This window comes from Artibeus jamaicensis, unplaced genomic scaffold (assembly GCF_021234435.1).
Source record: "Artibeus jamaicensis isolate MK-2021 breed Jamaican fruit bat unplaced genomic scaffold, CSHL_Jam_final contig_332, whole genome shotgun sequence".
NCBI lineage: Eukaryota > Metazoa > Chordata > Mammalia > Chiroptera > Phyllostomidae > Artibeus > Artibeus jamaicensis.
Window position 1 is genome coordinate 14,760,965 of NW_026521788.1, and position 72,089 is coordinate 14,833,053.

General features: G+C 37.9%; 1 protein-coding gene across 2 annotated transcripts; it reads right to left on the reverse strand.

Moving 5' to 3' along the window:
- Positions 1 to 17,653: 17,653 nt before the first annotated feature.
- On the reverse strand, positions 17,654 to 53,858 carry TMEM26 (transmembrane protein 26). 2 transcript variants are annotated; one of them, XM_037139952.2, is made up of 7 exons: positions 53,687 to 53,858; positions 53,125 to 53,396; positions 39,889 to 39,967; positions 35,491 to 35,604; positions 33,641 to 33,861; positions 24,832 to 24,908; positions 17,654 to 22,137 (listed from the first exon to the last, which is right to left on the reverse strand). In XM_037139952.2, exons 2-7 carry the CDS (start codon positions 53,313 to 53,315, stop codon positions 21,713 to 21,715), a joined length of 1,107 nt encoding a protein of 368 aa, XP_036995847.2. In that variant the 5' UTR covers positions 53,316 to 53,396; positions 53,687 to 53,858; the 3' UTR covers positions 17,654 to 21,712. The 2 variants fall into 2 exon arrangements, with proteins under 2 accessions (XP_036995847.2, XP_036995846.2); XM_037139951.2 differs by lacking the exon at positions 53,687 to 53,858 and having other exon boundaries at positions 53,125 to 53,580.
- Positions 53,859 to 72,089: the final 18,231 nt, after the last annotated feature.

Here is a 72,089-nt window from a genome sequence, read left to right on the forward strand (position 1 = left end):
AATTATCATGCCATCTGTAATCTTAATTCTTAATCCCACTGATTGAAACTATTAATCTTCTAGCAGTCCCATGTGGGGTGCTTCTTTGGTGGTGAAAGGGGGTTGTAGGGAAGGAGGCAGGAATACAAACCAGATCTCCAGTCTAGAGGTCTCTCCAAACTTCCAAACTCACTTATCTCAATTCTTTATGTTTCTACATGGATGTCTAATAGTTGTTTGAAATTTACCATATTCAAAATGAAACTCTTTACTTTGCCCATTTAAATAACTCGTGATCTTGTCATTTTCCCCCATCTGATAAAGGACAACTCCATCTTTCTATTTGGCCAAAAATCTTTACTCTTTCTTTACTACTGTCTCCTCTCAAATTTGTCTCTAAGCTGTCAGGAACTCTATGGCTTCTGGCTTGAAATGAAACGAGAATCTGGTGCTTCCCTATCCCTCTATAGCCACTATTCTTATCCAAACCACTAGTATCTCTCACCTGGCTTGGGAATAGGTTTACTTGCTTCACCTTTCGTCTCTAATATCTAATCTTAACAGCATCCCAATTGTTTTTTTACAGTGGAAGTCAAGTCGTGTCATGTCTCTGCTCAAAAGCCTCCCACAGCTTCCCATCCCATCCAGAGTAGAATGAAAAATCTTTACCAGAGTGTAGCAGCCATAACAGAATCTCATTTTCTACTGTGTCACTCTGGTCTTCTTTCTGTTCCTCAGATATAACATGCCCACTTCTTCCTCTAGGCCTCTGCATTTCCTTTCTCCCTACTGGAATGCTGTTTTCCAGGTGTTGCCTACCTCATTCCCTAATTTCCTTCATGTCTTAGCTGTTATTGCACTACTGAGGCTTCCTGTAACCAACCTACCTAAAATAACACCCCCCTCACTTCCATCACCCCTGTCATCATTGCATTTTTACTTCCTTTTGATGAGCCATACAATATATTTACTTGCTTCTTACATTTTTAATTACATTTCCCTCCCCAGAACTTTTATTTTCCCTCAGTGCCCTGTGCTCACATCTAGGGCCATATCAGGCACAGAATAGATGCCCTTTACACATTTCCTGACTGAATGAATGAGTTTGTCAATGGTTAACAACAAAGAATGTCATTGTCTGTCAACTCAGTTTTTCCTGGCAAAGAGCCCGTGATGACAATGGGTCAGGAATTCGGAGTTCTCTGATACAAAACAAAAAACGAAGACATCAGAGTGTCTTAGGACTCTTGTGATTGCAGGTAACAAAGACCTAGAAAAACAAAATAAAGAATGCCGGCATCATCACAGAGTGTGTCTTACAAACCAGAGTGTAGATGTACAGTCACATCTCAGGCAGGATCTCAAATCCCTGGTAGGATGGGAATACTGCAAGGTGACTCCTTTCCTAGGATGGCTCAAGAATGCACTAAGACTCAGTCTCCCTTTCCTGTATTTGCTCTTCTCTTCCTCTCTGCCACATTATTTTTTCCCTGCAGATTAGTCTTTTCTGTTCCTTTGCCCACGTGGCAGAATGAAGCTTTCCACAGTTTGCCTTTTATCAACCCTGCTGGGAGAGAAAATCTGATGGGTAAGATCCAATTAGCTATGAGTAGAAAGTATGCAGATAAGACAGGCATGGTTCCCAGAGACGCAGGAATCATTTTGAACTGATCCAAACCCCTTAAAACTATCTATTAAAAAGTAAGAAAGGCATTTTCATAAAGTAATACATCTAAGTAGGGGCAGAGGCTGGACTTGAACTGGGGTCTTCCTTTCTAAATCTTGGGCTTTTTGAATTTCCCCCCACATACTCTTTAGTGAGTTATCCATGAAGCTTCTATATTCCTCTAATGACTATAAACAAAAAGTAATTACTTTTTCTTTTTTTAAATTTTGAACTTTTTAAAGAAAAAAAACATTTAGGGAAAGAAAAAATCAGCATGTAAGAATGAGGACTTGGATATTCTGAGAACCCAACTCCCATTACCATGCTTCCGGGAGGCCAGCGGAGGCGGCAGCCAGCTTGCTCAGCCTGCCTGTTCAGAGCTGCAGTCCTGGGGCACCTGGGAAAGGGAAGTATGTGCTTCTTTCATGGTCCCAGAGAGCATGCCCAGTGCAGCATCCAGGACATTGGTCTGGCATAAGTCCGCCACTGGTGAGCATAAGCCTGCTCTGTAAAATATTTATTTTATCAAATTTACCTCAACTTCATTTCTCTATGAAAAAGAAATAGAGGCAGTGCAGTGCTCCTACTGGTTTATTAAAAAATCTAATTTACTTTACTTTTTGCCCACAGTTAATTAAGCCCCATTGTGTCCTTGCCCTAAGTTCATGGAAATGCGACTTCACTGGGGAAGAATCCATGTAAAGATCGTACATTATATTTTAATGTCAGAAAGGTGGATGAGTTGACATCGTATAATGGAGACTGTATCACCCTTTTACTAAGAGATGTAATAGCAGAAACAGTCTTGACTGTGGCAACTGCCATAATAACTGCTCTGCTCATATTTTATTGATGATGGATAAAAATTCTCATAATACTGAAGCACAGTAACTTGCTGGAATGTAGCTGCAGGCTGCCCCTGGGGCAGACTTTATTAAGGCACCCCTACTTTCACTATTTGTAATGATAACAATAGTGTTAATAATAATAATAATAATAAATATCAGTATTTTCTGAGTTATAATAAGAACTAGAAGTCTCAGCGATTTGCATCTCGACCTACCTTTCTGAATCTTCTTTTAAAGATGTAATGCAAGAAAAACCATTATAATCCTTACCATTGTTCTGGTTGTTAATAGACCTATGCTAGCAATTTGGAACAGAAAGCGAAATCTGCCCACTGTGGGTTTGGCTGGTTTTACAACTATTATTGTAGGCTTTTTTAAAATTATTAATTTATAAAGTGCCCTGAGCCTTACAGAACATAAGCAACTGAGCAGACTGGGGAAATAAAGTTAACGGAAATCTCTATTTAGCAGCACAAACCACAGTGACCCTACACGGACTCAATGCAGTAGTTTCAGAACAGATACAATCAGGGATTTTCAAAACCCTGAAAGAGAAAGTATATCAAAAAGTAAGTAAATTTGTCTAAGCTTATAAAGGGAGTGCCAAAAGGAGATTGGTGGAAATTGCAAAGAATCGCAAATAATTCCCGTAAGTTAAGGGGAATGTGTGAAATTCTCATTTAATTTGATATTTTAATGACTTTAGAATATTTGTGAGAGAACAAAATCACAAATAACATAAAAAAGACCATTCACAATTGATAATCACGCTTTCCCTGAATTGGACATGTAATTCACCCCATCTTGTCATCCCTAGATTCATTGTTTGAAAGCTGTTGAAGACACTGTTCAATACACTGTGTTACAGCATAACTCAGTCAGGCACAATGCGAGAAATTCCTCTCTGATCTTGGTATCAACAACAGTGGTCCTTCCGAGTAATTCAGCTTTCTTTCTTTTTCTTTTTTCCAGTGGGCCCCGGGAACTGTATAATTGACCAGGTTTCCCTTCTCATACTGATTATGAAACAGAAAAATTATCACTTATAGCCTTTCCATGATCATGTATAAGTTCTTCTTCTGTCCTTTCATCATCATTTCTGGGTCCACATCATGTTCCTACACCACATTTAATTACATCTAGTTAGTTTTATACATCTACTTAGTGGGCTCACCTAACTCCTTACTGGAAAGAATGTGGGGGTTAAGGAAGACAAAAAAAGGAAGAAAGTTGAAAATGTTTAACTGAGACCTGAATATAATCTTCCATGACTAATTATAAAATCCAATTTCCTGTATTTATTAAAAATTACTATATTCCTCTTGAGAGACCTGTATCTTTAATGCTAAGTAGCTTTGATAGGACATATCAGTTCTAATTTGTGTCATATTTGTGGGTATAACCATATTAATCCACATTAAAATCACCTCACAATTTAATACTACAGGATTTTTGCTAGGTTTCTTAATATAAGTTTCAATTTATTCATCTATAAAATGATAATAATTATATATACCTTGAAGGCTTGTTGCAAAAATTAAAGAGAATCTATATGAAGAGCAAGTCTTAACCTTCTTGTGTCTCAGTTTTCTCACCTATGAAATGGGTATAAAATAGTACGTATATCACAAACAGGTTGTAAAGATTAAACAAGTAGGCATATGTATCATATTTAGGAAAATTTCTAGCACAGAATAAATATGGTTATTATTGTTTCTTATATTTTTATTTTACAAAGGTGTTAGAAATAGTCTAAATTAATTTTTTCAACTTAAGCATTTGAAATATGTTTACTCTAACCAAGTACCACAGTAACCTTCTTAAATGATCTAAAAATGGCCATTAAAAAATTATATGGCGCACCATAAAGCAATAGTTCTCAAACGGGGTGATTTTTTTCCCCACCACCAGCAGCCCAGGGACCTTTGGCAATGTCTAAAGTCATTTTTGGCTGTCAAACCTGGGAGGAGTGTTAATGGTACCTGGGTAGAGGCCAATGGGTAATGGCCAGAGAGGCTGTTCCATAGGGCAGTCCCCACAACAAAAATGAGAGAGCCTCAGATGTCTATGGTGCCACAGGTAAAAAACCTCGTGTTGAGTTTTATGCCAAAAGGAGAATAGCAGAGGGGACCGTCATAGAGCTGGTGGAAATCAAAACCTTTCTTACTCAATTATTGATGTTTCTGGCTTTTTCATTCAGACCATAGTTTCCATTTTTGTCAGAAGCTTATCAAATATGGAAAGAAAATAAGGAAGCATAGACTGCCTTAACCACCTGCCTCTAAAAAATTTTCATAAAATATTCCACTTAAAAAAAAAAGCCACCCAGGCCCAAATTAAGAGTCTCAGAAAGATCCAGCAGAGGTCACATTTACACCTATTCTAGATAAACATCTGTGTTGGTGAGTCTCATGGGCTGTGCAGAACAATACCTCTGACAACGGTGAAACGTAACACACAATCTAAATAATGGCAAAAGTTATAAAATTTTCCTTAATTTTGAAAAATTGTACAGAAAAGGACAGAATATAAGACTCAGGCATCTAACACCCAGATCAAAAAACTGTAATACTTCCTCCCATTTGCTTTGGATAATTTTATATTAAATACATGAATAAAATAGAGATTAAATGAGAATCTTCTCATTTAAAAAGAAAATGGATGGTCATGGGGACATAAAATACAACATAAGGAATATAGTCAGTGATATTGTAATAACTATGAATGAGATCAGGTGGGTCCTAGACTTAGAGATGATCACTTTCTAAGGTGTGAAAGTGACTAGTCACTATGTTGTACATCTAAAACTAATATAATAGTGAATGTTAACTATAATTGAAAATAAAATTTAAATTTAAAATGAGAAGTGGTTGTAAAATATAAATTTAAAAGTAAGTGAGCTAGATATGTATCAAAGTGGATTGAAATCAAACGTAATATTGAGTGAAAAAAGCAAATTGTAGAACAACTTGTTAGGGTAACACCATTTCTATAAAAATCTTAAAAGCAAAATAAATTATTACCAGTTAGGATTGTGTTTGGCTGCATTTAAAGAAATGTAACAATAGTGGCTTAACCTAATAAGGGCTTTTTTTATTTTGCCTTAAGTTCAACAGAAGTTCATCCAAGTGAAGGTGTCTCCAAGATGCCATCTCTTGGGTCCCACAAAGGGAAGGGGTGGACATTCATCAGTGGACCAGGTCTGATGGTCCAGAAGGGGAACAGGGTATATAACATAGTTAAATATGTTGATTTGTCTATATTTGCTGGGAGACCCCAAAAATTACTTTCAGGTGAGCTCAAACTTGCAAACCAGGGACCCTTACTCAAGGCTCATGGCTCATTCTATTTTCTCTTTAGTCCTCAGGATTGCAAGACAATAGCTTCAGCATCACACATTGTAGCCGTGCCTATCCACGCTTCAGATCCAAAGACAGGGACCATAAAAGATGAATCTGAATAGAACCCCCTTACCAAGAAAACAATGGTTTTCCTAGCAGCCCCACCTTTTAACCTTCTGTTTATATCTCTTTGACTAAAACCAGATCACACCCTTTCTACCTACCCCAGCACTCTTTAGCTGCAGCAGCACCTGAGACGGGGAATAAATGGACTTCCGGGGCCACTGCTGCCTAGATTAAGACCAGCGTTCAGACAGAATGAAAAAAGGGAATAACAACAATTAGGTGGGCAATTGGAATATTTTTGCCTCAACTGTAATATAATGTTTAAAGATAAGTAGTAAGATATAAAAACTGGAAGAATATATCACAAATGTGTGAAAGTGCATGCCTTTGGGAAGGAAAAAAGAAATACAATTGAGTAGGAGTACAAGGAAGATTCTCATTTAATCTCTGTTTTATTCATGTATTTAATATAAAATTATCCAAAGCAAATGGGAGAAAATATTACAGTTTTTTTTATCTGAGTGTTAGATGCCTGAGTCTTATATTCTGTCCTTTTCTGTATAATTTTTCAAAATGAAGGAAAATTTTATAACTTTCATTAACCTTCAAAATACTGGGAGTAATGATGAATATTTTCTGCTTTGAGAGAAAGAGAGACATGAAAGTATTTGCCCAAACAGAGGAGACCCTGAACTGAAAATTCTATGGAGCTATATTCCTGCCAGCCACTGAGCTGGACAATTCTTGGAAGCTCCAACTCTCAAACTCACATTGCATACACTGTCTCCCAGGTGTATACTCTTGAAACAATTAAGCTAGGATTTAAGCAGAACCATGGGGGAAAAATTTTTAAGTATTCATGATTCATCTTGTTCTTACTGAAAGTCAGCATGAAAGCTTGCACGTACAATGTTTCCAAATAGCTGACTGTCCTAACATTTTCTTTCATAAGAGATAGGTCATGCAGGATACTCATATAAGAGGTGCTTTTATGAAAGGCACTTTATCCACCCCACCACCACCTAAAAAAAAGTGTAATGAATTATTTTCCAAAGCTGATGGTTTCAGAGCATTCATTTTCATGAAAGTCAAAGTCACCCCACTCAGTAATGAATTCCTTTTGGATGTGATTCAGACTTTCCAAGGTTACCAATTCAGGTTTTACAGAAAAAAAAAAAAATTCTATCAGTCTGACAAGAGCTATCCATGGGAAGTTGAGGGACAAAAAGTTAAGGAAGCAGGAGACAGGATGCAGTGACTGGGCGTTTAATGAGCACTTGAAGAACTTATTTTTATGCGAAATAAAGAAGCCAGTTTACAATAGATTTTAATTTATGCAAATGAAGAAGTCAGAGAAAGAGGAGAAAGGAAGACTTATTGTTTCAGTTTCCCTTTTACTTGCTGCTGACTCTTGTCCCAGGTCCCCTCAAGGGCTCCTGTGAAAGAGGAAGAGCTGGGGGGGGGGCGATGTCTGTGTCAGGGAAACTCGGCTGTCTTCTGTAAGAGGCCCCATGTACTCCCTGTCCCGTGACTTTCTTTTATTACCTTAACTGACTTAGAAAAGGTGGTATGGGTTTCAATGTGGGAAAGACGAAAAATGAGTTTTACTTTTCCCAGCTCCATTAAATATAGAAAAGAAGAGAATCAAAAGAAAAACACTCTGACATAAGGAATCTCAGTACCACAGAAGCAGCAGCAACAGTTTTCTTTGAACAAATGTGCACAAGCACGTCTCTCACTGGGAAGAGGCATTCGGCTGACTCTAATATTCCTAAAGATGGAAGCTGCTGGGAGCAAAGCAGTTCAGGCCCAACAAAATAGAGTGGTGATTTAATTCCACCTTGATTATGCCGGTGACATGGTTGTCATTTTATGAAAGTGGCTTTGGACCCACTTTCAGGGACAGCAGAACCATTTTGCCAGTCAAAGGGGAGTTTGGAAAATTTCAGACCAACGGACAAGGCAGATCTATTCAGATTTTTAAGTTGGTTTGTGCTCACTGCTGCTCATTGATGGAACAGCATCATTTTGTAATTCATTCCTGCTTGGGAATCTTAACCTTTGGACTTGAACCTCCGCTCAGGCTGAAAGACATGGCCTTTGCCAATCTTTTGGCCCCTCTGAGTATTAATTTTCTCACTGGACTAAGAAGAAAAAAACCTCACCTTCAGAGTGGTTTTGAGGATGGAAATGAACAACTGACGTGAAATCATAGAAACTCTAAAATGTTGGGCAGATCAAATTAGTTTAAGGGTATTATAGATATGTCAGTAGCAGAAAACTAAATGTTTACTTTTTTGTGTTTTATTTTATGTTCTGTTTGTATTTTGTTCTTGTAACAGGCCATTTGGCTTGGAATTTGCCACTCGCTGGAGTACAACTAGGACAACTTGTCCCTTCTCTTCTCCCAGCCTTTATTCCTCGGCTTGCAGAGAGGTAAGATCTGACATCCCTTCAAGCTTAGAGGCACCAAAGGTATGTGACTCAAAGTACAAATAAAGAGCAGAATCCATCTTGACTAAAACCCTGTGTGGCAACTTTGGAAAGGAAATCAATAGCATGATACTAAGTGAAAGAGCATTTTTGAGGCACACGAAGCTAAAAAGTAGAAATAATCATTGTTTGCTTTGGCTTCTCCAAGAAGTTGAAGAAATGAGGTCTATATTCTCTGGAAGATTTTTACTGAAAAGAGGACTTTTATTAAGTTTTAGAAAAGCCACAAGGCAAGGATGAATTCTGTGATAGCTGCTCAAATATTTCCCGAACATTATCCCTTTCGAGGGACTGGAGCTTTGATGAATGTGGCTGTCATCCCCAGAGATGCCACATTCTGTATAATAAATGGATCAGTGCCTGGGCGTTTAGTCTTCTGCAGAAGAACACAGAACACAGAGATTTGAGGGTAAGCTTATTTTGCTTGGTGCTGATTCTACATCTGTGCAGGTAGGTGTGCAATTTAATTTTAAAACACAAATTACCAGGATGCTATAGATCACCAGCGCTTAGTCTGTGAAGAGGCGTGTATGTGCAGCAGAACCAGAGATGTCTGTGAGTTCAGTCAGGTCTGACTCAACAGTCTCTAAAGTGGAAGCAACGGCAGATCCAGAAATACCAGCCATCGCCACTCATGCTGCTGACTCTCAAGCCAGAATAAGCTGGGCTAGATGAATTTTTTGTCACGACTGATTCAGCAGCATGCAGCTTAATGGGCTGCCCCCCCAAAGAGAGACGTGGTGGACATCTGCTCTCGAAACATGACTGGCATGTTCCCCAAACTAGCATTTTCTCTAAAGGCTTTTATGCCATGTATGGCTTCAGTAAAATTTTAAACTTTTTGGAAAGTACTTGCAGAGATTTAATGAAAGAGATTGTAATCTTCAAGTAGAGACAAAATATGTCTTTCTTCTAAGTTGGTTTTGCTATAATTGAGACTTCTGGATTGTGATGACCCCCAGTATTCTTCCCTTCAGCCCAGTGAATCTGTAAAAATAAAGCTCAGTACTCCCTCACACATGACATCGAGCCTCATCTACCTTGGACATCTGCTAGGAATACACATTATGTTATTTGGAAGGTCCATGCAATGCTTTCAAGCCGCCTGTGGTGCTTTCACATGAATAGTATCCCACCATGTTAAGTATAGATGAACGGCTGGGTTCAGGCAGAAGCCTCTTCAGAATAGGTGCATCCTTTGAACAGAAGACAGCAGAGTATACAGCCAAAATCATTACAAGTGCAAGATGAGCTCTTGTGGTGTTTGGGGGGTCTTACAGTGGCCAGCCCACAGTGATCAAGAGCCATCAACCTACAAAATGTGTTTCAAAAAACAAACAACTCTCATTCCTTTCAAATCAGCCCTCTTAGATCTTTTTTCTTGTTTGCATCCCTCTCAAGTTTCAAAGTTCACGTTGGGAGCAAGGCTGGGGACATCAGGTTCTACACAAAACCCACAGAGCAAGCCCTTCACTGGCATGAAGAGAGGTCATAGGAACCAAAGTATATGGAGGTTATAGTACCTTTTTTTTTTTAAAAACCATGGATATAAATTTCCTCAAAAGCAGGGCAATGTCTTATTTGTTTGTGTATACCTCACACAGCTAGCGCTGGCTTGTATATAGAGGACGTGAAAGGATATTTGTTGATGCCACTCATCATTCATAGGGACAAAAGTGTTCCACCTGTTCCATGAGAGTCTCTGTGGGTCATGGAGAGATGAATAAAACAAGGTCCCAATTCCAAAGGTTATCATATTACTGTTTTGTCCAAATTTCAAGTTCACAAAAGGCCTCAAAGGTAGACACCTTTCCTCTTTCCACATGAAGTTATACATGCCTTCACAGAGGCAACACTGACAAGTGTGGGAGCTGAAGTTAATCCATCAAACAAATTTAGAGTAAGCCACAATTTTTATAACTCTTGTGCTGTTTTCATTCTTAAATATTTAATTAGTACATTATCCCATTTGTGTGCACTATACCTATCTACCATCAACCTGTTTATCATCTATCTATTTTTCTATGTGAAATAAAAGATTCACCAAAGAATGACCTCCAAAGCATTCATAATGAACATTGCAGTAAGATGGATATTCATGTGATTGTTACTCTCTTCCTTTTACTGTCCTGTATGTTTGAAATCTTACGCTGAACACATGTGACATAAGATCAAAGCAAAGCAACAAAATTATATTCATTATGCAAAACAAGAAATAAGATTCAGCAAATGTGTGAATGAGGAGAGTCAATCAAAATGCTTGGGCCAAAGTGACTGAAAGGATGGTGGCTCTATGAACAGAACAGAAATGGGGGTGTTCAAGAAAAGGCACTGGATTGGGAGAGGACGTATTTCAGAACCAGTTGTGGACACGTTGGACTGGAAGTGCCAGAAGAGCTTGGAAATGTGGGAAGGGCATTTGGGGGAAAGCTGCGATGGGGCCATCAATGGGAGGGAAATTGCAAAGGGGGAGATTAGTCCAAATGGACAAAATAAAACAGTTATGGAGTGGAGGAATGAAACAGACCCAGACATACAGAAGAAACCTATCACCAGGGGAGTGGAGGAGGCCACAAAGAAAAGGTTTTTACAGCACCAAAGGCGAAGTGGCAAGGCAATGATGGCTGGGAAAGCCTCGGGTGTTTGGTGGTTAGGTATTTTCCTGCATCCACACTGAGGAGTAGGTAGGCATTATGTTCTCAAGACCAGTTAACATTAGGAAAAGCTTAAGAAATGATAATAAGTGAATAAAACAATTTATGTGGTATGAATTTAGTTTTGTAAAACGATTATTAATATAAATATGCACAGAGAATATAATGTACTGAGCAGTAATTTTGAAGCAGCTAGCTACTGGGGACACAGAGATGAACAACCTAGATGCCCTTGACCTCTACATTATAGGTTGGATAGACAGTGAATAAATAAACATATAAAGTAAAGATAATGTTGACTAGTGATAAATGGTAGGAATACAATAAAAATCAATGTGATGGAGATTATTGGGAGAGGGGACAGTGGCAACCTCTCTAAACACCTTGTATTTAAACTGGAATCCCAACGAGAAGAATCCAGCTGTCAGAAAATGAGAGATGGAGCTAGGGGCTGGCCCAGGAAGAAGCACCTGCAGGAACAAAGTCCGGAGACAGAGAGAGGCTTGGTGGATGCTGGGAACATACAAAATTTCAGCCTGTCTGGAGCCGTGTGGTCATTATAAGATATGCTCATGCCCTCAGACAGATCTCAGGCTCGGTGGAGACAGGCATGTAAACAAACTGTTACATATATTATGATAAATACCAGGACAGAGAAAAGTACAAAATGCTATGAACACACAGTAAAGAGGAGTCAGTTCTGCAAGCAGGCAGGTGTGGTCTTTGAGCTGAGCCTTCTGAAGCTTTTGTGGGAGTTTTCACTGATGTTGGTGACTGCGGAGGGGGAAATATTGCTAGGAGGGAGAATCTTTGCAGGGAGCGGGAGAAGGCATCACTAAGGCAATGTAAGTAGAAGCCTTTAGGTTAGTAAATATGGGAGAAACTGCTTAGTTCAGCCAGACTGGAAAAAAAGAGGGGACCACTGACCTGTTGCTTATCCTGCAGGCCCTGGTCCAAGACCATGATAAGTGACAAATTCCACAGCTCTTCATCCTCGTTGTCTTACCCAGTGTCCTCATCAGCATTGCTTCCTCGAAGGAAGCCCTAGAAATCAGGGGCCGAGGACTAGAGAGTGTCTCTGCTTCCAGATGATACCCATGCTCGCTCTCCTGTGGTTCCCATACAGTGCAGAACAATCTCCTCCTCCCCTAGCCGTCAACTCTGGATGGGGAAATGGGCCGCCCGTGAGAGGTGAGAGATGAATAAATAGGAATCAGTAACAGAGTGGTGGCAATGGAGGACATCACTGAAAAAAGACATAGCAAGGTACACAAACATATAGCAATATGAAGAATATATAATGACCAGTTTAGGGGAGCATGAGTAGTATGTTATGGTGGCAGCTGTGTCTATGTGTGTGTGTGCTGTGATGGGAAACAAAGTTGAAAAGTAGGCTTAGAACCAGCTTGGGAAAGATGCTCAATGATTTACCTGGGACACTTTATGCTTGATCTTGTTGGCACAGAGACATTGTCAATGTGTCTTAAATAAAAGAGACATATGATCAATTATGCATTTCAGAGCAGCTCTGGATGCAGTTCGAAATAATTTAAGGGGGGACCCCCAAAACCTGGAATCATCTGGCGGGCAGGCCCCTTGTAGTACAGGCTTCCCACCCTACGTGAGTGTTCTAGGAACCCACCTGTATCATTGTGCCAGCTGGTGTTGTTGTGAGAGGCTGTGCTCAGCTTTAGTGAATTTTCTTTGAAGACTCAGCGCATTGTCCATTTCCTGATGAGTGATTTATGAGCATACCTGCCCATACTACACTGAGTGTTCAGCAGTTTTTGGCCAAAAACTTCATGACCCCCACGGCAGGGGTTTCAGTTCACTCAATCTCATCCAAGTGACTTTATTTTGTTTATCTGGATGAAAAATGTTCTCAAAGGGAAATATTTTGCCCATACAGAGAAATTGAAACAAACAGATAAAAATACAAAAAAAATGGCAGAAGACATCAAAATCAACAAGTTCCAAAACTGTTTTGCACAGTGGAGAAAACGTCTTGATAGTTATATTGTATCAAATGGAGAGTGCTTTGCAGGTGACTGGAGCTTAAACATATAAGAATATGTATATACTTTTTTATAAATAAATTCTGTATTTTGAGGGGGGGAGTCTCCTCTTGTATTACAGAGTATTAACCAGGAGGTTCGATGACCAGTTGGGAAGGGACCGCAGTCACTGAGACAGGAAAGGATGAGAGCCTAAATTAGAATAGTAGCATTCAAAACAGAGAGAGAAGCTTCAAGACTGAAAGGAATTACAAGCAGCAGAACTGAAAGTTCTTGCAGCTTAGTTTAAGTAGGAGGGAGAAGAAAGAAGAGCCAAGGGTCAGTTTTCTCACGGGTGCCTGAGTGTCTGGAGATGCTGCTAAGCATTACATGCAGCACAGAGCGTGGTAAGATATGTATTCTCTATGTACTGAGTGTGTGAGGCCTACAGAATATCCAGGAAAGGGGATGCAAATTCAGCATGGAGTCCAGGAAAGGTTGAAAGTAGATACCAATCAAAACTGCCAGTTATAGGAGTTTGTTGAAACCAAGAGAACTGATGAAACAATTATAGCTTTCAACCCAGCTATTAGCTGTCACTCAGGTGATATGGGAACCTGTGAGTAACAGGGAAGAAAATTCATTGCCAGGAAGCAGAAACAACCCCCAGATCCCAGAATCACCGCCATCTGAGTTCTCCAGCTATGTGCTTGGCAGAAGCTGAACAACAGCATCCACAGAGAAAACATATTTTGTCTTGTAGATCCAATTTTTCTTGCCCAAAAATTTTAGTTTGGATATAAAAACTATATGATATCTGACATATGGTTGGTTTAGGAATTTTTGTTTTCCTCATTAATTTAATCAGATTTGCATATGATCCATTTGATCACTTATCACAATCAACTGTAAAGTCAATACATATTTAACAAAAATCTGAAAAGCTTATATACACAGGAGTTAGACACGCTATGAATATGAACTTGGAAATAGATGCAAAGTTTCTTTCTGAAGTTTTCTCTTTCGGGCCCCTTCCCTTTTCCATCTCTCCAGGGGAAATCAGCGTCACAATAATTCAATGTGAAATTCTTCTATGGTTTTTGTTTTGGTGGCTCCATAAGTGTCAGAGAGGTGAAGGCATCAGAGTGGTTATTGCAAAGTATCTCCATGGTACTCATCAATATCCAATGTGTTTTAGTCAGTTGGATTTTTTGTGGTCGTAAAGATCTAGTCATTGTGTAAATGTCCCATAGTTGTCTCATCCACTCATCTACTGATGGGCACCGGGGCTGCTTCCATATCTTGACAATTGTAAATAATGCTGCAGTGAACATAGGGGTGCTTATGTTCTTTCAAATTAGTGTTTTGGGTTCCTTCAGATATATTCCCAGAGGTAAGATCACTGGGTCAAAAGGCAGATCCACGTTTAATTTTTTGAGGTGTCTCCACACTGCTTTCCACAGTGGCTGCACCAGTCTGCGTCCCACCAACATTGCAGAAGGGTTGGAATTCTACTTGGCCATTAAAAAGAAAAATTTACCATTTGCAACAGTGTGGATGGACCTGGACAACATTATGCTAAGTGAAATAAGCGAAGCAGAGAAAGACAAATACTATACGATTTCAGTTATATGTGGAATCTAATGAACAAATTGAACAGGCAAAACAGAGACAGACTCATAGATGGACAGCAGATGACAGCTAGTGGGGAGAAGGAGGTTGGGGGTAAAGGGACTAAGCAAAAACAAAAAAAGACTCATGGACATAGACAGCAGTGTGATGATTGCTGGGGGGATGGGGGTGTAAGGGGACTAAATGGAAATGGAAAAATACAATAAAGATTAAATAAAAAAAAGATCTAGTCATTATTTTATTTTCCTAGGTGTGATATTTCATAGGATAAACAGTATTTGACATGGTTTAAACCTTTGATTTATCTAAAGCATTTGAAAATCATCCTTAGTTACAATGGCTGTTTTTCTTCGGTAAAAGCGATTAAAGTGTTTTTGTTAATGATATCAGAGTAGTTACTCTGATATCATTAACAAAAACACTTTAATCGCTTGTACACTGTAGTAGTCTCTGTAAGTTGTGAACTTTCTTTTTATTAATAATTGTTTTTAAAATTATAAAAAAACACACACACACTTAAAACTTTTAAACTATGGCCCTGATCAGTGTGGCTCAGTTGGTTGGGCACTGTCCTGCAAAGCAAAGCATCATCCAATGCTTTGATTCCCAGTCATGGCACATACCTGGGTTGTGGGTTTGGTCCCTGGTCACAGAGGCTGCAAGAGGTAACCAATCAATGTATCTCTCTCTCACATTGATGTTTCTCTCCCTTTCTTTCTCCCTCTCTTCCCCTCTCTCTAAAAATAAATAAGTAAAATCTTTAAAAAGCTTTTAACCTATAAAAAGCATAAATGTAACATAAAAAAGGAAAAGGTAGGAACGTCCATGGTCATTGGAAACTTGGGCCACATTTCGTACACTTAATAGCCACCTGTAAAGGAATGGATAACATTTCTAAAAAGAATGACATAGTAACATCATGGTTTGTACTCTTACTTTTACCTAAAACAAAACAAAACAAAACAAAATTTTGTGATTGTTCCTTATCAGCACTCACGGCTCTACTTCATTCTTTTGAAAAGCTATATGGTAATATGTAGTATGAATGTTCCAAAATTTATAATGACCCTATCGATGCTACTACAGCAACTACTATTGGTGGATACTATACTGCTCAGAACAGACTTATACACACATTTTTGCATACATTTATCTGTAGAATACATTCTTAGAAGTTGAGTTGCTGGCTCAGATGATAAATGAATTTTTAATTCTGACTCATATTGCCAAACTGTCTTCCAAAGAAGTTGTAACAATTTGCATCCTCACTAGCAATGAAAAAGAATGTCTGCTTCCCCTGATCCCCTCTAATACAGCATTCTAAAATATTTCTGTATCTTTGCCAACCTGATGATTCAAAAATGGTATCTTGTGGCTTAGTTTGCATTTGAGAAATGGCATTTCATTGTGGTTTGATTTGCATTTCCATAACTATTTCTTTTTCTGTGAATCATATACTTACATATTTTGCTCATTATCCCAATGGGTGTTTTTTACTTTTATTTTTTCCATTTTTTCTAATTTTCTCATTAGGAAAACTAATGTGTTGTTACACTTGTTGCAAAAATATCTACCAAGTTTGTTTAATCTGTGAATTCACTTATGGCATTTTTATGATGTTATAAGTTTAATTTTACAACTTGAAATTTATGAATTGTCTATGTCTATGATCTCTTTTGTATTTTGCTTAGAAAATATTCTCAACATTACAAATATAAAAGCAAGGTTTTCAATGTTTTTTAATCATTATATTTAATTCTTTGATCCATCTGAAAAGTTTTGGAGATAAGGAATGAGGAAGGGTCCAGTCTGATATTTTAAAAATCTTAAACCACTTATAATACTCTATCACTTCCTCATGATTTATCATATATCAAATCCTTATGTAATTCAGTCTATTTCTTGACCTTATTCTGTTCTATTCTTCTGCCTGACAAAATTCTCTTCGTTTGTCATTCTATGATATATTTAACTACACAGTAAGCTCTCTCTCTCTCAATTTTTTCTCCTATTAGTATTTTCCAGGTAATCTTTCATGCTTGTTTTATCATAAAATATTTAAAATCAGCTTGGGTAGTAAATAAAAATTAAAATCTTATTGATAACATTATAAAGATTGTTTTAAATTTCTGTATCAATTTAGGATAAATTGATACATTTTAAAATATTGTCTTCTTACCACTCCCCAACAGAATGTATCTTTCCATTTGTTAAATTAGCCACTGATGATCCTCCAAATTATTTCAAATTTTTCTTCACATGGAACTTGTACATTTACTAGGTTTATTCTTATTCATTTTTCTGTTCTAGTTCATGTTGCATGTAAGTCTATCATTCAGATATGTACTCTACATGACGTTTGTTTATACATAGAAAAGCCATTGATTTTTTTCAGGATTTTAGATTAATTTTAATAGTTTCTTTGGTGTTTATATGCTTTTCTTGTTTGTTCGAGACTCAATTTTCTACAAAAAAATAAAGTTGGTTCTTCCTTTCTAATTTTTATACCAAGGAAGAAAAAAATAGCAATGTATTCATGATGCCTTTAGCGACTCAGAAATTCTAAACCTGTAGATAGGAAAAGCTGTCAATCTCCATGTTCAAAGCTTCTCAAGTTCATGTATTGCTTTGAAAGTCTCCCATTCTGCAAATGCTAAAGACACATTCTTCTATATTTTCTTCTAATATTTTATAGTTTTCAGTTTTACATTTAGATCTTTAATCCATCTGGAATTTATTTCTATATATTGCGTGAGATAAAAATCTAACTTTATTTTTTCCAGATGGTTCGCAAAATTTCCCAACATCATTTATAAAATTGGTCAGTCTTTCCTCACTAGTTTGAAATGCCACTTTAGTCATACTCTAAATAGATCAGTTTTTTTTAAACCAGACCTTAAAAAGTAAATGAAATGAATTACAGTAGAGAACAAAGACAAGAAATTCAAGCAAAAAATAGACATCGAGGTAAAGCTGTAGGCAAATTACTTTATGCATATAAAACAAAATACAAAGGTCATTCATGGCAAAATATTATAAATATGAATAATTCAGAGGAAATATTCTTATAAAATACATGCTGGACACTCATAATATATAAGGCCATAGCACTTGTTATTCAAATGTTGTTTAGAGTTACTCCTGTCATAAGGAACGTTATTTGAAGTCTCAGAGCTATAAACACCCTCCAGCTGTAGTTTAATCCCAAATCAGATCTTTCCGAGAGTGGATCAGAATGTCCATTAAATGAAAAACACAAAGTCTGACATTAGAAAAAGGGTAACAATCTTTCCTTGTAATTCAATTGTTTGCTTTTTTCAGTTACTTCTCCAAGGCTCCATAATACTTCAGGATCTCACTTTCCTGGCACCAGATTAGAGTGAATGTGGACAGAGACTTGGCCTCTTGCAATTCTTTCTTTTAACAGGAGAGTTGATTAAGAGTCATGGAGATTAAATGCCAAACATGGTAAGAGTCAGTGTTGAGCTTTGAAACCTGGGTAAAACCCCTAAAGCATGCACACCTACAATGCACGCCTTCCGACGCTTTGAAAAATTGCTATTAAGTTAGCAATTAATATTACAATAGTAAATCCCGATATTTCTTAGCCTGTCTTTCTGATATTATGAGTCCTGAACTGCTGCTGCCTGTTAGTGAAACAGCAGCAGAGCCAACTGCTACATGTGGGCAGCAATGTTCATTTGGGAAGATTAAAAAGAATGTTATTGCCAACTCAAATTTTTACTTGTATATGTTATCTGTTTCAGTTTAAATATGAATTAACAACATCATCAAAGACAGAGACAGTTTACTAATCTTGCAATGTCAAGTTACGTTCTCTGAGATTAATCTTTAGAAAGGGTAAAGAAAACACACAAAATGTTTATGAGATGAGTTTTTACACAGAATCACTAAAATAGGTACATTGTGTTTTCTCACAAGTGAACTATGTTTTGAGAGAGGATATTTGACTGAGTTTTATTCAAGCAATTAAAATAAAACAGCGATAACAAATGAGCCACTTTCTTCGGCGGCAGGGAACTGGCCTGTGTCTGTACAGGGTATACAGGGTCCGTACAGGTACAGAGGTGTGGCCTGCATTATATCATACAGATGATCAGAGTCACCTCTCTGATTACAAATTAAAGGGACACAAGTCCCAGGATGTCAACATATTCCAGCCACTTTACTTACAGCAGACACTTGGATGCTTTCAAACATCCTGTTTAGCATTCTACTAAAAAATGCTAAGTATTCTACTAAAAAAAATTAAATAACTAAATAAATTTTTAGCTTTTCATGAGGGGTGCTAGGGATACAACTTGCACTTAAGTTTTATTTTTAAATAAGCTAAATGGATATAGATTTTATTTCTACAATAAGAACAGTAATTTCAAAAGAGTTGGAGCACTGGCAGTTAGGTTAACCAATGACGCCCTAAGTAGATTTTCCTGGAAAACGTTGCCACAGTGTGTTTCTGTTCTTCCCACCATCAGCTGCTGTGATGGTCCTGGGTGCTTTCTGCCTTCTTGGAGCTCAAAGTGCAGCGAGGCTTCGAACTTCATATTTCCCAGGCCTTCGGCAGAATGTTAATTACAAAATACTTCACTTAAATACTAGAAACTCATTCACAAAGCCGTGCCAAGTCTTAGATGCGAAAGCATTTAAAAATATCCTTGCAACAGCCCGTATTACTTTATACTGATCTATTTTTAGAGGCCCACTGTTTGTTTTGCTGGAAAAAAATTCAAACATGAAAAGTATGCCATGAGCAAATCTGCAATAATAAGTAGCACATACATGTTGTGGAGGAAAACATTCACCATAAAATAGTCAACAGAAAAACAGACTCTGCTGAGGCATTTTTATAAATAGCAGTTATTATTTTGCTTTCAGTTGTGAAGCATTTTAAATAACATGCCCTTAAAAGTTGTCAAGTTTCTTCCTTTATATAGATATGATTTCCTGATCTTTCATAAAATTATTATGGAAAATTATAAATGCATCCCATTAGTTTCATGGGTAACTTTACAATCAGATTGTTAAAATGAGAAACACATGGAAGAAAAGAAATAGAAGCATGGTATGAGGCACTGAGGAACGCATTACTCGGAAACTACTGATTTCTCTGCATAAAAACAGAGATTGCTTATGAAAGTTTTTATCAGATATTTTGAACAGATATCATGTCACATGGACTTATAGATAAAATTGTCCCAATTAATTGTCCCAATGAAGTCACACCTAATCTAAGGTTATACCCTGCGTTATTTCAAAGTCTCTCTGAGTTCCTGAGGATAATAAGAGGAGCCCCAGAAAAATAGTTTTTAAACTGTTTGCCTCATGCAATTACTCTGATATAGCCAGGTAAGTTTTCACACTGTACGTTTAAAAGCAAAAATAAGAAAGAAAACGTTCTGAATTACCTCCATCTGGAAAGTACAGCAGTGTATAGAAAAAGTGTGACTATCTCAATATAGGAAAAATGAACTCTTAATGCAGAGAACAAAGGCAAATGTCCTGATTTCCAAATGCTGTACCACACGTATTCTGACCCCTATCACTAATCGAAGGCCATGGGGCTGATGCAAGCCTCCATCACCAGCCCCTTTCCTGAGACCTAAGGCCATGCCTTGTTGTGGCAGCTCAGAGGGGCTGCAGTGACTGCTGGCAGTCACCAAAAACTATGGTAACACTTCAAGGGCCTGAAACCCCATTATTCACTGATTCAGCACTTCCTTGCACCAACGCACAAAATTCGACTTGGGTATACAGAAAACAGTGAAGTTCAGTTAAGAAAAATACTGACAAATTCTGCAAATCACGTTCAGAGTGGAAATTGTGACTTTGCTCGCATTACCAGGATATCCTGCCTCGCAACCAGTAGATCTCTAACTGAAATGGCTTGCTGTGAATTTTGTGGTGCTCAAGCCAAAAGCAATAAAATTCCTGTAAGAGCATATGCGCCTTGACAGAGCACCACATCAGCCCAGAAAAATGATGTTCTGGGAAGGCGTGTGCAGCAGTGAAGAGGGCTCTCCGTGCTCTAGTAGCTGGGCTGAGATGTTCACTGTCTCTAGCACACACTGAGGTAATTTTAAAGACACATTACCCTTTATTTGTTCTGCATTCACAGAATGTACTTTTTTTTTTTAACGTCAGAGGGACATTGCAGAAGAGATCATATGAGATAGTCTGACAATGGAGCCGAAGTTCAAAGCTTCTGTTTTCAGGTAACCGCTGGGACAGTTTGCACTGAATCTCCTGAGGGCATGTCATTGGAACCCGGTCCACAGCTTTGCAAACCCTTCAGGACAAACAAATCACTTAGTCGATGAAACACTCTAACATCTGATACCATCACACAGAAGTCAAAGCCATGGCCGCTAATCAAAGTTCTTTCCATTCAGTTAAAAAAAAAAATTCCCAGCTTTGTTTTGATAACCTAAAACTAAAAGCCCTTCCAAAGTGAAAGGCAATAAACATTTATTTGAGATCGATAAAAATAGCTATTCAGAAAGCACCGATTCAGGGGGAAGCCCAAATAATGCTCCAACGAGGAGACAAAGACCAGGGGTATTTCTGAGAAAGGGAAGGAGAACGGTGACATCAATAGAAGGAAGGCACTTCTATGGGTGCGCATAACATGACACAAGGATGCTAATGCTAAACAAGGTTTTCAGTTGGTGGTCAGGTAGCTGTAAATCCGGTAGTCAGAATATCTACTTTTCTTGTTATCCTTGCGGGCAGTTTTTGGGGGATACAATGTTGCTCTAGGTCCCATCCAAAGGTAGTTTTGTTTTGTGGTCTTAACCTTCCAAAGTGTGAGGCGTCAGACCTGCAAGGATGGCAGCTCTAGCTCCATTTTAAAGTGACTCCATGGACATTATTTTGACTGGTTTAAGATCATTTTTATGTTGTTCTTTGGAAAATTATGATTAGGCAAGGTTTTTTTTTTTAAAAAGGAAGAAGGAGATTCTGTTTGTAAGAAAAACTGGCAAGTCAAATAATTCACTTGCATGCTACTGTCGATAAATAACTACGGCGTGGGGTAATCACCGTCGGAGGCGACTGGCGAGCCCCGCAAAGGCATCGCCACGCCCTCCTTGGAGCCTCTCTCCCAGTCCCCAGGTGAGACCCCTCTGTCGGCTGCTCCAGCGGGACCACTGTGCTCTCCTTGCAGAACTTGTGGCTGGCTTTGCAAGGAGGCCCGGACGACCAGGACCAAGATAACCAAGCGGTAGAGGTGTAACACCACCACGAGGAAATTCTTCACAGCGAAGAACACCAGCATCTGGTTGATCACGTTGAAATAGGTCATCAGCACGAGCCGCACGGTAAGGAAGGGGCCGTCTTGGATGAAGACAGTGATCCCAATGTTCCACAGATCGGCGCTGTGCTGGCAAAATAACATGCTGGGGAACGCCCTGGCTCTGAAAGACGAGGGGCACACGTCATGCTGCACTGGAAACACAAGACAGACCGGTTAATGTCTCTCTCCGAAACGTCAGAAAGTAAGCCAGAATGGAATGGGAACAAGCCTTCCACACTGGGTGCTATGCTAGTTGGTGACCGGGAGTGACTGACATGTCTCCTGTCCGCACCGCTGAACCACCCCGCCGTTCAACACCCTCCGGCATTTTACAGTCCCGGCTGACATGTTGTGTTTTCAGTCCAATGCACCAAAGAAAGCCGGCCCTCGGTTTACATCCACGTGAAAAATGCAGATCACCTTCTAGTGCTCACTCTGGGAAAAGCACAATTAGCACGGATAGAGAAAATAAAGAACAGAGGAGACCTGCCTGTCTGCCCCGGGGGTCTGCAGGTGCAGGGAGGCAGCCTGGCCGGTGCTCGAGGTCTCAAGCCAGGGGGCCTGCCTGCCTCTCCTTGGCGTCCTTGGTCTCTAGCAGGAAGATGCTGGGCAGGTTATTTCATCTGCCTGGGCCTCAGTTTCCTTCTCTGAAAAATGGGAAACTGATATCTGTGAGGAGAGGGGCCTATTCTCTGATTCATTTATTTCTGCTGGAATAATAATACCCTTGGCTCCTTTCACCTTTCTCACACTATCTTTCCCTTGGGATAATGAAGGACCTTCTTGGTGGCCAAGTGTGGAGAAGGAGCAGCGGATACGTGCCCGCGGTCCTTCTGGAACCTCTCTTTGAGATCTACCTGTTCACTGGTTGACCTACTTGGCCCTGTGTGTACATCATGTTGTGAAAATTCTAGCACTTATATTCAGATTCAAACTGCATTCACGTTGAACATATTTTTCTGATGGCGGTAAAAAAACGCCATTGTTATTTTATTTTGTCTAATTCCTCATGGTTTTGTTTCACAGTTTATAAGAAAAACTGGATGTAATTACTGATTTTCCAGTTGAACAAAAGGAGGTCCAATCAACACATGAAACTTTTTGGTTTAAATTCTAAAATGTGAATTTAATTTGGGGTCAAGGGCAGAAAATAATTCTTTAATAATAATGACGCCTTTCATTTGGAGTTTTCAAACAAAGAATGCCTTGTCTACTAAAGCCAGCAAATATTATGAAGCTGCTTTGATATGAACGTAATGCCCTGTTTGCTGGAAAATACAATAGTAATTTAGTCAGAAGTAACATTTGGTCTTTGTTTTTCAAACAGCTGCATAACATTATCACCCCTGAAAGTTTACACAATTTCTTTCTTATATAAAAATTTTCTTAGCAAGGCTGTAAACCACAAGGTATGGGAGGGTGATGACCAACAGAATGAATGACAAAAGAAAAACCAACATAAGATCAATAGCCTTTCCCAAAGAAGTTTGGGTCAGGAAAAGACTTCCGGGGGACCCCCTAAGAGTATCATTCCACATCTAGACTCTTGGTGCCTCATATTCTGTCAGAAGACACCAGCTGACCGACGGCTATAGGACACCTTCCAGAGCACATTACGAAAAATCTCTCTCCCTCCCTCTTTCTCTCTCTCTCTGTTATTGGCATACATTTGTTTGTCATTATTTACTAGTAATTAGGTAAAGCTACAGCCACTCATATCATCTATTCTGGTGGTAATTTTGTTTCAGAAAAGTAGATGTTTAAGTCTAAAATGGCCTCTGAAACCTCTGGGCATGCCAAAGTGAGCCAAAAAAAGATTTAAAAAAATTAGCTATTCCTGCCCTAAAGTTAATTCTAATCCTGGGGGTAGGGCGCCATACCAAATAAGACAGACTTAAGGAAAATGTAACTAGTAAACCCTGGAATTTTTCCAAGTAAAGTGGGGTCCAGAAGAATTTCCAAATCAAGATTGCAGTGTTCCTGGAAGTTACAGGAAAACTCCGGATCAGTGCTGTCCCGTGGGGCCTGAGATGGTAGAAATGTTCTGTGTCTGTGCTGCCTGTGACTGTAGCCACGTGTGCAACTGAGTGCTGGAAATGTGACTGGTGTGACTGAGGAACTGGACTTCTAATTTTATTCCATTTTAATTAAGTTTAATTTTCAGCAGCCAAATTTGACTGGTAGATACCATTAAACAATGTAGCCCTTGACCATCACTAGTACAAAAAATATCTAGAAAACGATTTACTTCTTGCCAAGTCTTGGGGTTTATGTCTTTATTAAAAGAAGACCCATGAGATTTCTAGAGCCACTACTGAGAAAATTTTAATTTTCCATATGGCCCTGAAACTTCTTTTACTCCCTGTGATATTCCAATACATAGGCCTGACAAAGCCATGAAAATGACCCCTTAAAAATATCAAGAGATAACATTTATATGCCAGCAACTGTGCTAAGCACTTTACAAACGATATCTGATTTAGTCCTCAGAAGAACCGTCAACCCCAGCCCCCATGATGACCATCCCCGTTCTGGAGATGAGGGACTGACACACAGATGTGTTCACTCATTTGCAGGAGGTTTTACAAGCTCACATGATGGAACCACTCTGGGAAGTGAAGGTAGAGCCGTGCTCTATGCGCTCAGCTCGCTCAGACTCATCACGGACCAGAGTGAATCTTGGGTGGCTTTTCTAAATTTGAATCTACTTTGTGTCTAAACAGAACTGGCACTAACACTGAGATAGCAAAAGGTAAAAATGGTAATTCTCTCAAATCCCCCCTTAGCTTCCTTCTAGTCAAGAGTTGCAATTTTCTATTTCTTTGAGAAAATATCAAAATACTTACCTGCCAGGTCGAGGGGAAACTGCAGCAGGCCCCAGGTCCATATAAAAAGGATGGCATAGACGAGGGCAGGGTTATTCCTGGAACGGAGACGAAACTTTAAATGAGCAATAAAAAATGTTGTCCCAGGCCCTGGCTGGCATAGCTCAGTGGATTGAGTGCGGGCCTTCGAACCACACAATTTCGGTTCGATTCCCAGTCAGGGCACGTGCCTGGGTTGCAGGCCAGTTTCTGGCAGGGCACTCACAAGAGGCAACCACACATTGATGTTTCTCTCCTTCTCTTCCTCTCTAAAGATAAATAAATAAAATCTTTTAAAAAATGTTGTTACATGCAGAAAAGAGAAATCTTTCTTCTTTCTTCTTGTATTTGTGTAAACCCCAATAAACCTCTTGAGCCTTATTATATTATATACCTTATTTTATAAGAAAGATACATTTTTGTTATATCTTGCTGATATAAGAAATGCATGAATAATCTTTGCATAATTATTATCAAAGGTTTTTTTTTTTAAGGGACAAACAACCTCCAAAACAACAAAAAAATCAGAGAGGTTGGTTTCAACCACCACATCTGCGACATCTGTGTGAATTACGGCAAAGCTTCTTAGTCCCTTATTGCTGTCTTTAGCTTTACAAAATTAGGCCAACATTAAAGGAGAGAACGCTAGGAAAAAATGTCGGACATTGACTTGGAAATTCAGAGGGCTGATTTCAAGAAATTTCAAGGATAAAAGTGAAAATTGTTCTAAGATTCCAGGATTGTAACTTAAAAGCACATCTCAAAGAGCTAGATGGTGTCCAAAAATTAAAAGCACAGCACACAGAGGAAAGCTATCCTCAGTTGGAAAACAAGTGGGAAAATAAATCCAATAATCAGATTTACACCAGACTTTCGGAGATAAGTCAAGGAACACGACTCTCTTATTTCCCTCTTCATCCTCAGTGCCTAGAGCAGTGCCTGGCCGATAGGAAACTCTCTCCAAATATCTGTGGAAGGAATCGTTGAATGTGCAAAGGAAGGGCCCATACTTAGCTAACATACAAGGGTCCTAGACCTGGAAGAATGATCTTGAAGACTAAAGTCATTAAGAATAGAGGTTACAAAAATACAAAACATATTTCAAAAGTTACATTTTCTTAGCAAAAGTACGAATGAAGTTATCAATTTCAGGTTAATGGTGTAATAACAGATTTTGTTGCCAAGTTCTGTGTCAAGAGGGATTTTCAGATTGGAAAGGAATAGAAAAGCATCAGGGAAGAGTAATTGAAAGCAAACTAAATGAGGTGTTTGGAATGAATACCTTGAAAATGCTTCAATCGAGGTCTCCAAAAATTAGATCTCAAAACTCTTAGAGAGTTTGTAAATGAGATTTCTAAGCCGTCATTATCTGTCTTGGCAGTTAATAGTGGAGACACAGTTGGTGACAAAAAAATAAATAAAGTCCTACCTTTCAAAATGAAACAGAAGTATATCTTAAACTAAATAAGGCACATTGAGTATTACTCCCTAGTTAGATTATATGTGATTATTTAAAAGATTTCTGAGAACCCTTAGGGAAGACAGTAATGACTAGGAATCAGCATAGGTTCCCTGAGAACAACTGCACTCAACTATGATTATTCTCTCTCTTTGTGTGTCTCTCATAGAATTAGGATTACAAGGCAAGTAATGATATATAAATTAATAATAGACATTGGGATTTTAACTAGGGTTATGAAAAATCCTCTCATGGTGTTCTCATTAACAAGATTAAGATATGTTCTGGGTGTGAGTAGAGTTAGTTGGATCTTAACTGCATCACTGACTCCCCAAAGGTAGCTCTCTATGGGCTGCGGCAAGCTCTGCCTTTGATTCTGTTCTACTTCTGTTTCATAAGTGGCTTGGTTGCCAACATTGATGGAAGCTTGTCATAGGCACATAGGAGAAGTTGGGTGGGAAAACGACATCCTGGAAAATACAATCAGGATCCCGAAAGATCTTGACAGGGTGTAACTGGATAATCTAGAACAAGATAGAAGTAGTATTTCGCAGCAACAGCCATGAAAAGGCTCAAAGATTTTTTCCTTACTATCATCTAATAATGAGTTTGCAGTGTAACATGATTTCTAATTTCTGACAATCAAATGCAATCATGGGTCACTTCACAAGAAGTATAAGGTCTAGACCTTTAGGTGGACATGCCAAGGGAACACAGGCTGTACCTTTTCCTTCTCCGCAGTGCAGCGTCTGTCCATAGCAGGCCTTCCACGAGTGCCGCAGTTTTAAATAACTTTGCTTACAGTGTCTGAACTATGTTCAGCCTGTTTTCTAAGTGTTTAATTCTATGATCACACTTCATCCTCATACCAACTCTACAAAGTACATATACTTATTGTCCTTACTTGACCAGTGGGGAAACTGAGGCATAGAGAATTGAAGAAACTTGTTCAAAGTCATGTGGTTGAAAATGTTAGGAGCAGAAATAAAAAAAAAATAGTTGATTTCAGCATTCATCCCTTTAACCATTGTGCTACACTATTTCCCGGGAGGAAATGGAAAGTTTTATCTCTGCTCTATTCTACAATATTCAAAATATATCTGAAGTATTTATTACCTGTTGTGTTTTGTTTTAGGAGGAACGTTTAAACAGTTTTGGGTCCAAAGGCAGGAGACCAGGATGGTGGGCAAACTCAGAGCCATGTTATGTGTGGAGTAGCTCAGGAAACTGAACACTAGAGAAGATTCCTTTAAATTTTTGTTTTATCCTTATTTAAAGAGCTATCATGTGGGAAAGGAATTAAATTTATTTCTTGTGACTTCAGGGACAAATTCAGGTTCAAAGGATTTTAGTTGCACCTATAAGAATGAACATTTCATCCCAATGGAGGAAAGTACTCTCTAATAATATTAACTTAAAATAGAATGACTCGTCCCTGGGGTTAGTATATTCTCTGTTAGTGAAAAATTTCAAAGAAAGGCTGGGCAAAAACTAGTTGAGAAAATTTTGAAGAGAATGCTGCACTAGATATAAAATAGATTTTTCAATAGGTAGTCACTTTTGAAGTTCATCTAATCCGAAACTTCAATAATTATACCAAAACCTCATGTACGATTTGCCCTCAAGGCAGCAGAAAGTGGTGGTAAAACATAAGCTTTGGCACTAGTTGCTCAAGTTTGAATACAGGCTCTACTCCTTGCCAGAGAGATGTGTGCCTCTAATCTCAGATTGGTCATTAACTAGCTACACGAATATGAACAACTAATTTAACATCTATATGCTTTAGTGTACCCATCTACAATATAAGGATAACAATATTACCAGCTACTGTATTTTATATGGTGATTTTCTTAGGTATGTTGTTTAAATACATTAAACATATCAAGCTCTTAGAACAGCATATCGTACAGACTAAGCACAGTAGATCACTACTGGTTGGTTATTTTATTTCTATTTGAACTTGAGACTGTCTCAACTTCTCTTTCCCATCACTCTTCAGTTTTTAAAATGATATTAATGGTAGCATTTACCTCATGAAGTATTCTTATAATGACTAAATTTATTATGACTAAAACCTTTAGAACAGTGTTTGGAACACAGCAAGTGATAAATAAATTAGTCATAGTAGTTGTTCTATTTTTATTATTATGCAAACATACTTCTTAAACTCTTTATGTTTTAATTTCATCATTACAAAATAGAGATAAATAATATATTAACTTTAACCCAAAGTAAGCCAAATTCTAACCCTGCAACAATGCATGTCTTTTGCATATGCAAGGATTATATGAGCACACACAAAATTCAGGACAATGTGTGTGTTGAGAACTTATTAGTAATGTTATCAAAAATAACTCTGGAAATGATGGCCAGAAAATTTTTGAAGCAGACAAATTTGTATTATTAAATCAGACAGTAACATTACTCAGGAAGGTTAAAGGTTGGAATGTAGATAAATCACAGAATTTAAATGGCAAACATTCAAAAAACTCGTGAAGGGATTTTGGAATGAATTTGTCCAACATTGTCTGCATTGTGTAACTGTCTCCCGCAATTGTCTTGCCCCATTTTCTCATGTGTAATCTGTCTCCATAAATGTCAACTGAGAAGCATGTAAGCAGACAATGAACTCTATTGATAAAGAGACAAAGGATCTGGAGAAGTATAATTATAGGTGCAAGTATCACTTCTATACTTGGGAAACTGAGAGGATGAAAGATTGGAATTTGGTAGATCAGTACACCAAATCTACTGAGTGAAAAATAAATAAAGCCATACATTGTTAATTTGCTTAACTGTTTTGGGGGAAGTATAAATATTCCTGTGGATAAGAAATAACCAGCAACTAGATTTCACCTAGTTTTTTTAAAAGCATCACACAAACCTCTTTAGAGGGGATGGGGAGGGATTAAAGGAAAGAAAAAGAAAGAAAAAATGAAATATTAATTTAGCTCGGAAAAATGTTTCACAAAGGAAAAAGAGTTACATAGAAAGAAAACAGTGTCAACATAAGACAATCTTCCTTTGTGTGTTCAAATACAGTAAAGTAATAGTAATGCTATGAGAACAGATTTCGTCTTTTTAATAAATGATCTGAGCTCAAAAAAGACTGCACAGAGTGAGCCCCAAAGGCACAAATAGCCACTTAGCTCTTCCCGGCAACGATACCACAATTTGGACTCTTTAAGATGTGGGAGGACGGCTGTGGCAGAAAGAAAATATCAGTGAGTCCTCTCCCTGACAAACATACATAAAAATGGACAAATTGTCAAAAAAACAACAATCAAACAGACAAAAACATTTCAAGTCTGTGGAAATCAACCAAAGGCAAATAACAAACTAATATTTATTCATGAAAATTTGGTAGAACTTTGGTAAGAGCGGTGGAAATCTGAGGCACTCTGGCCCATGGGATGTTCCCATATCGCTCCAGCTTGGCTACATCAAGGAAGAATTGCACCAGGCAGAGGTAATTAGGCGGGGACGATTTTATTCAGGACTATTGCAGTAGTGGAGAGAGACTGAATTCACCCCCACTGAAACAGAAGGCAGGAGGGATTTAAGCACCGGTTAGTGAGCCAGTGGAAACGTATTAGAGAACATTAGAAAGGGAAAGGTGGTGTCATATCCGTACATTAAAAATTACAAAGCATTGCTGAGATTAAGGGACATTTGAATAAAATAGGAGATGTTCATGTTCACAGATTGGAAGGCAATATTAAGATGTCATTTCTTCACAAATTGGTGCTTAGATTGAATACAATTCTTATCAAAATTCACACAAGATTTTTTTGTAGAATCTGACAAGCTGATTATAAAACTTTTATGGAACTACAAAGGACCAAAAATAGCCAAAATGATTTTTAAAAAGAACAATGTTAGAGGACTTACATCTAGTTTCAAAAATTAACCTAAAACTCCAGTAATCACAATAATATGGTCCTATCATATACATAGACATACAGAGCAATGGAACCCAGTAGAATGTCCAAAAACAAAAAAACCCATTACATATGTGGTCAATTGATTTTTGAAAAGATGACAAGGCAATTGAATCGGGAATGGATAGTCTCTTCAACAAATGGTGCCAAGACAATCGGTCCCAGCTGAGACAGAAAATAGTACTGGAACAATGCCCAAAATAAAACAAGACAAAACATGAAATTAGACTCTTACCTCACACTACACATAAAAAAAATTAAGTAAAAATATTACTGCAGAGAGTATTTCTAATTTTAGGTGGGGAAAATATTTCTTAGCTATAACACCCAAAGTATTACATAAAAGAAAACATTGGTACATGGGAATATATTAAAAAATTTTATAAATTATCCTTCAAATAACATTAAAGAATAAAAAATGAAGGATTTGTATCCAGGATATAAAAAGAACCCTTACAACTTAATAATAAAAAATCAACCCAATGAAAAGTGGGCAAAAATTTAAGCAGACACTTCACCAAGAAAGAGATAGATATAAATAGAAAATGGAACTCTCATTGTTGGTGGGAATATAAAAAGGTATATCCACTTTGGAAAAGTTTGGCAGTTTCTTAAAATTTGCTCATGTGCTTGGGAGAAAACCCAGTCATTATACTTCTACTTATCTCCTTAATAGAAGTGAAAGCAGTTCCCTCCAAAGGCTTGTAAATGGATGTTTATAGTAATATCGTTCTTGATAGCATAAACATAGCAATACACATGTATATCAACTATGAAGTTGGTAAGTAAAATGTGGTATATGTATGAAACACTATTCAGGAATTTCAAAGGAACTAACTACTGACCGATGCAACAATGTGAATGAACCCCAAAACATTAGGCTGTGAGGAAGCCAGACGCAAAAGACTATGCATTTCATGATTCCATTTACGTGAAATTTCTAGAAAAAGACAGAAGGCATATTGAGTGTTTGTAATGGGAAAGAGAATTGACTGCAAATAATCATAAGAACTCTGGATTCTGGTCATGGTTATACAAATCTATAAATTTACTAAATATCATTTGACCACAGAATTATAATAGATGAATTGTATAGTGTGTAGGTAAAGTCAAGTTGTTAAGAAAATTTTTCAATATGTAAATGTATAAGAATAAAGCAGATTAACTCCATGTGGGCATCATGAAGGAATTTGATTTAGGTTAAAAAAAAATGAGCTTGAGGTTTCAGCCAGAATGAAGGAAGGAGGTAGATACTATAGAATGTACACATCATTAGAGGCTTTTTCCTAATGAGCCCAAATTATGAAATAGAATAACATAGAAAATAAAATTTTGTAATAATATAAGTAATGCTAAGTAGGCTGTAATGAAGTAACCCCCTTTGTATTACATGTAAATATCCTTCCCATGTATATTAAATTTATTCTGCATGATTGTCTTTTTGAGACCTAAGGAGAAAGCTATGCCACAGTGGGAAAGGGTTAAACCTCTCCTTTGAAGAAAGGGACGTTTGCAGTGTCAATTCTTGCAATATAGATGGACCCTAAAGTGAAACAAAAATTGGGGGGGTAAGTTTTAGGACAGAGAAAAAAACCCTAGGTTCTTTCTGAGCCTTCTTTTGGAGTCTTCGAGTAGTGATGGAAACTTGCAGGAGTGAAGTAGAGACTATAGAGGTCACAGACACAGTGCAGTTATGTTAAAAACTAAAATGCCTTCAATCTGAGACCATGAAACCTGGAAAGGAATTTAGAAACAAAAACCATGGCATAGTTTGTTTAATCTCATTCTCAGGATACAAGTTTAAAATGAGAAAAAGAAGATTTGTGAAATCTTCTTTTCATAAATGTGTGGCAGAAGAAATTGCGGAACTGAAATTGCCCGGGTTGGGGTAGGACTGTGAGACCTTTACTCATCACGTGTGCACCATTTGCCCTCCAGTCTCTGACCAACATGTTGCACGGCACACGCTAGGTAATCACCCAGTACTGGGTGGGTGAATGAATGTCTCATGACATTCATATCTCTCTTGAACACCCCATTTCTTACCTAATACCCCTCCCATCCCCTATGATATTTGGCATGTATGTGCTTATTTTTATATAGGTATAGTACATTTTTTTTTATATTCTCATGTCTGTCACTGTGTCTTTAGTTATTTATTGTTTTTATGTGCTTGGTAAGGATTTATGTTTTTCTTGTAACTGCTTTGCATTGTAAGTGTCCCAAAGTATATGAAAATTTGTCATATTATATAAATCAATGACAAAATGGAAAGTACTAAAACTACACAACTAATATTAACATTTTGAGGATAATGGATGGACTTAGATTGGATTCTTTTTAAAATTCCATGTCCACTTAATGAGGTATAAGAGAAATAAGTGTAAGTGAGACAGGGAATGTTAATGTAATGGTAACCATTGGTTATAGATATACTTTGTGCTATAATTGGGATATTAAGTTTACTGAGTAAGTCAGTGTATTTTGCTCAGCTTTATGGGGTTTTTTTGTCTGAGAAACACAGCACAAAGTAAACTGTAGCATTAAAAGCCAGCCTCATTGCAATTTATTTTTATAGCATAGTGCAAAACAACCCAAGCTGAAAGTACATTCAGGCACTGAGATTTAAATCCCTAATGGTAAGAAATAAGTTCCACGAACAGATGTGATCATGGATTCTGAGTGTATTTGCTTGTGGCAAAAATAAAAATACCAACTCAATAAGTTTTAATTTATAGGCATCTACTCCAGAAAGCCTTGGGCACTTTGAACAAAACTTACTAAAAATAAAATTTTGTAAAATAAAAGCTAATATTCCCCATTCTCCATTCACACTAGGGAATATAAATTGTCCAGCTGGGGAGGGGGGAGATTTTGCCAAGTTTCTTCTAGGTGCTTTCTTGGAATCGTAGCTGAGTTGTGCTCTAGAGGAGACTCTATGACTAACCACGTGCCTGGACACATGAGAATGTGCAAGGGGAGCCAATGATGGTCGTCCATCTCCAGAAGGTTTTTCAATAACAATAGCCATACCTAACCTGGGGTCCTGCAGAAATGCAGAAACTTTTTCTTCTCACTCATGGGAAATATTTTTTGTCCTGTTTCTCTAGCAGAAACCTTCTTTTTGTATTTAAATCTGCATTTTTATATTCATATCTATATCTACATCACCTATCATCTACATCTACATATATATCCATGTATCTATCTCCACTATGCTAGTACCCAACATGTATCCAAACAGCAACAAATTCTATGATTCTACCATTGGGCATGTATTATACTAAAAATCCTTATCCATGCAGTGTATAAATGATGGGACAAAGGGAGAGGTATGTGGCTCTGACCTTGGAAAGAAAGTCTTTTCATTGAAAGGCCTTTCATTGCTTACCTCACATTGTTTTCTTTCAAGGTCTCACTTGTAAATTCCAGTATGTCAGCAGCTGTCCCCACAAACATAAGGAGAAGTTCTGAGAGTTGGTTCCGAGTGATTGTGCCCCCGATAGGTAGAAGCCATCTCCCAATTATGAGCATTAACAAGAGTGTCTGATGGAGCGCCAAAGTCCAGTCTTTCTCCGGGACTTCAGACAAGTTCTGTATAAAAACTCGGGCCTATTTGATAGAGACGTCAGACAACATGGAGGATGAGTTACCAACTTGGAGAGAGAGACCTTCTTCACCATGGCTTTCAATCAAAAGTTAGCTTTTGTGGAAGGTTCTTTTCAGAGGATGATTCCTCACTTACTAAAGAAAGTCAAACTCTTTTCAACTGAATGATGTGAAAAAATAAAAAAACTAACGTGGTCCTTAAAATGAACGACCCTTTAACTAGAAGTAAGTTAAACCTTATACTTGCTAGTGGGAATTCTTCTGTATGATATTTTAAAAGCTAATGTTCAGGCATTTTAAAGATCATTATGTTATTCTATTATTCTCTGGAACAGACTATAGCACATAAAAATTCTTAAATCCCATGTTGTAAATTTTTTTAAATTCCTATAGATTTTTTCAGTGATTTTAAGTCTGAATTTATAAATCTGGGACTACCTTAGCATGGTACAAATCTTCTCTCTTATTTTTCATTGCTTTAAAACACCACTATATCAAATGAAAAATATATCATAATGTTTATTCATTACCTAAATGTAAATAAAGAAAAATAACTATGAAGCTATTTTTATTCTGAATATTTAACATATTATTCAAACATCCATAAACTAGCAACCACATTTTATTCTGCCCTTTTTCTTGGACTCTAAAAAAACTTACGTCCCATTCATATGTCCTGGATAAAACCTGTTGCCCATTTAACTGCTGAGTAAGTTTTGAAGTATATCATTGACCGTATAGGTTATGATCTAGAGCATAAGATTCTCAAGTGGATTTCATAGTGATTCCAAATGATTTATGCAAATAATTTAACTTTGTTTGTGCAAATCTATTCATGCCTTTCGATTGCTTGCTGATGTCAAGTGCAAAGGTAGGGGGGAGGATAAAAGCAAGTCAGGATGCCAACCTGATTGAAACCATGATAAAGATCCATAACCCTTCATTACACACTTTTTTATATCTCTTCTATGAGACTTCACATGCATCTTATTTAATTCTTATGGGGAGCATACTAACAAGGGGTACATTAATATTTTCAATTATCAGTGAAAAAATGGCAATACAGAGACATTAAGTGGTTTGTTCAAAGTGGTATTGGTAAGCTGTGATTGAAACTTAAACTAGAACTCAATGCTAGTTCTAATATACCTCATGAATCACTAGCCTATCTTATTGTTGACAATGTGGTCATTGGCGAGGGCCTTAGCCTTGAGTATTTCCCATGTATTATTTTCTAATAGGCTGTTGTCAGTTTGCCAAATATCAGGCATGTGAAGAAGAAAAAAAAGTGATTCGATTTTGCCTGGGAACCTTTCTTATTTTATTAATATAAATGCCTAAAAATATATATATGGCAGACTCCAATCTTCACAAACATATGTATTTCTCTTTATACATACATTGAAATATTACAGGTTCTTTAATGCTGCAAATTAAATATATCTATGTCTGTTACACATGTTAACTATGCTTAGTAAATATAAAGATGCAGTTATTTTGCAAATTCCTGAGTCAGACAAACAACTGGCAAATTTCCTTAGCCAAGAATGAGCTGAAAGGTGTAGAGCACATTTTCCTTTTGAAGTGACAGGATTCTCTAGACCTTTGACATACCGTGGGGAAAGCACTCACCGTCTCAAAGAGACCGTCCCCTCCACCGGTGTGTTCTCTTGACATCAGCGTCCGATTGAAGTCTTCTTTGCTGCTGGTATTCTGTGACATTCCTTCAGATTGGCTACCATAAGACTAAGAATTGTTTAAAAAGTCAATTTGTCAAAAAATACCACAATAGGTAGAATTTAAAGTGGCTTCAATTATCTAAGAAATTATGAGCAGATATGTGGAATTTAAACAGTATGCATAGACATCTCCAAAACTCAGACTATATGCTTACGATAGAAAACCAATTTTCAATTAATTTGTAAAGACAGTCTATTATACATGTCTTATTTTTCCACAAGCCTCTGAGGACATAGACTCTCTGAGGTCATTGTAGAGAACTATTGAATTTATATAATTGGGATTCCATTTTGAACATTGGGAAAATTGCAAAACAAGCCAACAGCCAATGACAACATGGAAACATGTATGATCCAGGTCAAAGTGCTCACTCTGAAAGTTTGTTTCTTGTCCAGAAGCCGCTTTTTCAAAAATACAATTTTTCTTAAGTAGATGATCCAATTATTTTCAATCTCGCCTGCTAAGCACTATAACAACCAAAAAAATAACACATTCGCCCACAAAAATATATATTTAGTGCCAGTTTAGAAGTGAATTTAGGTTTATATAAAATTTGATAATAGACCTAAAATAAATGACACTTTTCCCTTGTTACTCCTTCACTTCTCAGGTAACCATCTGCAAGTGAACTGTGCAGAATTCTTATCCAGCCAGGTGCTGGGAGTCTGAGGCAGAGACAGAGAAAATAAATAAGAGAGGAAAGGGGTGGCACTTGAAGATGTTGCTGTACCAATGATAATTTCACAAACAAGTAAAAAAATTATAAGATTGAAGATTTCTATATACATCTGCAGGGTTAACATGCTTTTGAATATGGCATACACACCACCACTGCCCATCCATGGTCAAACGTGTGGATTTTGAGAGAAACTATGTTCTTGAAAATGCTAACGCTGTAAGAAATGCATTTTTCTTAATTATTCTGGATGCTTTGCCAATCATTCTATGAGCTATTTTAAAAAGTAGAAAAGCAAGTCTGTCAAGAAGCTATTTTTTTCTATCCTCCATCAAAACTGTTAAGTATTAGGGGTGAAATGACAAGAATAATTAAGAAAACTGGCGGTGTGCCATATCTCCAAGAGGAAAAAACAGCTGTTCACACACTTTTTTTTGTACAGCCAAGGCTCTAAGGAAAGATAATAAAAATAAAAAAATAAAATATTGAACCAAGTAGCAAATTCTCCTTGCAGAGTAACTCTGAGACTCTCGCTAAGAACCCAGGGGTCAATGGGAAACAAACTTGGGCCATTTTGCTTGTAGGCATTGAAGCAGATTGTATATTAAAAGTGTGACATTTCATATCCTTTTGTATGTTTTTATATTCTTATCACTAAAAATCCAAAAACAGTTTCTTGTTTTGAAGAAAAATAACCTGCTCTGCAGTAACTTGATAGGAAACAGCTCTGTCATCCACATTGTGATGTTTGCTAAAATCCACGTCCCCCTTCACTCTTGTAATTCCATTTATAATGCATTCATTGATGAGACTTTCCTGGAAGCTGCCTTAGGATAGCAGAGAGCAACTGGTTTGACTCTTTAACCTAATCTGACTTGACTGTTTTTATGGTAATACTGTTCACATTTAGTCTCCTGTAGGTGAGTTTATGTACATAACCTAGGTGCCAACAAGCCACTTTTCTTATGGGCTATGTCTTTAAAATTCTTTTGAGCTTCAAAACTATTCCTTTGGGCCAAACGAGACTGACATCATCAAGGCCAACAAGTTTCCATTGCTCTAACTGTACAACTTCATGAATAAACCTAAGAGTTAAGGTCATAATTGTTGTCCTACCTTGCCAGATTCAGGAATGAAGGTACATAATTGATCATCTAGGAGAAGTGTCTGCATGGAATAGGTTATTCCAGACAGTTGTGGAATAACCACAAGTCAAAAATTAAACAACTATTAAAACAGCCTTTTAGGCTGTTTTAAAAATTAAACAGAAGACAACTTATTAAACAGTTGTTTTCCTAATAACAAGTCATAGGTCAGAACATTTAGGATTTAGAGTATATGGAAAAGTGAACAGAAATTAAATCACTCTTTCCCATCAGGAAAAATTTAGATGATTTTGACACCCACTCCTCTAGGTAGTGTGGTTAACAGAGTAGGGGCCAGGATGTAGGTTCTAAGTCCCAGGACATAGTTGATTAGCTGTGTGGCCTTGAGAAAATTGCTTAATCTTTTTTGAGTCTTGGAGTCCTCTTCTATAAAACAGAGACGTATATACCATGTCTAACTCATGTAGTTGCTGGGTTTACAAATGAGGAAATATCTGAAAATACTTTGAAATAAAGAGAAAAAGTGATTATTATTACAACCAAAATTTCCTATGTGAATGGACAGAGAACATTTCTGAATTCTCATTTCTTTAAATGTACCTTTTTGTCTCTTTTGCTCTCACCTTTGTTCTATTTCCCACTCTGCCCACCCTGCCCAATTCAATCTTTGGGCACTTATGTTAATTCTTTATGTCAAAACAAGTCAAATCCATTACCACTAAAGGTTCGATTTCATTTGTAGTAAGAAAATTAGAGAGGCACTGCCTGTGGCTCAAATACCTTTTTTTTTTTTAGTTAAAAAAAAGAGCTTTTGGTTGCAGGCTATTTGTTGTAACAGGATTTGACCTGTGTATCAATTAACTGTGCCACACGTTTATATTCTAAAAGCATTTGGGGAAATGAATTGTTATTGTGGATGATAGCCATGTCATAGAATTGGATGTGAAGGGAAAAAATGATTCTAATCACCAGAGCCTATTTCCATACCCCTTAAAGTAGAAAGCAAGAAGGAAATTGAAACAGTACCCTAACTCCCTGTGGTACAATTTTTAAAAGTCATGATATCTTGAATTAACCAATCTACTGATACAAAAATACTTTTGCTGCAGAGATGGAGATATCCTATCACTTTAATATTTTTTTTAAATGGGAGATTTAAGACAGGTAAATGTTTTCTTCAAGCCTGTATTATTGGTACATGCTTGTGGAATTGTTCAAAAATAGTTCACAGAGTTAAATTCCCCTCTGTGGTGTAAAAAATATGGGGCACGTATTTTCTGGATAGGTTTGAATATCTGAACCATATCTAGAAGGCTTCACTTTGCTATAAAATGACCAACTATAGCAAAGAAATCTGTAGAGGGGAAAATTCTCACAGATCTTGCCTAACCTATTTTATCAGTGAAGATAGTAGAATAATATCATATCATAACTCTGGTTTATCTGTAAAGCATAGTCTTGTAACCCGGCCCCTGAAGATGTGAAGTCCAAGCTGGTGCCTGATGGACTTTACTAACGGACCTCCCTGGCATTGTACAGGTACACGGAAAATGAGACAGGGCTGAATGCAGCCTACAGCCCGCTACCTAGGTTTGCCCAAGTAAAAAGCAACTCACTTAAAAATCAGAGCCTCTCTCTCCATATATATATACATATACATATATATATATATATATATATATATATATATATATATATATATGAGCCTCTCTCAGAGCCTCTCTCTCTATATATATATAGATGGGGGTCTCTTATTAAAAGCCATCATTTATTTTCTAGCCAACTGTGGTTCTAATACATATAGCCCATATTTTCTGATGGTAGTTTCATGACTCTTCTTCACCCTGTGTCGGGGCTCCAAAGTAAAATCCCTGTTTCATTAAAACAGTTCATGAGGCCCTCAGAAGTGAATTTTGTATAATTTGCAAAGCCTGTATTTTAAGACTACTTGAACAACAATTAAAGTAAATAAATTTAAAAAATAAATTTTGCTTAAACAAACTTTTTTAACTATTAAAAAAAAGATAGACTATCTCAAATATCCTCTCCAAGTTTGATTGCATTTATATAGCAGAGTACAAATGATGGAGCTTTCTTTTTGTTGTCATTGTTCTTAAAAATGTCACTTCATAGAATGTTAGATAATCAAGCCCTGGCCGTTCTTAGCCTAATATAGAGTATCACTAATGCGGCAAAGGTTAAAAGAATTTTTACAGCCCCATGTAAACTCTCACATGTTGAGGGGTGGGCAAGTTTTAGGAACAAAGTCTGTAACACAAATTGTTAATTAATTAATTGTATATAATCTAAAGTTTTAAATGAATGAAACATTTTAATTGGTTTTGACAGATCATGAATTCACTTCCTTTCACTGATAAACTCTTATTTATTCCGTTCTTGATAACTCCTGTTTGTTAGAAAAAGTGCATTTCTGACACAAATTGGATTAGAATATGAAAGGAGTTTACTACTGAATATTCTACTTTTCTAATTTCCAAAAGGATATACCTGGGTCCCATGGTGCACTTCAAGAATCCACAATGATGGAACGATGTTAATTAGATATACAAATATGGCTGGTGAAAACCTGTGAAAGAAGGAGGGGAAAGATAGTTCAGTTTTTACAAAAAAAAAAAAAAAACCTTTAAAAAGAAAGGAAAAATAAATGCACATACCCTGACCACAGTGAGTCAAACCTTTTTCTCTCAAGTGTTTATTTCAATGGGGAAAAGGCAGTATGTGATTTCTGCCATATGGATTATAGAGAAACAAAGTAACTGTAAAAGGCGCTAGCAGCTGTCATTCTCACTGAATTTCTAATCTAATTAATAGAGGTTAATTTTAATATGGTTTAATGGGACACTGCCAATTAATTTCAGGCATAAAACTGGATATTTTGTATTAATACATTTTGTAAAAAGCAAATACAGCAAGAGTAAATCTTCTTGGATTTTTCAACATCACGATATCGGGAAGAGTGATTATGTTTTTCAATATTCACCTGGAATTCTCAGAGCTCAAATAATAACATCCCACTAAAACAAAAAAAATCAGGTAGTAATGAATAGGCTTTAATCAACTAGCTTTATTCGTATTTGCTAAACTTACTAAAAATAAAAATACATACAAACAACAACAGAGGAAAGGTTTTGTATTTTCTGGAAAGACTATATTCATTATTTTCTGGCTGAAAATTCAGAGGGCTATCCAAAGACAAGTAGGCTTGTAGTCAGATGCTCAGGTTCAAATGCCAGTTTTGCCACTGACCTCGCAGTTTGCATCCTAGACCACAAAATGAGGACATTCATGGTATTAGCTTAGGCTGCCATACACGATGCCATAGACTGGTTGGCTTGACAAGAGATTGACTTTCTCCCAGTTTGGGAGTCCAAGATCAGGGTCCTAGTATGGTTGAGATTTGGTGAAGGCTTTCTTCCTACTTTGTAGGTAGCCACAAAATTGCATTTTATTTTAGTTTGGACTCTAATAGACCACCTCAAAGTTGAAATTATAAGTAAATGTAATTTTGTTAAAACACTTGTAATACCTACATGTGATGGTTTAAAATGACCTGAAAAAATAGAAATGTTAATTGCTCACCAAGTTGAATTATTTGAGATTTAATGTTACTGAAACCATACTATTATAATCCAGAAGGGGAAAGTGAACAAATCTAAATGGAAGAGAACATTTACAATAGACTTCTTAAAGGCTTTCAACCCTTTCACTAATATCTCTTTTCAACTTCTGGGAAGAGGAATAGAGAAGGGATAAAAGAAAGAGAGTTTTTTAAAAATCAATATTTAATATAGATGCTACTACACTTTTGATTTCTGGCAAAAATCAATTTTGAAACAAAATGTTATGAGTCACATTATTAAAATTTGACTTGGAAGATGGTGGGTTGCAGAGAGGTATCAACGGCCCCCAATTTAACATGTTCTTGAAGAGAAAAGACACAATTAATTTTTGACCTTACATATCAAAGGAAACATCAGGAAAGAATATTTCCTTTGAGAGACTGGGAAAGGAATTCTAGTTGGAAGGACAGTCAGAATATGTCAATGTTTGTCTGGCTACCTCACAGGCGGGCTGGACGGCACTTCCGCTGACTCTCTTGGGACCGATTTTGGGATTATCCACCCTAACAACACCGTCACAATAATAACCAAGAGAAACCATAGACTGAAAATATAATAGCTCTTGAAAGAGGTTAAAAATAAAACAAGCATTCCTTATAACATTTTTTGTGCATGAGATTACTTTCTATAATTGGAAAAAATGCAATCCTGTTTCAACTTATTTCCTCTAACTAGGAATCTAGTTATGTTGATAATTAAAAAAAAAAAAGAAAGAAAAGAAAAGGTCAAGATCTAAGGTTTTCTGTGTTGCCTACTACAGGAAATCTAAATTCTACAAACTGATATTCCAAGTTCCCACTATCTAGTCTTGTCTCCAGTTCTTGCTCATCCTTTATCATATCCTACCAAGCTAAGCTACTTGAAATCAGCTGTATAGTCCCCACTTGCTGTGTATTTAGAACAAAAGAAAACAAAATGTTTTGGAAAGTTGCCCTTACATCAGTCCCTCTTCATTCGAGTTATCTGACATAAATAAAAGGGAGTAGAAAGAAGGACTCACAATGAGGGCCCAAGAATTAATCACATTCAACTCCTGAGAGTCTGACTCCATAACCTTTCTCGGGGCTATTTACCACCCTCTGAATCTAACACCTTAGAGGAGTTCCTGGAACTCCTTTAAGCCTTTCAAAAGGCTTCCAGGTGGAGTTACTAATGAAATACATAGTACCACACAGTGATAAAGAGCAAATTAGTTACAGGAGTTTCCTTCTCTTTTTCCTCTCTCTCTCATTCTCTAGTAGCAGGCTATAGAAATGGTACAACTCAAATTCTCAAAAAAACTTACAGAGAAAATGAAAGTATTATTTAGAGAAGTATTAACATATTTTATCTTGGCTATGAAGAATAAATTTTAGCCATATATGTTTTGTTTGACCATGGGTTCCCACTGAGAACGAAGTGCCCGATGCACCTTCAGCTTGGTTAGTCTGAGAAGAGAGGTTCTGAAATGGCTTTATAGCAAATGTCCCTTCAAATTATAATTACTTCCTTTGGAATGCCCTTTCTTTACATCTCCACCCAATCAACATCAAACTGGTATTCCAAAGGCATACTGGGAATTAATCTTAACTTGTATTTCTCCTGTGACCCAACACATTCTCCACTGTTTTGTAGTTATGGGTATATGAGACTTAGTTTTCCTAAGTTCTGTGAAGGCAGATCCTGAATCTTATATCTTTGTGTCCCCCACCCTCTTCCCTTTCCTTCACCTTTTCCTCTCCTCAGTGGTACCAGGTATCTTACTAAATCTTTAATTAATTCTTATTAAGTAAATGGTTATTCGCTCTAATTCCTGAATTTATGAATCAGGGAGGACTGAACAAATAAAGTGGATGGAGGCCACTGGCATTTACAGGGACACTGTATTTGTATTTCAGGGGGTCCAGTATCAAGTGTGCTCCCTGGGTGGTGTCCCTTGAGGAATTATTATACTGCAGCAGAAATTTCACAAACTTCAGCAGCCCAAATTTGAACCTTGCTTCTTCCATTCATTCATCTTTGGAAAATCACTAACTTCCCTGAAACTCTACATACCCTTGTCTATAAAATAGGGATAATAATACCCATCTCATAGGGTAATGGTGAGGATTAAATGAGACAGTGTGGATTATGTACATGAGGCTTAGCTCTGCAAATATACTCATGGCTGAAAGAGGCCCCGGGGGATACATGCTTAGAAGACCATCTACAAATAGCTTATAATCAATCCTGTTTTTAAACTATGATTCTTAAAGCTAAACCTATTTAAGACTCCTTGAATCAAGGAAAGTTGTTTGTACTTCTGAGGACATCATTATGCCTTAACTTAATATTCACTGCAAAGCAATTACTGTCAGTCATATAGCCGTGGTTCACACAGGCCATCTGCCCCTCACAACCTACAAAGTGCTGCACAATCAAGGCTCTGCCTACCTCTTGGGTTCTGTTGCTTGCCAATCTTCCTCATTGTGCTCCTCTAACAGTGCCTTTCTTTCAGTTCTGGAAATAAAGCTAAGTGCCTTCCTAACTCAGGATCTCACTTATATATTCCTCTCCCTTGAAATACCTCTCTCTCACCTTTCAGCTGATTGTTTCCTTCTCATAGTTCATGTTAGCTATATGGGACTCTACAGAAAAACTTTCCTTGCTCCTACAATCTAAATTAGATCTCCTCATTATGCTTGTCCCTTGGTGCTCTTTACTTTAAACCTGTATTTTTCAAAATTTATGATCATATATGTACATGTGCATATGTATATGTACACGTGCCTATGCACTTCTGTCTCCCAGCAATTCTAAGTAATACAAGCACAGGAGCTGCGTCTGTCTGCTTGTCATCATACTCTCATGTCCACACACCATAGCACATGGTGAGCTCCCTGCAAATTTGCAGTGATTTGATGAGGTCGTGGTTGATTTATAGTTCCTATTTTCCATCCCTACTTTCTTACCACTTTGCTGCTGGTTTGACTGGCAAATCTCTTCTCGAAATATCACCATGAATTGATTTTATCAGAAGGTTTACTGAAAGAAACTAATTATTTTGTTCTTGTATGGATTTAATATTATTTTGCTGCTATGAAAGATTTAACATTTCAAGGTGACATTTTAGCCACTACCTGTTATTTGGAAGGTTTGCCATATTTTTGTCAGTGTGATTGATTTTTGGAACCAAAGAGAAATATGAGTTCTGAAAACTGAAAGCTAGACTCTATCCTGCCTTGTTCTATGTGACTAATGAAATTGGATGGCCTTTCAGCAGCTACCAAACCATTTTATTCAATCCTTATGTCTTAGTGACGTCAGAAGAGAGTAGGCACCGCCATGACTGGTGTGGCTCAGTAGGTTGGGTGTTGGCTGCAAAGAGAAAGGTTGCTCTGTGCCTGCCAGGGCCCCTGTCCAGGTTGCTGGCCAGGCCCCCGGCGGGGCATGCAAGAGACAGACGATGGCTGTTTCTCTCATACATCAGTGTTTCTCCCTCTCTCTTTCTCTCTTCTTCCCCCTCTCTCTAAAAATGAATAAATAAAAAATTTTAGAAAGTAGGCAGCCAAGTACTTTGTATGAAGACTAATACCACAGATGAGTCTATCCAGCTCAAAGATAAATTAAGTTCTGGATACTAGTTTATAAAAATAAGATATACTATTCGTAGCATAACAAAAACTGATAAATGTGTGAGTAAATGAACAAGACACATCCAAGTGGAAAATATTTATGAAATTGAGAATACCATACTACTAATAAGCTACCTGCCCTTAGAAACTCATTTATTACAATACCAATTACTGTTTTATCACAACACAGAAGGAGCCCAACATTAATACTCTAATGACAAATTACTTTGCCTTTGCTCGGATATTTTTTTCTAAATTAAAACCTTCCTAAAGATATTATTTATCTCCATAGAAATTTTTGTTTGTTTTTATTTCACGGCCCATAGCCACATACCAATTCTTTCTAAAGTACCCAGCAGAAGCACCATCTTAAAGGATTTTTTTTTTATTTGTTTATGGACTAATTTACTAATCAAAAATGTTTATAGGTCTTGCTACATGCTAGATACTGCTCTGAGCTCTTAAAGAGCTATGCTCATTGTATTTCTTTTCAGTTCATTTCACCCAAAGATAAAATATTATTTATCATAAAAGTTGTCATTGCAACAAATTATAATGTTTTTCACAAAATGATTATGTCATGACACTTAGCAATTTAGCCCTGCTATGAAATTACATTTACTTCAACTCACCATTAGTCTAGAATTGGGATTCCATTTTCATCGCTCTAAAATGACACTTACTGTTGCTTTATTATTGAAAAAGTAACATTTGTTCATTTTAGAAACATGTAACAATAAAAAGAAGCAAATAGGAGAAAAATTAACCATATTATCAACTAGCCTGTTTAGCTTTGTTCTCTACAAATGAGGATTCTAGTCTTATAATTATATGCATAAAACTGAAAATAGATAAGATTTAAGTGAAGCAAAAATAATGTTCCAAAAGTTATTTCAATGTGAATTGTAATTTTAATTTCACAGTATTTCCTACTCTGCAAAGGAGAGTGGACTTTTAAGAATACTAGGCCTAAGTTTCAAAATCTCACATCAAGCTGCCTTGAGTGTCCTCAATAAAATGTCTGGAGCACTTTATAATAATAGGCCTCCTTTCATGAAAGTCAAAAAAGTAGGTCAATTTACCCTTTTGTGGGCCCCTAAACCCTGTCTAACAGTGTAAGAACTGTCTGTACTCCTTACATGCACTGGGACTGCTTTCTCTGAGTGGGCCTTAACATACACAATTTCCACCTGGGCTGCTCAGCAAGGGCCTTCTGTGACTACAGGGGCAAAGAGTAGCCGGTACAACAGCCTCAACACGTCATCCACGCCTCTTCAGCCCCCCAACATGCACCTCGTGTTCTTGCAGAACACACAATCCTCAAACACCTGCTACATCACAAATCTGACTCCAGCCACTAACCCATTTGTCTTCTTAATTAGAAGGCTGCTCACAGTCACCACCCTCCAAGATCCCTCCATCTGTGTCTGCCCACTAAGGAGGGAGGGAAGCCACAGGTAAATGGCCATAAGTTCATGAGAACTACCCCCAAATGGAGAACTGAGTATGGAGTGTGTGTGTTTTGATACGTGCCAGCATCAGATGATATGAATGTTAACCCACACAGAAAAGACGAGGAGGAATTTCAAATGGGTTGGGAAGGAATACTCACTGCAATGAAAGCATTCTCGATACTTCCAAACCCTTAAAGAACGCCCACATTTATGTTTGGTTAAAGGAAAGACTACTTTGGAAGGTGAACATTAAGGCTCTTAACTATAATTTTCATTGTTTTTGCCCATTTAAAAAATAAAGCCATAATCCCAAATTATGCTATAAACCAGTTGTAGTAGTACTATATACTTCATTTAACTTCAAATTTTCTAAGAGAATACCTAAAACAAGAACAAGCTATATTAAAATTGAAATCCCCCACATTCAAACCTCAATAGTATACTCCAGTATGATTAAACTGGTTCCAGGAACAAAATATGCATCAATTTTAGGATCTAGGTATAATTTTTCTCATAAAATTACTGAGGCAAAGCAAATCCTGACATCTTCTTAAATGAATTGGTTCCAACTGAAACCTTAAGTGGTGCCATCACGATACTCCCTGAGCTGGAAAAGCCCTTGTCTCTTCTCTCCACTCTTGTAAATCCACCAGCTACTTCAAAGGCCAGTAAATAAATCACTTAAAGAAACTGTCCTTGTCCAACAAGCCTGCCATACTGACTGTATCTTTGTTCTGCAGCCTTTCTGCACTCCTGAACTTGAATTGTGGAAACTTCTTTGGTACTCAGAGTATTGTTCTCATATAACTGCATATATTTTAGATTCCTTCAAGACCATCATCGCAGCACCTGGTACAATACAATAAATGATTGTTTAATGAATAAGTGAACATAAGCACTGTTCAAGAATTTTAATGGTCTCTGGAGGGTAAAATGCATTATGGGTGTTATTTATGTAAAGGCTTTATTTCATGTCATTCTATAAGAGACAGTGATATTTAGTTCTGTTCTGTAGAAGGATTGGTTTTTCACTTTAGGACAAAAATATAGACAATTTAGAAAATTTTCCCCCTTCTATTTTCTTTTACATTCCATTTTGGTTTAAAAGGATGTCTGCTTATGCAAGAGTGTCTTTGACCATGTCCCTGTGTAGTCTGAACTTTCCTACATTTTGTTCTAAGCAAAATTATCCCAGCGCTCATTAGCAGGTCACCTGGAATCTACCTACCTAATTTGGAAAAAGAAAAAAAATATTGTGACTCTCTACTATAGGGGATCCTTGACACTAAAAATGTATGTAATTGTGTGGTGCACAGGCAAAACCCGATTCGTTTAGTGACAGGAGGGCATTTAATAACTTAATTTAGTCCTGCAATGGGGAATCTTTCTCTAAGCCGTGCCTTTCTGATTGGCCAGTAAGAGCAAGAATAGTACCACCAGAGCTGTTGTTGGGGGTGAGTGAGGGATTGTGCTTGTCGTACCAATGCCTGGCTCAAAAAATTGAGTGCTCACCAGAAGCTAGGAATTGTTTTTGTGATTTATGATCACTAGTTGTGACTTTAGATAAACAATCTAACCTTGCTGTGCGATAAGGTCTTCATTATAAAATGGTGCTAAAGGTGTGAACTAACGCGTAGCGCCATTGCAAGGACTGCATAAAAAAATGAATGCAGAGCAGGCTGGGAGTATTGTCTGTGCTCAATAATTGATACCTGTGACCACCTCCATTATCGCCTTCATCTTCATCATATCCTTATATCTATTATCAACAGGCCGTCAGAAAATGGCCCGCCCACTTTATTAAGAGGCTATTTCAGGTGGATCAAACAGGTGTGAGGGACAGGAGGCTCAAACAGGGAAATAAAAACTCTGGGGGATGCTGCAAAACACGACCAGGACTGGCAGCAGCACTGATGGGAGAGAGGACTTGTCCTTTTTTTCTAAGTAATACCAACGTCTATCCTAATAAGCGAACAACATTAAATCAGCTGTCTACCAGTTACCTCTTTGAGGTCAGTCAGACAAATGGAAGATAAAATATAACACACTCCCCTTTCCTAAACAACTATGGATAGAAGGCTTATATAGAGAGAAAAGAAACCAAATTTGTTTCCAACTTGGCATTTTATATTAACACGCTGTATGTCCTTAATATTATTTGAATATGAGTTTCAAAAAGTTCATTTTGATACCTGTGTGTATATATACATACACAGGTATCAAAATGAACTTTTTGAAATGGTATATATACACACATATATATATACACATATATATATGTATATATATATATATATATATATATATATATATATATACCATTTTAAAAGCCCTGGTTTTCTTTAACAAAATGTCTTATACATCACAGGTTTGACTCTCCTGATACCTGTACTTTCGGAATAGGTGGGACATGCACGGGGGAGAATAATGCTTCATGTAAAGATGAATTTTCCATCGTCGGAAAAGAAGTTTCCAACTTCTAACTACTCAGATTTGTCCTGAGAATGCAGGCATAATAATGCCACCACTGTAAGGAGGTGAAATGCATGGAGTTTAGCAGTAGGGATAGATTGATACTGGCTTGTGGGAGCTTCCCACACTTATTCGCTCTTTGTTTTTCTCCCAGTCAATGAAAGAAGTTATAAAATATTATAACCTTAATTTTCCATTCTAAATGTCTCAGTTGAACATAGTCATGGAGAAAGACATTGTTCAAAGGTTCAGTTTCCTAGGGAGTCCCATTACACAGACATAGTTATGGTTTGGATCCCAAGTCCATTATGAAATCTAATAAATCACTTTTTCTTGGGAGTGAGCATGGTACTAATTCAAGTTAGAATAAGACCGTTCTCCCTAAAACCACGACTCAGATCACTAAAAACAAAGTCATTCACTGGTAACGTTCACATGTGTTTCCCAAAAGGACACAAATTTAAGTCACCCTTTTGCACTGAGCTCAAGGCGCAGGAGATAAAACGCACACACACAACCTCATGTGGAGATAACAAATACTGTAGAACTCTGGATACACAGTGTAGATGGCATGGTTCATTCCAGTGCACAGTGGAAAGTGTTACTGGAATAACCAAAATGCTAAGGAGAGGTTTCAAGATGCATGGGCAGCAAGTGTGAACTAGGGGAGAAATAGTCTGTCTTCTGGGAGAATCTCCAGGGCTCAAGTTGGCCAAGTGGAAATCTCAGCATCTTCTTCCCAATTCCTCCATTTCATCCTCTCTGATATCCTAAAATATCATCAGGAAAAAAGTGCTTTCACTACCTTATTTCCTTTCTGGCATTTTTATAAACAATTTTGGTGGAGGAAGATACACAGTTTCAAATATTGTGGAATTACATCATACGGCATTCACCTACCTACTCAAAGCTTATTCAAGATTATACTTCATATGTTTTCTAACTCTAGGTTTTTCATCTCTGCTGTTGAACCATCTAAATACAATTGAGTAATCAAAATAGATTTCACTGAGGTTTTTTTTTACAAAATTGGTTTAAATTTGAAATCAATTTAGGATAGAATCTCTTCTGATTCCTAATTTATCTTTTTCATTTTCAGTTGGTAGACGCCCAGACATTTTCTAACACATGATGTTTCAAATGAGATATGTTAAAGATATAAAATTTAGAAGAAATTTTTTACTTGGATGCAGCATACACGGGGAGGAGGAGAGATAAGGAGGAGAAGATAAGAAAGTCAGTGTCTATTTGTCTTTGGGGAGTGAGTCCCAAAGCACATTTCACTCTCCCCTCTCTTGACTTTTCATCTCCTTGGCTCTTCCCATGTGTAGCGCCTTCTCTTCTTTGACAGACTCAGCTTAGATATCTTCTCCCCAGGGAGGCCTCTCTGAGCATCCAGTGGGAACTTCCCCCTGGTACTCCGTCCCCCTATAAGCCACACCCCTCTAGGCCTTCTTAGTTCTGGTAATTCATTTGCTTACTTGCTTGTTGTTACACATTTGCTGACTTGTTTATTTACTTCTGTATTTTCTGAGTCCCCTGATTAAAACGTGAGTTCTTTCAGGGCAGGGTTTTACCTGTGTTATTCACCTGCATATTCTTGGCACTCAAACAACGTCTAACACACGTTGGGTGTTTCCCATATCTTTGTCGAATGAAGACTGATAAGGCTCTGCACTTGCTCCAGAGAAGTCTGCCCAAGCTTCCCCACACTCACCAACCTCAGGATGTCCTTTACATACACAGCCTTTGCACCCCTGTCTCTTGGCCGCTTTTCCTGCCACAGATCAATGCTGCGAAGCCCCCTCTCACTCTGCTCCCCACCACAGTGCTCCTCATCACATCTTTTCTCCTCTGAATTGTTGAAGTCTTAATATTTCTCCTCTCCCAATCACCAAGTGATCCTAGGGAAAATGATTAAACAGCTCTGTCCCTCTGCTTTCTCATCTAAAACTGAGTGAAAACAGAAACAAAATAATTGTAATTTCTATCAGTATCGGATGGGATAATCTGTATAAAACATTGAAAGCACCTAAAAATAATAAACGCTAAATGTCATAATTATCCCCACACATGTGAGCACTTAATCAAAATGCTACCTTTTATTATAATATCTCAAGTGTGTTTGTTTTGTCTCCTCAGCCTGCTGGTGCAGTGGCTAGCGTAGCATCGTGCGTACACATTAGGCAGCTCAACAAATGGTTGTCTGACTGCTCTTAATAAAGAGGGAAAGAGAGATAATGAAGAAAGGTGACCAAGCAGGTGAAATATTTTATTAACTCAATTATATTTACCTTGTATTCTTCAAATTCTGATGAAGAAAGCCCAGTGTTTCAAAGTCTGTACTTTTGCAAATAAATCCAACTTAGATTTCTACGTATTCTCAGATATTGTCTGCTTTCAAGTGAAGAGGATTCAGATATGTCACAATCTTGAGGAATACTTTATCGCTATTGTATAGAAAGCAATTAAAATACTGTCTTCAGTTTGATTTTACCTCGATGGTAATTCACAAGTCCATTGGATGGTTGCCCAGTTAACAGAAAATCAAGCAAAATGACACTGATTTCTATCTTATAGAAGTATAAGTAAATTGGCAGGTGAGATTAATAAATAGCAGGTGAAATGGAACAAATTCCACTAGCACACATTTATTGCACTTAACCAGGGGTGTGTGGTTGGCTGACCCTCCCTATCCTATAGAATTCCGATGAGTTAAACTTCTCCAACTGGCAAGTTTTCAGGGTTGATGTAATGCTGTCTGTCCCTGGACGGCTGAGCTCAGCAGCTCTAGTTCCATTTTCCTTTCCAAAGGATAGCTAAAGAAACATTCTTTGGACAAGCGTAATATGTTTGCTACATTTTAAGAAATTTTGTTCACATTTTCCTCTGTAACTCTGTTTATTGTCCCATGATTTCTGTAGATTTCATTTGGGGGGGCCAGGTGCCAAACATAGTAAAAAGAACGACGTTCAAATGAGCCCAGGGTAATCTAAAGGAGGGGCATGGATCTGATGTTCCAGAAAAGAAATTTGTGCCTCATGTCTGTACAGAATCCAGGCATTGCTTGGTTGACTGATACTCAGTATGGGGGGGCTTTTCTCCTTCTTCTCCTTCTTAACTTGTAAATAGTCTATTTAACGGATACATATGGTAGTTCTTGGACAAGTGCTCTTTTTTCTTTTTCTTTTTTTTTTGGTATTTTTTCCCATTACCATTTTCTCGCATGCTCTCTTCCGCCTCCCCCCTCCCCACAATCACCACATCCCCACACTATAGTCCAGGCCTGTGAGTTCTCTTTTTTTCTTTTTTGCTCAGTCTCGCCACCCCTCGATCCACGCCGCCCCCACCCCTGAGCTCTCATACATCACTCCTGTAGCCTTATTTTCCAGACAACATACCATGGACATTCCTCTAGGTCCATAGCTAAAATCTAGTCATAGTTTTTAACATCAGCAAAATATTTTAGAAAATTTTCAACAGTGAAAATTTAAGCAAGATTTACATTGTTTTAAGAGACAACATTCACCCTGGCCCCTTGCACTCTCATGAAATACAGTCTTTTGTATTTTGATATGTAGAACTATAGAGAAGGTATTTTTTTCTTTTAATATGGTGGCTAACTATAATTTCATACTGTGTGTTATTCTTGGATTGGCTAGCACTTTTTCTTTCTTATAAAATTAAGTAGTTTTTTTTTAAGTATTGACATATATGAAAACAGAGCCTCGTGTTTTTAAAAATTAATACAGGAAGAAACCTGTCTTGGAGAAGTTTGGGGATGAAATCTGCAAGTGGAGGGATGGAGGTGGGGACTCTTTGTAAATGGCAAGAGAATCTTTTTCTCATTTCTTCTCTTGCCATTCAAGTCTTCGGGGGGAGGAAAGAAAGCATCCTACAGAGCCTGTAATTCTTGCACGTTGAGATTAAATCTGAACCATCCCCTGCTCGTCCCTCCACCAGCGTGGCAGCCCATCTGAAACAAGATGGGCTGAACGGTCCCAAGTTCCCCAGCATCCAACCCCAGACACTTGAAGCTGGTGCCCTGTTGGGGAAGGAAGAGAAGCGGCTGAAATGCCGGCCGGGTCTTCTCGCCCTTCGTCGCTGCCCCACGCACACAAGCTCTTGCTAAAGTCCCGGATGCCCAGCAAAGGGCATTCCCACACCTGCATGCACGCAGAGTGACCGCGCACAACCACACACACCAAATTCAGAAAGCAGGGCACATGGACATCCTCTTGCCCCAAGACTCCCCGATTTGGAGCACTTTCTGCAAAGAAGGCAAGCGCTACCCCCTTTTTTCTCCCCAAATTTTCCAAGTTGCCCAACCTGGGACTGGTGACGCGTGAATGTGACTCGAGCCTTCCTAGTGTTTGTTGCCCTGGGACCAGGAGGCACTCCCGCGTGCCCAAGAGACGCGCACGCATCACGCGCTCCTTCTAAGCTCCAAGCGAGGACAAAGGGGATCCCGACGGAGTAAAGGGTCGCCGGGCTTTGGGGAGAAGGTCTCTTGGGATACCTGCGAGCAACATAGGGGACAGCACCCGGGGACTCCGCGCTCTCCCTTTCCCGGGTTGTGCTCACCATTTGTAGCCTCTGCCGCGCTTGAACTTGAGGGTGAGCGCAGTCTCCAGGAAGAGCAAGAGGGTGAGCAGCGAGAGCAGCAAGTACATCGGCTCCTCATATACCTTGGCCACTCTCCAGACCCCGACCAGCGAGTGCAGGAAGAACAGCAGCCGGGTGACCAGCGCGTTGAACAGGACCAGTCCCTCCATGCTGGCAGGCGCGCTCTGCCCTCCCGCTCACTCGTGCCCCGCGGACCCCGCCAAGAGCGCCTGACCCCGGCCGTCCGTGAGCTGGAATGTGACAGTTCCGAGACCTGCTGCCACTGTGGTTCCTCCTCACCCTCCCGCGCGCGCTTAGAACAGGAGAGAGTGGCTCGCCCCTCCCCCAAACTTCCTGAGAACTCTTCAAAGAGCTGGAGACTCTAAGTCCAGCCTGTCAGGACTGCTGGGCTTTCCCGGGCGTCAGGGGCCCGCAGTCCCAGCCCCTGGGCGTTATTCCCCACTGCTTCCCATCCCTTCCCAGTCCCCGGAGCTAGTCTCCATCTCTGCCCTCTACCCACCCCCAGTACCAACCACCCCACCTCCTCGGAGTCCCCAAGAACTTCCATACTCCAAGGGATTGACTGGATAGAGGAGAGAAGTGGACTGAAGGTCAAGGTGCTGCATAGCCAAAAAGGGGGAGAAGACGTATGTGGGTCATCTTCTTTTGGCTTTTCCACTGAAGTACCTTAACTCTCTCACACTTCCTACAAGATAAAGCTCTCATGGTGCCTCTAAACTGGGAAGGAGAAGAGCCAAGGGTTCTGCTGTCCAAGCAGTTTTAGGAACGAGGTTCCTGCCCAGTTAGAAGAACTAAAACTTCAAGGAATAGAAGAATTCAGACTTTCCCATAGAAGAACACTGGGCTTTCTGAGAGCTCTCTACACCTCATTAATGGGAAACTGGGCCTCTTCTGTTCTTTGGACACAGTGTTAATAAAGAAAAGAAATAGTCTTTATTATGTCATCTGCCACCCCCACCCCCTACCTCATCCCCCCCCATTTTTTTTTCTGAAAGCGTATAGTAGCAGGACAAGAAGGCAGAGGGGAAATCGAGAGAGGAGACCGGAGAGAGAGCTGGGAGTTAGAGGAGGAAAAATCCATGAAGCAGGAAACTGCACCTTGAGATCAATGACGAGTAAATTAAACTCTGGTCTTCCCAGCGTCCAGGGCAAAGAGCAAACTGAAGTCAGGGTTTTCCAAAATACCTCAATGATGTTTGTTTTCCTGTTTGGTCTCCTACCACTGGCACCACTATTTACTCAACATTTTCCTTTAAACAAACTCAAATTTGTACCAAAGTAATTTTAAAAGGAAACTTTATACCACTTGTAAATGGAAAATATCAGTACAGCAGGCTACAGATGGAAGGTAATTACAAAAGTAAATAACATGAATCTAAGTTACTGAAAGCTCCCTACATATTATTGCTTTCTAAAGCTCTGTGCCTCAGTATCCCTTTTCCTGGGGAGATAAACAAATGCTACTCACATTGCTACCAAGTCAGAATGCTTTTTTGACCACAGTAGTAAAATTGAAGGAAAAATGCAAAAGAAAACCTTTCTTAGTTAGGCTGATTTAACTTAAACTCATGCCATACCTGTCTTAAAATAAGATTGAAAACTCTGAGTTTGATGACTAATATCCTCTTAGATTAAAAAAATGCAGCTGCTTAGAAGAAGCTCATTTATTTCTGGTACTGCTAGTAGAGAGAAATTTTTCTTTTTCCTGTGGGTCTGCATTCTCTCATATATTACAGAAAACCCAGCAGTGATTTGCTGGGGCTGCTTATTATAGTGCCCTCCAGTGCAGACTGACGACCTCGTGACCTGTGGCACACACTGGTGTGTGTAGCGGGAGAGCCCAGCAGCCCACCGGTTCAGCTGGAGGCAGCGTGGTGTGGGCATCGGAGCCACAGCACCCGACCAGCTGGCTACCTTGGATTCTTGGCCTAGCTACTTTGTAGTGCTGTAAACTTTGTACCTCAGTTTCCTCATCTATAAATGGGGTGCTAAGCCTATCGACTCAGAGGGTCATTGATGGGATCAAATGAGTTAATCCATATAAAGCATCTGGCAGGTGGTGAGTGCTTGGTAAATGCTGGTGACTATTTCCTGGACCAATCAAAGCAGCTCTTTGATTACCAGAGACGATGATAGGAGTGGAGTCGAGAAACATGGCATTCCTAAGGCCTGTCACAGCCCTCCAGCTGAACACCAGCAGGAACACAGCTGTTGCTGAACAAGTTGGGTTATTACTCTTTTAGAGAGAAGAACACGCTTCATGGAGAACCATGGGGCATCTCAACAGGAAGGTGTTAGAGAGCTTAGGAAGGACTTATTAGAAAGGATTTGGGCTGGTGTTAGGTGATTTGGGGGAGGGCTTAAGAAAGTGGGGTTTTGCTCTTATTAGATGATATCGGGGAGTGGGATTAATTCTATGACTGAGTGTCTCAATAACGCTGATGAGGTAGAGGAGTGTTTGTTCATGTCTGTTGCTTAGATGATAGTCATGTTTTTCCTGTGTTTAGAAACGATCGCAGGGTGGTCCTCTTTTTGTGCTGACCCATCACACTCAGAGTGGTCTTGCCTGATGTTGCTGTTCTGTGGATTCTTTGTGTTCAACAGAAGGCTACCAAGGCCCAGCTGATGGTCCCAGACCAGTTGCCTGCTGTTAGGAGTAGCTTTCTTTTTACCCAGCCTCCTGGAGGGCTCTCTAGGAAAAGGGTTAAATAAAAGAGGGAGGTCAGTCTGACATCTTCCAACCCATTTTTGTGGTACCCTATCTTGAAGGTTTAGATTCAGTATAGGTTCTGTTGTCTCTGTATGTGAAAAGCAAAACTGTCATTAAAGAGAATGTTAAGGTTATTTATTTTAAATTTTCTCCTAAGCCCATTTTAGAAGACTGAAGTCTTTGAAAAATATCTTGGAACCTCCAATGCAATAGCCCAATAATCTTTTTAAAAAAAGAAGAAGAAAAGAAACTCAGCAATTTGTAAAAATTTACTCTTTTTTCCTAAAAAAAAAAAGAGTAAATTATTTTTACTTAAAAAAAAGCAATGTCAGCCTCCACATGCCAGGCCCTATGATACGGGGCTGGGGTAGCACTGAGGCGGAAGGAGCTCATCCCATTGTCTGAGAGGACAGCAATCAGCAGGCAAAACGAACATAGTTTTCAGAATTCTCTTCAATTACAGTGATTTTGGTTACACACACAAAAAGTCTTTCTCAAGATAGCTCAAGTAAAAGGAATAGTTATTGGAAGGATGCACGTGGCCCAACAAGGGAGATGGAATCCTGTGGAAACCAAGTACAGGGGGTGTAGTCGGGCAGGGCCTTGGGCACCTGGAACAAGAGGACAGCTGTGGACTTAAGCGGCTCCAGCATCACGTGGTTGCAGTTTGTGGACCTTTCAGAGTGACTCTCTGACACTGTCAGTTTTCAGCCAAATCTTTCCATAATCTAAGTTCAAATTCCTGAGAAAATGTATTCAATTGAATCTCTTCAACTCTAGGTAGCAGGTCAATTTGTGACCACTGACAGTGGCCATTCCCATATAAAGACCGATTTAGTGCTTTCTTCATTCAACATGGGCTTCTGGGTAGGGCAGTTTGAGCAGGGGGAGGAAGCGATAACAGGCACATTGACTGACACATCTAGTGCCATTCGGCCCTGGGGTGACATGCACACATCCTGTATCTATAATGCCAAGGATGTCCCTGCCCTAAGCATTGTGCATGCCATTATGGGCCCACCTGCAGTTCCCAGCGGTGATGTAGTCCAAAGTCACATCTGCATCTGGAGGCCACTAAAGCTGCAGGTTGGTCTCAAAAGCAACCTGCAGCTTTAAGAGGCTGTGTATGTACAGCCTCTTAAATTCATTCCTACCTTAGCTCCATTTTCATCCTTCAGGCATCACTCTTGTACACAATATGTATGTATACATATATAGTTTATTGGAAAAAGTTATACACTATAGGAGACTACATTCTATTCCTTGGAAGAATTATTCACAATTAAAACCTTCCATTTTTATTTTTTCTGGTACTTACAACTGTATCTTTTAAAAAATCTATATGCCTATTGAGAATTGATTTACCAACTTATAAAAATGTTGAATTCTGAGTTTGAAAGTTGGGGTGTGCAATACTCCTAATACGGTCTTTCTTCCTCATTCCACTTCGACTACCCCAATTTTATTGGTAATAACATTCTGTTTTTTAGTTGTCATTAAATCTACTGCCTTGTCAATTGGTTAATCCTATAACTTGAAGACCAGTTCAATGTATTTTTCAGATATGATGTATGCTTCCCCTAAACTTGGAAAAACATCATTCTTTTCTAGAACTGACAAGAAGCATTACTGATAAGTCTGGTGTTCATCCCATTGTCTTTTCTTTGTGGATAAGTATTTTTTAATCTCTGCAATTTTTAAAGATTTATATTATCCTTAGAATGCTTATCATTTCAATGTTTCTAGATATTGGGCTTTTTTATGTACTCCAGTGGGTGCAGTAGTCATGTCTTTATTTAGACAAGTCAAACCCTCTGTTATTTCTTTGATAATTTCTTCTTTATAGTTTTTGTTTCTCATTCTAAAATGTTTTCTATTTCCTATCTTTGTCTTTTTTATTTATTTTCTGGTGGAGCTTCTAAATGTTATTCTCCAGATGTCTAAATTAACCTGCCAATGATTTTATTTTGCTATTTGACTCTATCAACGATTGTTTTAATCAACTTATTTTGCAACAAGCTTTTCTAATCATTGAACCCTGTTTTCCCCCTATAGTATATTGTTCTTGTTTGATGGATGCAGTATGTTTTTAAATTATTTAGAAATATTACTCATAACTTTTTAATGGTTTTGTCTTGAATTATTTCTGTTTGCATTTGTTAGTTGCTCAGTTTATTCAGTTCCTTCAATTTCAGGATTTTATAATCTGGTAACCCTCACATGATCTAACAATCCTTTGTTCTTTCATATTTGCAGATAAAGAACTGGGCTGGCTAAAAGACATAGCTAGTATAAGTGTTCTGAGTTGCCATCTGTCTATTAAATGGAAGAGCTGGCCATGGTCCTAGTGCTTGGGCAAGATACACTGTGGGTCAGCCTCCCTGTGGAGTGTGGCGAGAAGCAGGCAGTGTTGTGAATGTAAGGAGGGTTCTTTTGAAAGCTGGTGCTCAGTGCATCTCATTCAGTCCTGGGTGAAACCACTTTGATTTCTCTCCTCTAGCTCATCCCCCAGCACAGGCTGCTTCATGATCCAGATCCAAGCCCCAAAATGCTTTGATTTTCTTTATGCTTTTAGTAGGAGTCTCAACCACCTCAACCACCCATTCTTCTTTAAAGAACAGTTCTCAGATTTTGGCTTGAAATCATTGATGACTCTAAGAAAAAAAGCAGAGATGATCTCCAACCACTTCCACTGTTCTGAAAATAATTATTGAACAAATACTTTGAGCAGAACTGCTCTTCGCATTTGCCAGTATGACTTCAGCTCCTTGGGGGGCTCTCACAGAAAGAACTGTGCTCACTTCTGCTATCTTAGGTTTTTTTTTTCTCCTGCCTATTTCTCCATTGGCCCAATCCTATCTGTATTCTGTCTTCCTGGAATGCCTCAAAATTCTACTCCACTCCTTCATGCTTCCTAGCACTGCTTTTGTGGCTTCCTTTTTGGTTTTAAAAACAATTTGTATCATTTCAGGGTAGAAGAATTGGTTTCCAGTTCACAAGTTTCAATCAGAAAACTCAAAGATTTCTTTTTTAATGTTTTCTTTTTATTGTTGACATTATTACAAATGTCCCCATTTCTCCTCCTTACCTACCTCTACCCAGTCCCCACCCCTTCCCCTATCCCATCACCAAAACTCACAAATGTCTTAACTGTTATGAAACATGTGGATTAAATAGGAACAGTAACTACAACTGTATCACATCATATATAATGGAAGAAAAACAGCTTTAAGTTAGCAATAATTGTATAATTACTCTTCTTAGAAAGCAAAGTAAATGTCAGCAGTCATTATCAGTCTTCAGGCACTTCAACAGCTAACAAGGAAGAGAGCCCTGAAGCTCAGGTGAAGGATCTAGAGGAAGGCTACCTTCTTCAAGTTGCTCCTTCAAGCCTTGACTCTACCTCTTAAGTGATGTGACTACTGGCAAATTACTTAATCTCTTTGAGTCTTGATTTCTCATCTATAAAATGATAGTGATAGTACCTCTATGTTATTGTAAAGATTAAATTGATTGGTATTTCAAAATTGCTTACAAAAATCCCTGGAATATAGCAGGCACCCAGTAAATATGTGTTGGATAAATAAATGAAGATAGGAGTGCATGTTGAATAAACAACACTCCAAAACACAAATGTGTTATTCCCTAGTTTGTACCATAGCTGAGTCCTCTTCTAAGGCCACCTGCTTATAAATGATGGGGTAAATAATGAAGCTAATAAATGTCCTTGATATGAACTTGATGCCTCACTCTATCACATGACCGGAAATCACAGATCAGTGAAAACACTGTATGATTGGTTATGACAATAAGCAAGTCTAAAACTACGGTGGTTTTACTACTCAGAATAGTGTGAGACTCCTGGGATAGCTGAGTAATTAATCTTTTGACTGTGGAGTCATATGGCTTGAATCACAGCTCCTGTTATAGGCTGAATTGTGTTCCCCCCAATTCATATGTTAAAGTAATAACCCCTAGTATCTCAGAATATAACCCGAATTCTTTAAAGAGTCAATTAGATTAAAATGCAGCCATTTTAGGTTGGGTCCTAATCCAGTTTAACTGGTTTCCATACAAAAAGTGGAAAGGAGAAATATGGGCAAATAGAGTGACAGACACCAGGGATGCATGTGCACAGAGGAAAGGCCAGGCAAGAACATAGCAAGAAGGCAGCTATTTGCACACTGAGGAGGGAGGCCTCAGAAGAAACTCAACTGGCAAGCACGTTGATCTTGGACTTTCTGTGATCTACGACTATGAGAAAATAAATGTCTGGTTTTGTAAGCCACCAAGTTTGGTATTTTGTTAAGGCCATCCTACAAACTAAATGCTTTAAGTGTATCATCTGTGTAAGCTTGGGTGAGTTTCGTTATCTTCCTGAGCCTTATTTCTTCACTTTCAGAATAAGGATTATTACTAGGACTTCACCATAGATTTTGAGAATGAAATGAGTTTATCATTATCACAGAGCCTGCTTCAGTGTAAGAGCTAAATACACTAGCCATAGTCATTACTGATGTAATTATAATAATTATCAGTGCTGTTGTCATTAGTGTCTGCAAGTGGACAGGTACCAGGCTCCTTCCTTATGTGATTGAAAAGTGAGCAGTATCGATACATACCCAAACTATCCTGTGTTTTTGTAATCACAAGCCTGTTTTACAGATAAGAAAACTTTCTTTTAAATCATTTTCGAGGCCTGGTAAGGAGGCTTGAATATTTAAGAAAATAAATTATGACTATGAAATATCAAATAATTACCCTGTTCAAAAAAAAGTTTATTCCAAACATGAATTTAAATCATGATGTTTAGTTTATATAGTTTGTTGGCTGTTCTTTGATTACTTCAGTATGAACATTTTGATCCATACTAAATTGATTCAAACAAGCTTAGGGTTATAGTTATAGCTGAAGATACCATTTATCATTTAAACATGGCCATTTTTAACCACAATAGCAATAACATGAATTATGCTGCAAAGTATTGTGAGGTGTTGCTCTCATAGATGCTTCTTTAGCTATGATGTAGAACAGCTGGTCAGGCTGCTATGAAGAGATTGATGGGGTGGCAGCCACAATGTCTTGGTCCCAGCCCCTGCCTCAGGGTCTCCTTTCATAAAAGGGAGCTGGCAATACCAGCCTTGCATATCATGGTCCATAAAAGAATCACACAAGGTAACAAATATGAAAATGGCCTGTGAAACTACATGAAGATCAAGGTTAACATTTGAGTGATTAATCATGTTGACAGTACGTAACTTTGATATATGTGAGGAGAATGGCACATTATCTCTGTGGTCTTCCTCCCCGAGTCCCATAACCACAGGTTAACCGTGAGCAACATAACAGATTAACCCAAATTGAGGAACATTTTGGATTAGACCCTACCAGTGCTTCTCAAAACTGTCAGTCAAGAAAACAAGCAAAGACTGAGAACTCTCACAACCCAGAGGAAATTACGAAGACACGATGACTGAGTGTGATGCTGTGTCTTGGATGGGGTCCTGGCACACGAAAAGGGCACTCATAGAAAAACTAATGAAATCCAAATAAGGGTGAAGTTTTGTTGGTCGCAATGTAACAACATTGGCTCTGTAGTTGTGGTAAATGCCGCAGGGTGACATAAGATGTTACTGAGTGGGAGACCGAATGAGGGGTGTACAAGAACGCTCTGCATTATTTTAGCAAATTGTATGTCAATCGAAAACCATTATAAAATTTAAAAATTATCTCAAAATAAAATTGATATGAAAATATAGGATTTTATTTGGTTATTTTATTTTACATGAAAACAGCTTGTAAATCAAAAACTCGCCTTAAAAATGTCAGACAAAGGAATATTATGTGATATTTTGAGAACACTTTTAGAATAGTAGAGTCAATTATCTTTTTGCTGCATCCCATAAATGGAGTCTATTATTATTGTCATCAGTAAAGTGGTCTCAATGCTGAAGGGTCCACAAAGTTTACCCAGTCTAATCTTCTCACTTTGCAAACTGAGGCCCAGAATGAACAAGTGACTTGTCCAAAGTCACAACTTATTTACTTTTTGGTAGTGCTGAGAATGTGAAACAAACAATATTTTTATTGTACACAAAGGACTAGACAAAACATGAATATATGTGTGTATATTTGTCTTACAAATATGTATATACACATATAATACATATTGTGTATTGCATTGAACATATAATCTTTCTCTTTAATACAAATAAGATGTAAAAGCATATGATAGTCTCTATGGTTAGTCTGGTGGAATTGTGTATAGAGTGTTAGGGAAACATTCAGCTCGGTGAAGACTGACAGTTGTTGGTTTGGAGATTTTTGCAGGGGGTGGGGTTTGTTCTGTGTTGTGTGTATGTGTGTGTGATTTCTCAGTCTCCTGTGGCCTTATTTTTCAGGAAGTAGTAACTTCTACTTCCACATAATCCCTACTTCTCTTTACCACATGCCCAACCCAATTGGCTCACAGAGTGAGGAACCATATCTCATCTTCCCAAAGTTGTTCCTCCTGGTCCTAGTTGTTCACAGTCCTCCTCACCTTCTCTCCCCATTCCAAATCTTCTATTCCTGTTGGTTGCATTAAGTCTCTCTTTTTTCACCCATGGCTGAAGCAAGACTTGTGATCATCCCAGATGAACTAATATTTGGCACTCATTCAATTCTATAGTCTATATTTAAAATCTTTTTTATTCCTAAGCTCTCACCCACCTCCTCTTTAACAACAATTAGCTTCTTCTCTGTATCTATGAGATTGTTTCTCCTTTGTATTATTTATTTGTTCTTTTAGATTCCTCATATAAATGAAAGCATAAAATATTTATTTTTCTCTGTCTTCTTTCATTTAGCGAATAACCTTCTAGGTCCATCATGTTTTTGCAAATAGCAAGATTTCATTTTTTTTTTTAATCTTCAGCTGAGGCCATTTTTTCATTGTTTTTAGAGAAGGGAGGGAGAGAGAAAAATGTTGATGTGACAGAGAAACATCAGTTGGTTGCCTCTGGTGCATGCCTGGACTGGGGATCAAACCCGTAATCTTTCAGTATCAGGACAATGCTCTAACTGAGCCACACTGACCAGGGCAAGATTTCATTCTTTGTATTACTAAATAATATTCCATTGTGTGTGTGTATACATGCAACATACATGAGGTATGTCAAGAAGGTATCCAGCCATGTAATATGAAAAACAGAGACATTTATTAAAAAAGATACAAGGTACAAGAAACATTGTACAGAGTGCAATGACACCTTAGTCCCTTTCAAAGTAGGCAACTTGGGACCTCACACAGTTCTCCCAATTGCCATCAGCTGTCCTGTCATATTTTCCTGAATCTCATCAACAGTCTAAAACTTCTTCCCTTTCAAAGGTGATTTTACTTTTCGGAAAAGCCAGAAGTCACCAGACACCAAATATGGGCTGTAGGAAGACTGAGTCGCCTGAGTGATTTGATGTTTCACCAAAAAACTGTGCAAGACATGATGCATAAGTATACATGTTGTCGTGATGAAGCTGCCAACCACCAGTTGCCCATAGCTGTGGCCCTCTGAATCACCCAAATAGTTTCTTCAGAAGAATGCTCAAGTTTAACACAAAATTTGATGCAGATTCATTTCTCTAATCACTCAGTCATTTGGAATTCAATGGCTACCTAGTACACACACTCACTCAATGGCATCCTTTGCCCCCACTGACTAGTACAGTGAAATTGTCATTGTTCCACATGGAAAACCAATCTACTCTTCTTGGCTGCCAGTTTACATCGATATCATGCAAATGTTTCTCATTATATTAACAATGGTTGAAATTTTTTCTGGACAGATTTTCTGTGTGTGTGTGTGTGTGTGTGTGTGTGTGTGTGTGTATACAAACACACATCGATGGTCATCTAGATTGCTTCCATGTCTTGACTATTATTAGTAATGCTGCAATGAGCATAGGGTGGGTATACCATTTCAAATTAATGCTTTTGTTTTCTTCAGATAAATACCCATAAATGGAATTGCTGGATTGTATGCCAACCCTATTTTTAAATTTTTAAGCGTATTTTATTGATTATGCCATTACACTTGTCCCATTTTTTTCTCCCCTTCATTCCCCTCCTCCCTGCACCTCCTCTGTCACCCTCCAGCATTTCACTCCTTGCTTAGTTCATGTCAATGAGTTTTACATATAAGTTCTTTGGCTTCTCTATTTCCTATACTATTCTTAACCTCCCCTTTGTATATTTTATGCTTACCAATTTTGCTTCTTATTCCCTGTACTTTTCCCCTTATTCTTCCCCTCCCCCTCTCCACTGATAACCCTCCATGTGATCTCCATTTCTGTGTTTCTGTGCCTATTCTAGTTCTTTGATTAGTTTTAGTTTTTGTTTTTTTTAGGTTCAGTTATTGATAGTTGTGAGTTTGTTGTCATTTTACTGTTCATAGATTTTGATCTTTTTCTATTTCTTAGATAAGTCCCTTTAACATTTCATATAAGAAGGGCTTGGTGATGATGATCTCCTTTAACTTTACCTTATCTGGAAAGCACTTTAACTGCCCTTTAATTCTAAAGGATAGTTTTGCTGGATAGAGTAATCTTGGGTATAGGTCCTTGCCTTTCATGACTTTGAATACTTTTTTCCAGCCCCTTCTTGCCTGTAAGATTTCTTTAGGGAAATCAGCCAATAATCCTATGGGAACTCCTTTGTATGTAACTCTCTGCTTTCCTCTTGGTGCTTTTAAGATTCTTTCCTTATCTTTCATCTTGGGTAATGTAATTATGACATGCCTTGTTGTGTGCTTCCTTGGGTCCAATTTCTTTGGGACTCTATGAGCTTCCTGGACTTCCTGGAAGTCTACTTCCATTGCTAGATTGGGAAAGTTCTCCTTTGTCATTTTTTCAAATAAGTTTTCAATTTCTTGCTCTTCTTCTTCTCCTTCAGGCACCCCTATGATTCAGATGTTGAAGTGCTTAAATTGTCCCAGAGGTTCCAAATTTTTCCTCATTTTTTTTGAATTCTTGTTTCTTCACTCTGTTTTTGTTAGATGTTTATTTCTTCTTTTGTTCCAAATTGTTGATTTGAGTCCTGGTTTCCTTCCCTTCACTGTTGGTTCCCTGTATATTTTTCTTTATTTCACTCTGCATAGTCTTCATTTCTTCCTTCATTGTGCAACTGAACTCAATCAATTCTGAGAGCATCCTGATTACCAGTGTTTTGAACTCTGTATCTGATAGGTTGTTTATCTCCTTGTTGCTTCATTCTTTTTCTGGAGCTTTATCTGTTTTTTTCATTTGGGCCGTAATTCTTTGTCTCAGCACACTTGTTACTTTTAAGGGGCAGAGCCTTAGGTATCCACTAGGGCCAAGCAACCCTCTTCAATGCTGTTTTGGAGTTGTATGTGGGGAAGGGGTCAGAGTGGGAGCAATGCCTCTTGCTCCACTCTCTCACCCCACTTTCCACCCTTCCCTTGCTTCTCATAAATGAATGGTACCTTTTCAGGTGCTGATTCCCACGTGGGTGGATTTGTGGACATTCTAGGATGCCATGGGCCACTCCAGTGGACTCTCCTATGAGACTGGGAGTTTCTCCCAGCTTCACAACCTCCACAGGATTTTACAGCCAGAGGTTTTGAATCTTTAGTTTCCCAGTCAGCTAGCCCCCACCTTGACCACATGGTCCTATGCCTCATGGTGCATCCTCTCCACCTAGCTGCCCATCTTTATCCCTCCTACTGGTCTGGATGAATGTTTCTTCCCAGATAAGATGAGCTCAGGCATGTTGAGCATGATTTGGCTGTTGGATGAATGTTGCTTTAACTCCTTGGTTGTCAGAGTTCCATGTAGTTTAATTTTCTGACAGTTCTGGTTGTTTTTGTTTTTAAATTGGTTGTTATCCTTATTTTGGTTGTGCAAGGAAAAGAAGCATTGGTACCTAAGCCTCCATCTTAGCTGGGACTCTATTTTTAATTTTTTGAGCAATCTCCATGTGGCTGCACTTTTTTACAATCTCACCAACAATACATGAGGGTTCCCTTTTCTTCAGATCCTTGTAGGTACTTGTCATTTTTAAATTTGATTTGTCATTTGTACTTATCATCATCTTTATTGATGATAGGCATTCTGACAGGGGTAAGATGTTAGCTCAATGTGTTTTTAATTGACATTTCCCTGATGATTAATGATGTTGAATATCTTTTCAAATCTTTGTTATCCATCTGTTTGTCTTTTTTGGGAGAAATGTCTCTTCAGGTCCTCTGCCCATTTTTTTAATTGGATTGTTTGTTTGTTTTGGTATTAAGTTGTTTGAGTTCCTTATATACTTTGGATGTTAACTCCTTATCAGATCTATCACTTACAAATATGTTCTCCCATTCAGTAGGTTTTCTGTTTGCTTTGTTGATAGCTTCCTTTGTACTGTGAAGGCTTTTTAGTTTGTTGTAGTCTTATTCACTTTTTTCCTTAGTTTCTTTTGCCCTAGGAGAGACATATCCAAATATATATTGCTAAGAGTGATGTCAAAGAGTTTACTGTTTTATTCTACAAGTTTTATGGTTTCAGGTCTTACATTTGATCCTTTAAATCATTTTGAGGTTATTTTTTGTACATCATGTAAGAAAGTTGTATAATCTCATTTTTTGCATGTATGTCAGTTTTTATAACACTATTTATTAAACAGACTGTCTTTATACCAATTGTATGTTCTTGCTTCATCATAGATTAATTGACCATATCAAGGAAGATTTATTCCTGGGCTCTCTATTCTGTTTCATTGATCTATATGTCTTTTTTTATGCTAGTACCATAGTGTGCTGATTATTGTAGCTTTGTAATATAGCTTGATATCAAGGAGTGAGATACCTCTCATTTTGTTCTTGAAATTTGTTTTGCTATTTGGGTCTTTTGTGTTCCATATAAATTTTAACATTAGTTTTAATTCTGAGAATAATACTATTGGTATTTTAACAGGAATTGCATTGAATCTGCATATAGCAAGGAAATTTTAATAACATTAATCATCACAATTCATGAAGCAAGGTATATCCTTCTATTTAATTGTTTCTTTTAAAATGTCTTTCTTTGATGTCCTATAGTTTTTAGAGTACAGGTATTTCACCTCTTTGAGTAAATTTAGTCCTAGGTATTTTATGCTTTTAGATTCAATTGCAAATGGGATTGTTTTCTTAATTTCTGTTTCTAATTATTCATTACTGGTGTATAGAAATGGAACAGATTCTTGTATATTAATTCTGTATTCTGCAAATTTACTGAGTTTATTTATTAGTTCTAGTAGGTTTTTTTGGATAGAGTCTTTAGGGTTTTCTTTATTTAGTATCATGTCATTAACAAATAATGAGAGTTTTACTTCTTTCTTTCAGATTTGGATGTCTTTATTCCTTTTTGTTGTCTGATTGCTGTGGATTGAACTTCCAATAGCCAGTTGAATAGAAGTGGTGTTAGTGGGCAACCTTGTCTTGTTCCTGATTTTAGAGGAAAGGCTTTAAGTTTTTCACCATTGACTACAACATTAGCTCTGGTTTATCATATACAGTGTTTAAAGAAATTGTTGATAGATATGTATTTATTGACATTTTATTATTTATATTTTTACCACTTTTTTTCTTCTTAAAGAAGACCCTTTAACATTTCATATAAAACTGGCCTGGTGAAATCCTTTAGCTATTTTCTTGTCTGGGAAGCTCTTTATCTGTCTTTCAGTTCTAAATGATAGTTGGTTATAGGTTCTTGCTTGAAGAATTTGTGCCAATCCTTTCTGGTCTACCATTTCTGTTGAGAAATTAGTTGACAGTCTTATGGGAATTCCTTTGTAGGTAATTAACTGCTTTTCTCTTCCTGCTTTTGAAATATTCTCTCTTTAATCTTTGGCATTTTAATTATGATGTATCCTGGTGTGGGCCTGCTTGGGTTGATCTTGTTTTGGAGTCTGTGCACTTCCTGAACTTGTATGTCTATATCCTTCAGTGAGTTAGAAAAATTTTGTCATTATTTTTTATATAGGTTTTCAATTTCCTTATTCTCTCTCTTCCCCTTCCTGTACTCCTAGAATGCAAATGTTGATATGCTTCAAGTTGTCCCAGAGATTCCTTATACTATCCTCATTTTTTAGAATTCTTTTTCTTTTTTGCTATTCTGATTGGATGTTTTTTATTTCCTTATCTTTCAATCTGTGATTTAATTCTTTGCTTCATTTACTCCACTATTGATTCCATGTAAAGTATTCTTCATTTCATTTAGTGTATTCTTCATTTTTTAGTGTTTCTTATCAGTTTTTATGTTTCCTATCACTTTGTTGAAGTTATAAGTTCATCCATTCTTCCCCTAAGTTCACTGAGCATCCTTATAACCACTGTTTCTAACTCTGCATCTGGTAGATTACTTACTCCATTTTGTTTAGTTCTTTTCCTGGAGGTTTGTTATATTCTTTCATTTGGGCCATGTTTCTGTGTCTCCTCATTTTGGTAGACTCCCTATGTTTGTTTCTATGTATTAGGTAGAGCTGTTATGGCTTCCAGGCTTGGTAGAGTACCTTTATATAGTAGATGTCCTATAGGGTCCAGAGGCACAGCCTCCCTGATTACCCAAGCTGGCCACTACAGGTACACCCTTTATACTGGCTGTGTACACTACATGTATGCCTTTCATATTGGCAGTCCTACTGAGGTTGGGGCTTGATTGCTGTTAACACTTCAATGGGAAGGATTTACCCAGTGCAATAGACTGCAAGGATTAGCTGTGCAGGGCCTGGCCCCATGGAACAGGACTTACTTCAGCATGATTCTTGTGCTTACTGAGTGTACCATTTAAGTGTGTGCCTTGTGGAGGATATTGGGTGGTGCTTCAATGTGCTCAAACAATTGTCCCCCAGGTACACTGGTTTGGAGGGCTCCTTGGGGTTACAGGCCAAAGTCAGCTGCCCCCCATTCCCTGCCTAAAGTCATTTGACACAGACTACAAAGCAATCTGCAGATGGTTGCTACTTGTGCTGGGTTTGAAGGTACCCAGCAGAACCAAGGCTGGCTGCTGCTAATGTGGGTCTGGGGCCACTTAGTAAGAAGTATGGGGTACACAGAGGCCAGATGCTGCTTGTTTGAGAGATTTTAGGAAAGTCTGAAGTATAGGAGCCAAGACAGACCATTTGTATGGAAAAGTCACTTGTAAAGGCTTATGTTTGGCCTACAAGTTGGCGAGGTGGAATATTAGAGAATCTCCAGGGTAGAGTTAACAGTGTTAGCCAAGATGATGGAGGTTGATTTAAACTCAGATATTGTATCCACCTGACAGCTATTTGGGGTTAAAGCCCAGTAAAGGAAAAATGGTCTCTGCCAACAGCTCTGTCTGGGAGAAAGCTGCCCCTCTAGCTCTCAACCTGATGCCAGACTACTCAATTCTTCTCTGGATGTCGCTGGTGTCCCAGTGCTAGAACTCAGAGTGAGTGAGTCCGAATAAGTTCCTAAGTAGGCCTTTTAAGAGAGATTCCTGGGACTCCAGGACCCTTCTGTCTGACTCAGTCACAATCTGAGCTGGTGTTTATATGCAGATATTAAGTGGATTTTACTTCCCGACACTGGAATTATGGGATGGGTGGGCCTCTGCACATGAGATATCCCTCTTAATTTTCATCTAACACCCCTGGGTGTGGGACCATCTCTTTCCCTGTTTCTGTTCCTCCATAGAATCTTGATGTGCCTCCTTCTTCCTTTTTAAATTAATTAAGTAATTTATTTATTTATTGTTAGAAGGGAGGGGAGAGAGAAAGGGAGAGAGAGAGAGAAACATCAATATGTGGTTGCCTCTCACATGCGCCCTACTGGGGACCTGGCCTGCAACCCAGGCATATGCCCAAACTGGGAATTGAACTGGTGACCCTTTCGTTGCAGGCTGGCACTCAACCCACTGAGCCACACCAGCCAGGTGGCTTTCCTCTGTATATGCTCAGTTGTAGGACTTCTGTTCAGACAGATTTCAGGTGGTTCTGAATGCTATGGTTATTTTGGAGTTCAGTTGTAATTGTGATGTGGTCGTGGGAGGATTTGAGTGCCTCATTTACCCATACTACCTGCTTGACCAGAACCCTCTATTCTTTATTTTGTTAATGTGAGGCATCACATTGATTTTTGAATGTTGGAACACCCTTGCATCCTAAGGATGAATACAACTTGGTCATATTCCTTTTAATGTATTATTGAATCCAGTTTGCTAATATTTTGTTGAGAATTTTTGCACCTATGCTCATCAAGACATCAAGACATTGGCCTATAATTTTCCTTTTTTGTAATGTCTTTGTCTGGTTTTGGTATGGGGGTAATTAATGCTGGCTTCATAGAATGAGTTTGGAACCATTCCTTCCTCTTCAACTTTTTGAAATAGTTTGAGAAAAATAGTTATTAATTCTTTGAATGTTTGGTAGAGTTCATCTGTGAAGCGATCTGGTCTTGGACTTTTGTGGGGAGATCTTTTTGATTATTGCTTCAATTTCATTGCTAGTAATTGGTTTGTTTTAATTTTGTATTTTTTTCCTGGTTCAGTCTTGGAAGGCTAAGAGTGTATAAGTTCTAGAAACTTATACATTCTTAGATTGTCAAATTAGTTTGCATATAATTTTTCATAGTATTCTTTAATAATTCTTTGTATTTCTGTGGTATTGTTTATAACTTCTCTTTCACTTACAATTTTATTTACTTGAGCTCTCTTTTTTTATGATGAGTTTGGTTAAAAGTTTGTCAATTTTATTTATCATTTCAAAGAACTAACTCTTAATTTTTTGATATTTTTTATTGTGTTTTCTTTAATTTTCTGTTTTGTTTACTTTCAATCCATCTTAAGTATTTCCTTCATTTTATTTTCTTTGTGTTTTGTTTGTTTTTTTCTTTTTTAAGTTCCTTTAGGCATAGAGTTAAATGGCTTATTTGTGATTTATTTTTATTTCTTGGGGCAGACCTGTATAGCTATAAACATTTTCTTTTTTAAAACTGCTTTTGTTGCATCCTAAAAACTTCGAAAAGTTGTGTTTTCATTTTGTTTTGTTTCAAGGCAGTTTTTTATTTCTTGTTTAATTGCCTCTTTTAGTAATTGGTTTTGTTTATTTGTTTATTTGTTTTTTGTAGCATGTTGTTTAGTTTCCACACATCATTTTATGCCATTGTGGTAAAAAATATTGGTTGATATGATTTCAATCTTCTTGAACTTTTTTAGGCTTGTTTTGTGGCCTAATATATGATCTACCATAAAGAATGTTCCATGTGCACTTGAAAAACAATGTGTATTCTGCAGTTTTTGGATGAAATGTTCAGAAATGTCTATTATGTCAATTTGGGTTAATGTGACATTTAAGTCATTATTTCCTTATTAATTTTCTGTCTGGATGATCTAACCCCTGATGTGCCTGAGGTATTAAAATCTCCTCTATCATTGTAGCACTGTGGATTTCTCCCTTTATGTCCATTAATAATTCCTTTATATATTTAGATGCTCCTATATTAGGCATGTAGTTATTTATGATAGCTATATCCTCTTCTTGGATTGAGTCCTTTATAATTATTGAATGCCCTTCTTGGTCTTTGTTTAAAGAAATTTCTGTTTTAAAGTCTATTTTGTCCAATATGAGTATTGCTAACCAGCCTGCTTTTCCTTTCTATTTGCATGGAAAATCTTCACTTTCAGGCTGTACGTGTCTTTTGATTTGAAGTGAGTCTCTCACATGTCTATCAGCTGAATTCTCAGTAGCAACTCTGCAGGCCAAAATGGAGTGGCAGGGCACTTCAAGGTGCTGAAAGAAAGGAACCTACACTCCAGCATTAAGGGTTTCCCAGACCAGGAAAAACTGAAGCAGTTCCTCACCATTATGCCAGATTCACAAGAAATGTTAAAGGATCTTCTTTAAGCAGAAAAGGAAAGGTCATAACCAGAAATAAAGAAAAATATGAGAAAGGGAAAAATCTCACAGGTAAAGTGAGAAGCAGACATTTAAAAAGCTACAATGAAGGTAAAAAAATATCAAACTTAAACCACAATAAGTAGTCAGGAGATATACAACACAAAAAGACCTTAAACATGATATCAATAACATAAAGCATGGAGAGGGGAGTAAAAATGTAGTCCTTATAAAGTATATTCCAACTTAAATGCCCATAAGCTTAAAATAGAATGCTATAGATATAGAATAATACACATAAACCTCATGGTAACCACAAATGAAAAACCTATGAAAGAT

Bases quoted from the DNA above. Each gene is read 5' to 3' on its own strand.
- TMEM26 (XM_037139952.2), bottom strand. From the start codon at position 53,315: ATGGAGGGACTGGTCCTGTTCAACGCGCTGGTCACCCGGCTGCTGTTC. The intron at 35,605-39,888 runs GTATATCCTTTT...AACAATTCTTAG, and splicing joins AAGTGCACCATGGGACCCAG to TCTTATGGTAGCCAATCTGA. The intron at 33,862-35,490 runs GTGAGTGCTTTC...TCTATCAAATAG, and splicing joins GGGACGGTCTCTTTGAGACG to GCCCGAGTTTTTATACAGAA.